The sequence below is a fragment of the Puccinia triticina genome, chromosome 10A (genome assembly GCF_026914185.1).
Source record: "Puccinia triticina chromosome 10A, complete sequence".
Classification (NCBI taxonomy): Eukaryota; Fungi; Basidiomycota; class Pucciniomycetes; order Pucciniales; family Pucciniaceae; genus Puccinia; species Puccinia triticina.
The window spans coordinates 5107473-5176784 of NC_070567.1; the positions used below are offsets into that span (position 1 = coordinate 5107473).

General features: G+C 48.6%; 13 protein-coding genes across 13 annotated transcripts; 7 read left to right on the plus strand and 6 right to left on the minus strand.

Moving 5' to 3' along the window:
• Window positions 1-563: 563 nt before the first annotated feature.
• PtA15_10A506 (uncharacterized protein) lies at window positions 564-1203 on the minus strand (the record flags this gene model as incomplete). Its single annotated transcript, XM_053160689.1, has 4 exons — window positions 564-629; window positions 704-748; window positions 819-965; window positions 997-1203. 4 exons carry the CDS (start codon window positions 1201-1203, stop codon window positions 564-566), a joined length of 465 nt encoding a protein of 154 aa, XP_053024638.1.
• Window positions 1204-3991: 2788 nt separating this feature from the next.
• PtA15_10A507 (uncharacterized protein) lies at window positions 3992-5183 on the minus strand (the record flags this gene model as incomplete). The annotated part of the gene is made up of 3 exons (XM_053160690.1): window positions 3992-4158; window positions 4224-4301; window positions 4364-5183. 3 exons carry the CDS (start codon window positions 5181-5183, stop codon window positions 3992-3994), a joined length of 1065 nt encoding a protein of 354 aa, XP_053024639.1.
• Window positions 5184-5662: 479 nt separating this feature from the next.
• PtA15_10A508 (uncharacterized protein) lies at window positions 5663-6193 on the minus strand (the record flags this gene model as incomplete). Its single annotated transcript, XM_053160691.1, has 3 exons — window positions 5663-5737; window positions 5834-5871; window positions 5959-6193. The coding sequence occupies 3 exons, from the start codon at window positions 6191-6193 to the stop codon at window positions 5663-5665; spliced, it is 348 nt and encodes a 115-aa protein (XP_053024640.1).
• A 919-nt stretch (window positions 6194-7112) lies between these two features.
• Window positions 7113-7775, plus strand: PtA15_10A509 (uncharacterized protein; the record flags this gene model as incomplete). The annotated part of the gene is made up of 2 exons (XM_053160692.1): window positions 7113-7268; window positions 7380-7775. 2 exons carry the CDS (start codon window positions 7113-7115, stop codon window positions 7773-7775), a joined length of 552 nt encoding a protein of 183 aa, XP_053024641.1.
• Window positions 7776-8402: 627 nt separating this feature from the next.
• PtA15_10A510 (uncharacterized protein) lies at window positions 8403-9785 on the minus strand (the record flags this gene model as incomplete). Its single annotated transcript, XM_053160694.1, has 2 exons — window positions 8403-8924; window positions 9057-9785. The coding sequence occupies 2 exons, from the start codon at window positions 9783-9785 to the stop codon at window positions 8403-8405; spliced, it is 1251 nt and encodes a 416-aa protein (XP_053024642.1).
• A 155-nt stretch (window positions 9786-9940) lies between these two features.
• On the plus strand, window positions 9941-11126 carry PtA15_10A511 (uncharacterized protein; the record flags this gene model as incomplete). Its single annotated transcript, XM_053160695.1, has 3 exons — window positions 9941-10235; window positions 10296-10538; window positions 10627-11126. 3 exons carry the CDS (start codon window positions 9941-9943, stop codon window positions 11124-11126), a joined length of 1038 nt encoding a protein of 345 aa, XP_053024643.1.
• Window positions 11127-11987: 861 nt separating this feature from the next.
• Window positions 11988-14967, minus strand: PtA15_10A512 (uncharacterized protein; the record flags this gene model as incomplete). The annotated part of the gene is made up of 6 exons (XM_053160696.1): window positions 11988-12143; window positions 12259-12612; window positions 12688-12858; window positions 12944-13019; window positions 13140-13224; window positions 13431-14967. The coding sequence occupies 6 exons, from the start codon at window positions 14965-14967 to the stop codon at window positions 11988-11990; spliced, it is 2379 nt and encodes a 792-aa protein (XP_053024644.1).
• Window positions 14968-15412: 445 nt separating this feature from the next.
• On the plus strand, window positions 15413-16892 carry PtA15_10A513 (uncharacterized protein; the record flags this gene model as incomplete). The annotated part of the gene is made up of 6 exons (XM_053160697.1): window positions 15413-15660; window positions 15743-15863; window positions 15944-16258; window positions 16372-16522; window positions 16607-16754; window positions 16862-16892. The coding sequence occupies 6 exons, from the start codon at window positions 15413-15415 to the stop codon at window positions 16890-16892; spliced, it is 1014 nt and encodes a 337-aa protein (XP_053024645.1).
• Window positions 16893-21112: 4220 nt separating this feature from the next.
• PtA15_10A514 (uncharacterized protein) lies at window positions 21113-21990 on the minus strand (the record flags this gene model as incomplete). The annotated part of the gene is made up of 3 exons (XM_053160698.1): window positions 21113-21543; window positions 21625-21795; window positions 21891-21990. The coding sequence occupies 3 exons, from the start codon at window positions 21988-21990 to the stop codon at window positions 21113-21115; spliced, it is 702 nt and encodes a 233-aa protein (XP_053024646.1).
• A 3729-nt stretch (window positions 21991-25719) lies between these two features.
• PtA15_10A515 (uncharacterized protein) lies at window positions 25720-27394 on the plus strand (the record flags this gene model as incomplete). The annotated part of the gene is made up of 13 exons (XM_053160699.1): window positions 25720-25836; window positions 25940-25970; window positions 26048-26143; window positions 26220-26264; window positions 26329-26364; window positions 26445-26460; window positions 26529-26628; window positions 26716-26727; window positions 26801-26887; window positions 26968-27022; window positions 27104-27119; window positions 27191-27268; window positions 27367-27394. 13 exons carry the CDS (start codon window positions 25720-25722, stop codon window positions 27392-27394), a joined length of 717 nt encoding a protein of 238 aa, XP_053024647.1.
• A 1516-nt stretch (window positions 27395-28910) lies between these two features.
• Window positions 28911-29977, plus strand: PtA15_10A516 (uncharacterized protein; the record flags this gene model as incomplete). Its single annotated transcript, XM_053160700.1, has 5 exons — window positions 28911-28974; window positions 29073-29344; window positions 29423-29549; window positions 29618-29682; window positions 29753-29977. The coding sequence occupies 5 exons, from the start codon at window positions 28911-28913 to the stop codon at window positions 29975-29977; spliced, it is 753 nt and encodes a 250-aa protein (XP_053024648.1).
• Window positions 29978-35542: 5565 nt separating this feature from the next.
• PtA15_10A517 (uncharacterized protein) lies at window positions 35543-36808 on the plus strand (the record flags this gene model as incomplete). Its single annotated transcript, XM_053160701.1, has 5 exons — window positions 35543-35567; window positions 35657-35948; window positions 36037-36205; window positions 36269-36521; window positions 36597-36808. The coding sequence occupies 5 exons, from the start codon at window positions 35543-35545 to the stop codon at window positions 36806-36808; spliced, it is 951 nt and encodes a 316-aa protein (XP_053024649.1).
• Window positions 36809-43425: 6617 nt separating this feature from the next.
• On the plus strand, window positions 43426-46598 carry PtA15_10A518 (uncharacterized protein; the record flags this gene model as incomplete). The annotated part of the gene is made up of 6 exons (XM_053160702.1): window positions 43426-43686; window positions 45649-45783; window positions 46011-46069; window positions 46169-46223; window positions 46312-46330; window positions 46555-46598. 6 exons carry the CDS (start codon window positions 43426-43428, stop codon window positions 46596-46598), a joined length of 573 nt encoding a protein of 190 aa, XP_053024650.1.
• Between the last annotated feature and the right edge of the window lie 22714 nt (window positions 46599-69312).

Consider the following 69312-nt stretch of genomic DNA (forward strand, 5'->3'; position numbering starts at 1 on the left):
TGACCAGAACAAACTGGTCATCAAGGGGAGTACTCCTCTCGATAATCAGAACGGGCCCATAATCGAGGGGTGTGCATCCTCTGTTCGATGACCGGTCTGTTCGATCACCACACCTATGCGAAGAAGTCTATTCATCACTGGTTGCATCAGTTGAAAGTAGGAATTGTGTGACATACAGACCTCAGCCAATATTTAAAAACAACTGCAAGAAAAAATGAATAGGAAAAATAAAATAGAAGGACCTGTCTGCAGAATACTACTTTTCCTGAGTGGGAATATCGTTCTACGCAGCTTGACCGATTGAACATTTGATGATCAAAACACCTTTTAACACAAACTGCCAGTAAATAATGAGATTCAGATTATTCAGGACAGCCAAATTCCCCCCAGGGCGAGACTGGTTTATGTACAAAAGGAGGTTCCAGCAGACCATGCTCAAAGTGAGCGCGACAGTTTCGAAGTGGACAAGGCATTAACGCCGTTATAAATAGCGCGAACCAAGGAGCCTTAACGCAAGGAAGTGGTTGGAAGTTCGGATGGGAGAAAAGGTCCGCTTTGACGAGTCAGGTCAAGTGTAGCGAGCGGATCGTGATGTCGATGATATTCTGTGTTTCTCCACACCGGCCAGACTGTAAAATGAGTGATAGTTTTAGCTGGGGGGTTTTTTATTTCGCAAGTCTGTAATTTTAAAACAAATACTAACCCACAAACGCCCAAAGGAGAAGAGTGATGATTGCGACGAGAGCGGCTAAGGAAGCACTTTTGATGAGATTCGCGGGTTCACAAACAACACACCCCAGGGCCAAAGTTTGACTTACCGCAATTTTGCCATCCGCGTTTCGAATGTACATCAAAACCGTGATCGTCTTCAAAGATATAGCGACAAGGCCCATGTCGCTGATAAGGCCTTTCTGGAGTGTGCAGCATGTCAGGTGAGCCTGGCCTGGAGTCCTCGTGTTCAAAATCTAGACCATCGTCATCAAGCTTATTCTTCACTGAGTAATAGCCCGTAGATATTGAAAGTGAGCGACAAGTAGTTGCGCATGCAAAATTTGGACCGATGGTTTGACTGGCAAGCTGCTTGATCTCGGGTAGGTCTACATCTGTCATGTATGATTCCTCTTCGTCGAACACCGTTCTATCTTTCCCGTACGAACTGATGCTTTCAGTGTCGGAGGAAGTCGAGGGAGGATTTGAGGGCATGATTGATTTCGAAGCTTGAGCCGAGAGAAAGTGATTGTTCGCAGATAGCTATGAATAAAAGACTGTGTGGCAAGGACTTTGCCACTTCACATGGTATCAAAACTGATAAGACTTGTAACTCCAACTGTTTGCGTTATAAGACTTTAGGTAAAATCATTCTCTCACAATTTCACGCGGTTGGCGCGAGCCAACGTTGGGCGAGCTGAGTCGCCAGCCTGGTAGCTATGGAAGTGGTGACCGCGGGCCGATCTCTTCAGGTCGTTACTACACTAAAGAATTCTGATCGCAGTTAGTAAACGAGGCATTCTGATTACATATCAGCCAGATCGACTAAGATTCAACGACGCAACCCACGATGAAGTCACCTAGACCGACAATCTTGAAGCTGAACCCGAAACGAGTGACAAAAAAAAATAAAAACTTCGGAGCTAAGAGGCACAAAATTGAGCGACCGTGGAGTGCTTGTGACGTGGCGGAGTGGTGTGGTAAGGATGATCAGGGTCATCAGACCTGCCCGCGACGAAATAGACTGTGTGCAAATTTGTTTATTTGCTTTGCCAAACGGAGCTTCCGATTCACGAGTATGTCAAGGCCATCTAATACAGATCACAGGCTTGCCTCAAATTCAGCTCCGAGACAGAAATGGTTTTCGATGGTTTTCCCTTTTGAATCCCCGAGCTTGACACCCGCCATACTTCATAAGCTCAGGCCCCACTGCGCTGTACAAATGTCGGAACTGGGGCGGCGATTCAAAGCAGCTTTGCGATCGATGGGACAGGATGGGACATTAACTCCAAGCTTTTTCCGCCGGCCAGTCCAACAAAACATTAGGATTTCGCAGTTGAAGGCCTGTACCATGGGTTGAAGCAGATGTATTTCCTTTTCTTTTCTTCAGCAATCAACAGAGGAGGTGTTTGTTATGTACATACCCGCCACCCCGTTGACTGGGACTAATCTTTCCTGCTCAACGAGGTCTCAGAGTCTCGTCGACCGGGAAGAATTCCGGAATTCCTCACAATTAAGGAGGATGTACAATCTCGTTGACCGGGAGGCATTGCTCCCAATTGGCGAAGTCGTACCCTCCCGGTCGACAAGGTTGTCCAGCCTCGTTGACCGGGATGAATCTCTCTCGTCGACAAGACTGCACAGATCCGTTGACCGTGACGAATCACTCCTGGGCGGCGAGTCCGATTAAGCCACTGGACGGGAGCGATTTCTCCCCGCCAGGCTCGTGGGCTATCGCGCGGGTGCGGAGCTGTTGGATGCCACGACTGCACAAGGCGAAGTCGCGGGGTCCAACTCGCGCCTTTGTCCGCAGGATGAGGTCAGTTCACCTGGCATCATGTCCCTTGGGTTGAACGTAGTTACAACGTCCGCCAGGAGGTGACTTCGTCTTTGGGTCCACCAAGCCAAGGCCATACAGCGCACCTGTCGGCGAGCGTTGGGATCACCAATTTTGCGAACTAACTAAGCCCCTGCTGGGCCCGAAGCGCCCAGGAGGGACTTCGCAGCGAACTTATCAAAGCCTCTCTGGAAGAAGGCCCCGCAGGGTCCCTCCTCCTCTCGCAGCTTCGCGCGAGTGGCGCCTGCCTGCCAACTCGGGAGGGAGGACTGACATTAGTTCGACTTCGCAGCGGGGCCCAAATTCGCTAACTTTGGCGTCTTGGGTGCACATTGGCACCCAGTCGCTGGACCTCGGAGCCGTCCAGGCTGACGGTCAACACTACAGCTGCGAGGCCCAGCTCCGATATCCTTTCTGCCCGGCCGCATGTCATAAGACATTGTCTCTAGACCCACTCGACAATTTTTGATGGGACTACGTGGATGTAAAAAGATAAAATTTTGCTATCTCTACATAATAGTGTTGATTGAGATCACTAGCCTAGTCCAGACACGCTGAGCTCGATGATCTTTACTGACATCATCTTATCATTTACAAGCAACCAGCTTTGAACTAAATTCAGACAGGGAACAACCTGCCCAGTGCCATAGAACTGGGGACTCCTCCGATGAGGGCTAAAGTCTCCATCTGATTAAAGCTGAGGTCGCCTCTGATGAAGGCTGAGCTCTCTATGGTGGGCAAGGCTTCTGTCCTTTGAAAGCAAGGCAGTGGTACTGCTTTTTTGAGAATGAGGTAAGGTAATCCTCTTTTGAGAGTAAAGCACTACCCTTTGCATTGAGGCCCAAGGGTAAGGCACTCCTCTTTTGATTGAAAGACTCGCCTGCTCTGAGGGCAAAGAAATCTCTCATCTTTCAAGGGCAAACAGTGGGAAGGACATTGCAACAAAGTTGGGTCGTTGGAATGAAGAGATTAATATCACTTATCATGAGTTGAAAATCAGTAGAGGTCAATTTGATTTTATTAAGGGAAAGGAATGTGGTTCTAGTAATTAGTAGGTTTTGAAAAGATGAACCTAGTGGAACAATGTGCCCTCACACAAGACTTGCTAGTAGTTTTTCAGTATAAGGGGATGTGTTTTTTTTTCCCCTTGAACAATCTTTCCTAGTATGTACTAGTCTTTATACCAAAGGCCCCTGAAAACCGTTTTGGTAATACCATGGTTCATTGAGTCTTGAAAGGAGGTTTTGATTTGACATGCTATCAATTGAGCTTAAGTAAGCAGAAGAACAAAAACCCCAGCCGTCAAAGTTTTTGAGAAAGAGGCCGTTTACAGAGGCAAAAAAGTACATTTAGGAATTTATCAGGTTGCAGATAAGCAGTCGATTTGTAAAATATCGACTAGCTTTAACATGACAATTTTAAAGGATTTTTCAAGCAGATTTTTTTTCAGCAGAACTGAGAAATTGTTTGTGAATCATGCGGTTGCCCAAGAGGGTCTGGATGAACATCAATACCTTTTGATTGATTTTTGCTACGCTCATCGTGGACAGCCGCTAGATGTCTAGACAAGTCGTGACGCCTGGAGAAGCTTTTTTGACATCTAGGACATTGATCTACATCGCGAGAAATCTATATGCTCAGTATGATCTAAATGATAGCCAGAAGCACTTCAACTCACGGGGGCGATAACCAATGTGAGTTTTCCGGTGCGTTTCCATGTTAAATGCGCGCGCAAACATACGCCCACAGTCAGGACCTGGACCTCGACCCGGATTTAGCTTGGAAATCATTCTTGCTTTAGAGGATAAGAATGCTTACAGGGAAAGCGCTTCTCGTTTGGACGCTTGGACTTCTTTCCGGCTGATGTTGGAGGTCTTTCATAGATCTCAGATCGCCGTTTGACACATTTCGAAAAATCGATTTGCCTCGCGGATCCCGAAGTTTCTGACTTAGGGAATCTTTGTTCTCGTCCCAAGAGGTGATGACTTCCCATTTCCTTCTCTTTCCCGATTGGGTACAGAGGCTTGAAGACTTGATTGATAAATGTATATTTTCCCGGATAATAGTCAGGCTGGGCCTCCACCGGGTTAAAATGAGTCTGTTTCTGTGCCGAAGTTGGCGAAGAGGAAGCAGAAAAAACTGGTTGGCACTCGTTGCTAACTGATGACCTAGATTGCAGCGTATTTGAAGGCCTTTTCCTCCACGAAGGGTCATACTGGTTTGAATCAGGAGTTGGAGGGCTGAAAACCACAGAAAAGTCGCCAGGATGGCTTAAGGTTTCAGACTTATTCTCCCCTTTCCACGGCGGTTGAAAAGAAATATATTCTTCACTATAGTTTGATACCGGTAGAAAGGGATCAGAGCAGCTGGAGTTTCCATGATTCGATGTCGCTGGCATCGGATGACTTTGGCCCGGAAGCATATTTGGCCGATTATTGGGGTAAGTGGGTGGTGTACCACAGGAACTATGGGAGCGGCTGCGCGAATGGGCCCGCGGTAAATCATAGCCCACACTTGTAGAGTATTGTGGTATTTCAGGGCCATTTGGTAAGAATTGTGCCTCTTCGGCAGCGGCCCGACGGGCCTCGACTTCCAACGCCGAAAGAGGGGAAGGGCCTGGGTACCAAGGATCCATCATCGAGAAAAGCCCGATGGAATTCTGGGTGGATCCGGAGAATTCATGTCAATAAATTGGGAAAGGGAGAAACCTAGCCGCTCCCAGTGCGGTGGTTGACTCACTTGATCACGAGAAGGACTGAACAATGACCAAAGAAATTGGTCAAAACTGGCGAAGAAGAATGGATCCCACGCACACCCCGACTTCACTTGATAGAAGGATGATCAAAGAAATCTAGATGATGCTGAGCGATGAAATATTGCAGGAAACTACTACGAGGGGAAAGTTCAGGAGATTATCGAGGTATATTGACTGCGAAAACAGAGCAGCCCTAATTATCTACGTCTGAAGCACGAGTGACTGAATAAATCGAAGCCAACTTGTCACTAGATGGATTCCTGTAAGTTGGTTCTGCGGGAAGAGGGGTTGTGTCAAGTGATGATCAGACAGGTCTGGCTTGATGTTAAGGGCCTCAGTGGCGATGAAAAAACTATTTACAATCAAAGCTGGCACTTCGCAAGGTTTATAAGTGGGGAGCCTCTAAATTGAGTGGAATAGTCCAAATCGGCGCTCTGCTGTGGTGCAAGAAGGGATGATCAAGATGGACCAGAGCAACTGGGTGTCAGTCACCCCTTACCAACCTGAAGATGGGCTGGTTACATATTATTTACCTCCATATCTTTGCCGGACATGCAACAGTGGGATACGACTTTTTTAAAAAACAGAATGTCAGACAGCCTCACTCTCCTGTCAACTCTAGATATCGAATGTAAAGAGTCAGTTGAGATCATCAAACCTTTCTCGTCCAGACAAATTGAAGATGGCACGCTCATGGACCGCTTGAAGGTGCAGTTGCCTCTTCGCCCGGGTGACTTACTGGACAGTTCCACAAACCTTTTATTATTACCACTTCGATAGTACAAAATATCAGTTTGATCAGAGCCAGTTATATCGTGATAATAGGACTCTTTTTTCTTTTTTCTCAAGTCACGGTATTCCGATGCGCGATGAAATCTGTACGCAAAACCCATTTCGGTCTGACTCTATGATCAGACGCTCATACACCGCGGACTAGATCGACTCTGAGCTTGAGCCTGCTGGGAACCTGCTTGAGCGATGTGGCCCCCGGCCGCCTTTTGTGCTCGGAACATGGCACCCAATCGTCTTTGCTTCCATACGTAATAAGCTTTTGCGAAATGTCACACCGGCTATCCAATATTGTCGCATCTCGTCGTTGCGACAGAGGGGGCCATAAGCTGCGAGGAGCCTCCGATTCCGTCCCGTGCGAATGGGCTATAGCCACAGGCCGATATATGGCTCGCCCTGATGTGGTGTTCTTGCACGGGTCGACCTGTCCTCAATGCTATAATCAGCGCGGACTTGCAGTTTCCTCTCCTGCTGGACTTCGCGCGCTTTTTTGACCGCTAGAATTGTCTAGCCGGAGGCGGGAGGCCTCCCGGCATACCAGGACCGACGGATCGAGGAGCTTGCGATAAGCTAAATATGTAACGTCGACCGGCACCGCCAACGGCACCAGACCGCTGACCAGTGTTGATGTTGCTCACTTTTCTTTTCAACATTCCCTCCAACTTTCTTGTAGCTACCTCGTCTTTTTCCTTCTGCATTTTTTGGATTTCCAATAGAAAATGCCACCAGAAACGATAAAGGCACCAACTGTGCAGAAAGAAACAAACGGCCATGAGGTGTTCCACCTCGCCGCGCCGACCTACAGTTTCGAACTTTCGGTGGGACGAGCACTAAGTACAGCTCGGGGTTCACCTAGGTCGGGGAAACCCCGGGGGTAAGCCTTTAAGAAAAGCACATAAATATTTTTTGTGCACATTCCCTCAAACCATCCTTTCTCCAGCGTCTCCCTCTCCGACGGCGGTTTTTCAGCGAGGCGAGAAGCGATTGAACGGGAAGTGCTCCGGATCCGAGAGAGTCGTTTGTATGGCGGTGTTATCAACAGTTCAACCACGAAGACGACACGAAAGCTTGAAGGGTAGACTGAAGGAGGCCGATCTTCGGATCAATGGATCGATCTCGGATCGTCTACAACTCGATCGGGATAGGCTGCTGGAGGAAGAGAATGCACATAAGGATCGAGTGCGTATTTAGTCTCCCCTCATCCCGCGATTCTAACAGGCCAAAGGCGTCGAAAAAAAAAGAAAGAGATGTTTAAACCGGATGTTTTTTTTTTTTCCATTCTTTCTTCAGATGGACGCGATTGGAGGGTTTCGAAAGACTGAAATCATCCCGATCGGGAAACTGCAGCGGGCGATAGACGAATCGGACACGGAGTCGGAGCCGTTATCGGAAAGCGAAGACACCGCCAGTGCACAGCAGGCTCTCCAGGCACAAGGAGCAGCAGCAGGCGTCGACGAGGCGTCGCAGCAATACGATGGTTCGCAGGACTGGCCCAACAATAACACCAGCAACGGCCAAGAAGACCAACACTCCGACGGGCTGATGCCCGCTGAAGATTTGGATGCTGACCTGGAAGACCTCGACAACGACGAGCTCGATTACAGCCATGCTACTACTAACCCGGATCTATCCAGTCGACTCGGCCAGCTCGACCAGAGTTATCAATCATTCGAAAGCGAGAATTAGTCGATGGCTTCAAAATCCCTCATCATCTGCTCCGAGCGTCAATTTCATTTGGTCATTGTTGTTGTATACTAGGACTTCAAGACTCGTGCATTTCCTGTTTACTCATCCCGAATTAGTTTCTCCCGCGATATCCTTTTGACTTGTTGCGCTCTGCATGAAATGAAGCATCTCCATTTGTGTGAAAGCACAATACCCAAAGACAAGCTATTAAATTTCCTGGCTCCATCTGGCTTTATTTGTAAGCTTTCTGTAGTAAAGCAGACAGCTTGCTAGGACACGAAACATGAAGTGAGATATTAGAAGCCCTGCGTGGCTGTTACTCCCTAGGATATCTCTTGCCTGAGCCCTTGCTGGGTGTGACGGCAAGGCTACAGGACTCAGGGACTGAAAAGACTACGGCTGTGGAAAGATTCTATGGGCTTTTGCAATGCAGAAAAGGAAAGCAAAACAATGCTAAGATGTGATCAACAGTGGAAGATCACACTGAGGAATGGCCATGGAGAAGGAAGATGGAGGGTTTATATACCCGAGAGAAACAGCGGAGAGCCACATACAACATACCAATGTGAACCCCACTTGAAAAAAACAAGAGGGGGGACACTAACCTCAGAACAGGGCGAATTCTTCTCAAGGAGAACTACAGATGATGAAGCTAGTTGCGCAACCGGCGTCCAGCGTGAGAAGTTTGGAGCCCGCAGGGAGACTGAAGAGATGGGTGAAAGTCCTGGATTGCTGGAGTTCTTGGCCGGGCGGTTTGCCGAGGTTACCGTGTTCGTTCCACCCCCAGCCCCAGATCTGGAGCGGGTGGAGGCGGTTGGCGAGGAGGAGATGCTCGGATCCGGCGACGAGGTTGGAGAAGAGCGCGGGGATCTGCCGGTCGAGGGTAGTTGAGTGGGCGGGGGGGTCAGGGAGGCCGGCGTCGAGTTGGCCGTGGGAGTTGCTGCCGAATCCGAGCAGTCGGTTGTGTGTGGGGTTTCCGGGCAGTTGGCTGAGGATGACGAAGGTGGCGTTCCAGGAGGCCTGGAGTTCGAGGATGTGGGCGGGGGGGAGCTGGCTGAGTGCGGCGGGGATCTGCGCGTTCCTGTTGCTCCCCCAACACCAGATCTCGGCGGGACAGACCACGACGCTGTGTTGGTTGCCCAGGGCGACCTTGATTGCGGCGGGCGGGATGCCCCGCGGGATGGTGATGGGAAGGACCGTCGGGGCCAGCGTCCGCGCCGGCCTGCCGTCCGGGGTGCCCAGCCCGGCCAGTTGGCCGTGCCGCGCCGCGCCCCAGCCGACCAACTTGATCGGCCCTCCGCTCCCGCCACACTCGACCACCGCAACCAGATGCTGACACCCTCCGTAAAGCTTGATCCTCCGCTTTATGGACCCCGAGCGGCCAAAGACGGGCGGCTGATCGACTAGGTTGGGCATGCTCGGATCAGCGGGGAGATCCTCTTCCTTCGTCGCCCCTCTCAGCCCGAAGTTGTTTGATCCAAAAGCCAGGATATGGTCGTCGTATCCTATCTCCTCCTCCTCCTCCTCCCCATCAGAAGGAGGGGACGCCCGATCGGGGCCGTCGAAAGATGGTGATAAGACTACGAAGCTGGTTTCCCAGCAAGCTTGAACTTGGGTGGGCCGATATTTGAGTATGAGCAAGTCTTTGAGCTTTTGATCGATATTCACCGTGCTCGACACCAGCAGTTTGTAGTCTAGTTTTTGCATCGTGCTGGTGCTGTTCGGTTTGTCGGCCGACGGCGATGATGGTGTCGAAGCAGTGCTGGGTGCGGCAGGCCCTAGCTGACCCTGGCCGTTGTCTCCGCAGAGATAGATCTCAGGATGGGTGGGGTGGTGGAGCAGGAAGAGGGCGTGTCGGCCTCCGATGGACGACGAGACTGGCTGGTCGGGCTGGAGATGCTCGGCTGTCCATCGATGGGTGTTTCCGAATCCGTGGAGGTCTTCCTCGCCCTCTCTGCTCGTCCCGAGCTGTCCGTGGGAGTTCGACCCGGCGCCGAAGAGCTGGGCCATCGCAGGACTTGGCAGGGCTGGATGGCTGGCCCCGGGGAGCTGGTGGAGTGGCTCCGGGGGGGCTGCGGGGAGACCCCCGGGGGAGGCAGATTACAAAGCACAGCAGACAAGGCACAAGAGGGACAACCCATCCACACATTAAAATTCTGGAAACGATGGAGCCAGAACAGGAAGACCTGCTCTCATCCCCCTCCCCTCGGAAGCGCAAGCTGCTCCGAGACAGCCCCCACGAACAGCCCGGCGACCCGACGCCGGCCACCAAGCGCACCGGGCCACGCCAAGCAACGACCACCACACAGAGACTCTCGATCGACAAGCGCCGCAAGGTCGACAAGATCGCACCCATCAGAGCTGACCTGGGCAAGAGGAACCTCGAACCTGGATGGACCCGGCTCCGGAAATGGTGCATCAGGTGGGAAGTGCCCAGGAAAGTGCTCCACACGAGCATCGGTAAGTGTCCGTTTTACATGCCGCAATCGACTCTCTTGCTGAACATCGCCACATTCATAGGATTTATCACGCTGCACCAATGGATCAAAGGCACGACCAGCGCTCCCAAGATCTCACTGGGACTCAGCAAAGCTCTCGTAGTCATCGTCTCCGCCGATCTCTTGCGCTTTCGTTCGGCCAGGTTTGCTAGGTTCTATGAGTCCGTCCTCGGCTTCCTCATGAGACCGTCGGAAAAAAACAACTGGAATGGCGTCATCTTCTATCTCATTGGCGTGATCACTACCTTGAGCACTTTACCTCTAGGTGGGCCCGAAAATCAAAAAACACTCCCTATCTCTCGCATTAACCTTTCTGTGAATGTTTTGGATGATGGAATCTGTTAAAATCACAGACATCAGTGTCTTGTCGATCTTGATCCTATCATGGGTAGACACGGCGGCCTCGCTGATAGGACGGAGGTACGGGACGGAGCAGCGCCGCCTGCCGAGTCCGCCGTTTGCGCGACGGAAGTCACTAGCAGGATTCCTAGGCGCCTTGACGGTGGGTACGACGACGGCCTACAGCTTCTGGTCGATGTGGGCTGGGCTGGGCGGGATGGGGGCGGATATAGGATCCAGCTGGAGCCCCGCAGCCCTCCTACCACCACCGCCATCATCCACCCTCCGTCGACAACGCGACTCGTTCGCATCCATCTACCCCTTCCTCAACACCCTCCTCCAGCGCATCCAGCTCCCTAACCCCCACTCGACCCTGCCCATCGCCCCGCTAAGTCTCGCTTGTGGTCTCGTCGCTGCTCTCGCTGAATCCTTCGACTTCTTCGGCTGGGACGACAATCTCGTCTTGCCCGTTCTATCCGGTTGGGGCATCTGGGGCTTGATGAAAATCACTTGAGCTGCTCAGTCCCCCATCATCCTCAACTCTTTGTGGAAGAATGTACACATACGCCTCTGTTCACTGTTCCATTCGGACCTTGGTATTATGTTCTTTTTTTTTGTGGAAGAAGTTTAATAATCCATTCCCTTCTATCCCTTTCATATATGAACACCTCCCTTTCATGTATTTTCAGTCCATAGAGGAAACATCTTTTCGACCTTTTTTCATCAGCTCATCAGGAATAATAGTTGATCTTTGTATATTTTAATTTAGATGGCGTGTTCTTACGAGATATAACTGAACAAGACACGCGCAGAAAAAAAAATCATTCAGGTTCAAATGAGCTCAGCGGAAAGACTCAAGAGGAGGGAGAAGAAAGTTTATTTTGTTGAGAGCATCCGCATTAGTGGCAGTCGTGGCCTATAGTTTGCTAATAATCTGGAGTAAAAATAAAGGAAAGCCCATATTTTGCAAATAGAATAAACAAGTCGTAATCTACCATCCCGAAAACCATTTGCAACTCACCCAAAATGTCATAAGTATCAGAAGTAGAAACAGGGGGTTTCAAAAACAGACGGAGTAGAGATTTTACATCGAACAAATCAAACAAGGTTTGAGCACTTTTGGGAACATATTTCTATATCCGATTGAGGAGAGGAACAGACATCCGGGGGAAGAGGAATGATCAAGGATTCGTTGTGTTTGTTTGTTTCAGATGCATGTGTTAGTTAAGAGAAGATGATACAAAAAGAGACAGAAGAAAGTGTACTTCATTTTGTTTTTGGTCGAGAAGTGAGAATGGATGAAGTATTCAAGTACACACAAACAAACAAAAAATTCCCCTGCTCCACCATAAGTCAGATATTCAAAGAGGGGTGGCTAGTGAGTAGAATCGCTGTTGTTGTTGAGTGATGAAGGGGCATGGGGAGGCGTGGGTCTGCCAAAGACATTGACCTGGCCGGTTCGTGAGGCAACAACGATCAGGTCTCGATGGTAATGGATCGAACTTAAGGGATCTATACCGATCTCTTTAACCTTTTTGAAGAAACAAAAAAATGCGGCCGAGCAGGAAAAAAAAGGCAAGTAAACTAAGCTAGGGCTTTGACAGAGGATCAAGGAGAAGTTGGGAGGGTTCAAAGGAGATGCATACCATCACGGGTTGTAAGATAGCCACTTCATTCCTACCAGGAGCGGGGTGAAAATCCCGGCTATATAACTCGACGCCGAAGGTGTTAGTTTGTTGATTGAGATGATGATGAGGGGAGCCGGAGGTCTGATGGGCAGCAAGGGTGGTCGAACTATCGACCAAGCCGAGCTTGCCACGCTTCTGATTCTTGCCAGTACTACAACTGCTGCTCGTGTTGTTGTTGTGCTGGTTCAGATGGTGGTGGGCCGGCGAGGAGCCGATCGAGGCAATTGATTGGCGCCGACTGGCTCCGTAATTGCTCTGGCTGTTGATTTGCTGCAGGCGTGGTTTGGCCAACGAAGCCCCCGATAAATCCCACTAAGCCAAACAAATATTTAGCATGAAAACGGTAGGCAGTCGATAGGTTTTTTGAGTTGATTTGGTCAGGCTTACAAAAATTAATTTGCAATCTTCAGAGACTGAGGCGAATCGACAAGAGCGATCGTCACTGAACCAAGGATCGAAGGATATTCCGGTCACAAAGGAACCGTGCCCTTGACAGCGTGCGATCACTCTCTGTTCGATGGGCGAATAAGCGGTCACTAGATCATCTTGTCCACCCGTCTTTTTAATGAAGGTCCAAAACGTGGTTAGCCAGAGAGACCGTTTAATGTGGTGATAGAGACACATCGGAAGGCAACAGACTCACAAAGACAAATCTCCCATCCGAAGACCAACAAACACACAGCAGAGCACCAAAATAGCTCAGATAAGTGTCCAATAGCCTACAGATGTCAACAAATCATCGGCGTGGGATCAACATTCATCATCAAGGCAAAAAAAAAATGAAAACGGAGAAAGAAGGGAGCAGTGGAGGATGGGTTGAAGAGAAGAGATCGACCAACTTTTCAGAATAAGTGTCGATGATCCTCAAGCACCCATCTTCACTAACGATGGCACAGAATTTAGAATCAGGCGAGAACGCAAAATCTAGACGGATTGGGAATTCGAACACAGGACAGCGCAGGGAAAAGAGAGAAGGAGGGAGAGAGATCTGATTGGTATGAATAAATATCAAGCACGTTCTTGCTGCAGATAGCGAGAGGGAGAGGAAAAGGCGGGGGAGAGGGAATGAGGAAGGAGGGGGCGGGAAACAGACGAGGGGGAGTGATTTGGGGATAGAAAGCAGCACACACCTGTGACGGCTTTCCGACTAACTTTCCAATGGTAGACCGGGTTTAATCGGTTGCGTTTCTCGACGGGCAAGTTGTGGTTGAGGCCGCTGATGAGGATATCGTGGTCTCTGGGATCGACATGGGCCCGAGGGGCATGGTTAAGTTTCTTATGGCTGAGAGAGGATGGGTGGGGGGTGGAGTGGAGCTGGGCTTTGGGCCAACGTTCGACGAGAAATCCGGTCCAGTCCTCGCGCTCTTTATCCCAGCAGATCAAGGTTCCGTCGACGTGCGAGGAGACGAAGTGGCCGTCGCGGCGGGTGACGGTGGGTGGGAGCCATTCGATCTTGCTGACGGCCGAGCCTGAGATGCATCCGCCCTTGTTGAGCCTGGTGTATCGAGCACAGAACGGGTCGAAGTAGATGAGGTCGCCGGTGGAGAAGCCGATGACGACGTCGAGGGAGGTGGCGGAGGCTGAGTGGTGATTGATGCTGACGTGGGTGGGGAAGGCTGCAAAGCTGAGCCGGAAGAGGGTCTCGCCTGCCGGCCGGGGCGGTGCGAGCTGGGCGAAGATGACGGACTTGTTCCAGGTGTAGAAGCCAAAGGTGCGCTCTTCGCCTTCGTCCCGCCCTGTTGAGGAGGAGGACTCGGAAGATGAGCCGTAGAAGGTCTTGATGACCGATTGGGGCAAGGGGAGACCTTCGGAGGATTTGATGAACGTCGAGGTCGAGCCTTTGAATGCGGCCCGGGGACGCGATGAGAGTGGGTTGAGGTTGGATTGAGAGCTGGTCGAGTAGGAGGCTAGAGAATGCGTGCCATTCCTCGACGCGTTCGAGAGGGATGACAGGGATGAGAAGGTCAGCCCCCGGTTCTTGATGGGCGAGGCAACAGAGCGGGTACTGGGGGGTAAAGAGGTTTTTTCGAGTGATCCGGCGGCTTGATTGTTTGATGAAGGGTATGTGCTAGTCGAGGAGCTCGAGGGATCGTCGGCAGAGGAGGCGTTCGAGTCGGTCTGCTCGCTGGGGTGGGGCTCATAAGCCAACGGATCGGTGCTGGTGTCTTTCGATCGAGCGTACTTGGTAGCGGCGGTGAGGAAGCCGGGGTGGGGGAAGGGGTTGGGTGGGGGGACGGGAGGGAAGTTGATGATGACTGTTGCCAGCGAGCACGGGTAGAGGGGTGGGGCTACGAGGTTCTGGGAGACATCGGCATTGGCCGGGATGCCGGGGACGGCAGGGACCTGGACGATGGGGATCTGGGATGCGGAGGTGGCCGTGCCGGCGATGGCTGCAGGGGCGTTGGCGGTGCTGGCGCTGGATGTGGTCTGGTTTCCGTTGAGGGTAGGCTGGTTGAGTGAGCTGGTGGCCAGGGGGGTGATGTTGGAGCTGGAGGAGGAGACGGAGATGTTGGAGACAGAGCTGTTGAACGATTTCGAGTGGTGCGCTTCACCGCTGCCCCCGCCCCCACTGTGCCCGGCGCCGTTCCCAGGGCGCTGGACATTGAGATCCATGACGAGGAAGTAGCTTCCCTCCGGAGCCGAGAAGGCGATAGAACCGACGGCCATGCTGGCAGGTGTTGAGCTTCTACTGGGACAAATCAATCTTGAGTATGGAGGTTTCGATCCATCAACTTATTCGATCGCCCTCGTTCGTTCGTGCAATCGAGTGTTTGCGTTTTTCCTTGGCACACGATGTGACGACAGAAATATGTATGTGATCCAGGGAGGGCGTGGCCGGTGCGAGCCTTGCAAAGCAAGCAAATTTTCAGCTTGGGAGTGTCGGGGCTTGATGGGCGATATGTGCCAATAAATATGTAGACACTCACCAGGTGGTTGGTTCGGAAGAAGTGGTTCTTGGCGGAAGTGGTGGTGGTGGTGAGCCGTGGCGGATAGGATATACCGAACTCGGTATCTATTCACATCAGCCACCGAATCAGTACCCACCGAGCACCACCACACCCACCACGGGTCAGCCACACCACGCCAGCTGGACTCAGGACCAACCACCAACATGCCTTTCCTCAAGACCTGCTCGGCCGCCCTCGTCTCGCTCCTTGCCCTCACCTCCGGCCTCCCCCACGTACGCGCGGCCGCGAACAGCGATCCGCTATCGAAACTGGTCGCACTGACCAAGGCCGGCAAGGGCGTCGCACCGCTCAACGACAAGCTGTACGACGAGATCTTCTCCGGGCCTAGGAACTTCTCCGTCACCCTCGTCCTCACCGCCCTGGGCTCCCAATTCCAGTGCCAACCCTGTCAGTAAGTCTGAGCAACACCCGTTTCTTTCCTTAGCTCAACACAGCTCATTCCTTTGCTTTGTTTGTTTGCGTGCTTGCTTCAGGATTTTCGATCTGGAATACCAGCTGCTTGCTCGTCAATGGGCCAAGCAACCAGCCAAGATCCGGAACACGCATTTCTTTGCGATGCTCGATTTCAAAGAGGGCAAGAACACGTTCGCCAAGGTGAGCCGATCCGATCCCCACCATCCGATCACTCACCATCGATTCTAACAACAGGCTGTCGATTTCGGGAATATGGATAGCTCGGTCTGAATACGGCCCCTCAAGCACGCATCTTCCTGGCTAACGAGGGCCCAGAGGCGGTGACCGATCTGAAGAAACAAGTCCTCAGTTACGACTTCAACAAGGGCGGGCCCCGCGGTCTGACGGCTGAGATGTTCACGGAGTGGGCTATCAGCTCGGCTAACTTGCCCCCCTTCTTCCGTCGCCCCCCAAACTACGGAAGGATCTTTGCCGCCTCTTGCGTCCTCTTGGCTACCCTGATTCTCATGAAGGTTGCATGGCCGATCGTCAGGTTGATTCTTACCAGTAGATTCATCTGGGCTGCTGCACTCTTGGTGGGCTGCCTTCCTTTTCTCATTGCACCAATTGATCTCAATTGGGGAGAAAATAGGAAGTACTCACGCCCTTTCCTCCTGTTTTTGATGCCTATTCGTTCATTCGATCGCAGCCGGTGATCTTACTCATGATCTCAGGTCAGATGTGGTGTCAGATCCGATCACCACCTTACATGGTCAAACAACCAAATGGAGCACCTTCCTACATTGCTGGAGGATATTCCAATCAATACGGCGTTGAAACTCAAGTGATTGCAAGTCTTTGTGAGTCTTATCTTTTTTTTCTTCTCTAACTTTACCTACTTGAGCTCACCGTGCTGACTTACTCGTCGTGTTCCTTCATTTCAGATGGGGTCTTGGCATTCGCTGCTTATACACTGGCATTTACGGTTGCTAAGCTCGATGATCCTATTCGTCAACGGGTGGCCGTTTACGTCTGGCTTGGCGTCTTCCTCACTATCTCGAGCATGCTCCTCAACATCTTCCGAATGAAAAAGTGGGTCATCACTCTCCTGTCTTTTACAGCAAGTCATGGGGCTGACCATCTGCTCATATGTCGGTTCGGCTCGTCCTTTTTTTTTTTTTCTTTTCCTCAAAAAAAAGTGGAGGTTATCCATTCAAATTGTTTCTCTGATCCCAGTAAGAAATCCCAAAAACAAAATGATGGTGATGGGTTCGAACACCCCCAGAACTTGTATATTGCAAAGACGTTTCACTCTCACCTGTGTACCCGCGCGAAAAGGACGCTGAGAGCGGATATTTCTCTCCTAGTCGTTTTTCAAATCAAAGCAACCTGTAGTGTAGACAACATGGTGTTCGCAATGAATGTCTCTTAATCACCACTTGTCTTCCTTCCAACCTGATTGGATCCTTGCAAGCATTCTAAATGAACAATGAGGACATTGGGAGGGCAAGAGAATGTCGGAATGGGTGGTTTTTATAGGGAGTTGAAAAATTGACTCCCAGAAATTAATAAATCGACTCCCAAAAGTTGTTTACGTCGCGCGGACCGTCTCGGGACGTCCCCCGTGGGTCCTCAGGACCTCGCGCGGCCCAAAAAGCATTTTGGGAGTCGATTAATTAATTCCCCTCTCGAGGATGGGAGTCGATATATTAATTTAACAAAAAATGACGGAATATACAAATTTTTTTATATCTTGTCACTGTTGGACCCAAACACCCTAAAAGTTTTGCAGCAATATAAATACACTCTTGAGAGAATATTGTGAGCTTCACGGCATTAGTACTCTCCAGGGAGACCCTGTGTAGCCGGGGGCGGATTTGGCGGATTTCCTACTAAGGCAAACCCCCAAAACCTTATCTACGGTGCTCCAAACGGCCCCAAGTTTTTTAGCTATAATATTACACTCTTTAAAACATATGTTAAGCTTCACGGCATTAGTACTGCTCAGGGAGACCCTGTGTAGCCAGGGGTGGATTTGGCGGATTGTCTACTAAGGCAAACCCCCAAAACCCTATCTACAGTGCTCCAAACGGCCCCAAATTTTTTCTGTTATGAGAATGCAATCTCTAGAAAACATTATAAGCTCCAAGGAGGTATTAAAGATCAGCCACACCTTCTATTGACTGTGGTGTAGTGTAGCGCAGCGCAAATGCGCTATTTTTTAGCGTAGTGTTAGCGCAATCGCGCGCATCTGCGCTAAAGCTACGCGCACAGGGTTCAAATCTATGTTAGCTTTTAGTTTAGTTTTAGCGCAGACACACGCCATTGCGCTAATGCTACGTTAAAAAATAGTGCATTTGCGCTGCGCTACGCTACACCACGGTCAATAGAAGGTGTGCCTGATGTGTGATAACACCTTGGAGCTTATGATGTTTTCTAGAGATTTTATTCTTATAGTAGAAAAAATTTGGGGCCATTTGGAGCACCGTTGGTAAGGTTTTGGGGGTTTGCCTTAGTAAGAAATCCGCCAAATCCACCCCTGGCTACACAGGGTCTCCCTGAGGAGTACTAATGCCGTGAAGCTTAGCATATGTTTTAAAGAGTGTAATATTATAGCTAAAAAAATTTGGGGCCGTTTGGAGCACCGTAGATAAGGTTTTGGGGGTTTGCCTTAGTAGGAAATCCGCCAAATCCGCCCCCGGCTACACAGGGTCTCCCTGGAGAGGACTAATGCCGTGAAGCTCACAATATTCTCTCAAGAGTGTATTTATATTGCTGTAAAACTTTTAGGGTGTTTGGGTACAACAGTGACAAGATATAAAAAAATTTGTATATTCTGTCATTTTTTGTTAAATTAATATATATTATCGACTCCCATCCTCAAGAGGGGAATTAATTAATCAACTCCCAAAATGCTTTTGGGGCCGCGCGAGGTCCCGAGGACCCACGGGGGACGTCCCAAGACGGTCCGCGCGACGTAAATGACTTTTGGGAGTCGATTTATTAATTCCTGGGAGTCAATTTTTCAACTCCCTTTTTATATGAGCCAATTGAGTTTGATGTTAAATATGAAGCAAAAGAGTCTGTGATTGGTGCATGATTACAATTTCCGGAGGATTGGATATGGCCTTACAGCCAACAATTAGGCAACTGGGCAGCTGAATTATGGTGAATGTGAAAAAATCAGGGCCCTGATTGGACACATAATAAATCTAGGTGTTATATTGCACAAATCATTAAATACATAAAATACCATTACAAATGTGGTACCTAATTAATTTCTCTGTCAGGACACCTGACCTCTCAATATTTTTATCAGATTGAGATAATTTCATCATCTCCAACACCATAAAAGCAATATTCCACCTTATATTGGTCAAGAGGGTAATATGCTATTATGGCACTGAAGATAACCAAAAAAAAATTAATCTGGTGGAACTATTGAGGAGATCACTTGTTCACCTTGCCTGAAAAAACATTTAGGTACCACTTTTTGGATAGTTTGTTTTTGATTTAATGATTTGTGTGATATAGCACCTAAATTTATGATGTGTCCAAACAGGGCCCAAAGCATTATTGGGTCTTAGAGAATCTGCCGTTGGACCCGGGTGCCAGCGGCACCCGGGTGCCGCACCCGTTTTACCTGAAAAACAGGCACCCGCACCCGTACCCGGCACCTGCCGGCGGGTGTTGCGGGTGTACCGGCGGTGTACCGGCGGGTGCCGCGGGTGTACCGGCGGTGTACCGGCGGGTGCCGCGGGTGTACCGGCGGGTGCCGCGGGTGTACCGGCGGGTGCCGCGGGTGTACCGGCGGTGTACCGGCGGGTGCCGCCGGAAAGGATCCCTTCCGGGAGACGAGGCTGTTGTAGTCTTGTCGTCCGCAAGGGATCCGCGGACGACGAGGCTACAACAGCCTCGTCGCTCGCAAGTGATCCCTTGCGGACGACGAGGCTGTATCTTGTCGTCCGCAAGGGTTCACTTGCGGACGACGAGGCTGTATCTTGTCGTCCGCAAGGGTTCACTTGCGGACGACGAGATACAGCCTCCTCGTCCGCAAGGGATCCCTTCCGGGAGACGAGGCTGTTGTAGCCTCGTCCTCCGCGGGGGATCCGGACGACGAGGCTACAACAGCCTCGTCTCACTGAAGGGATCCTCCCGGACGACGACGCTACAACAGCCTCGTCTCCCGGAAGGGATTCCTCCCAGACGACGAGGCTACAACAGCCTGGTCTCCCGGACGACGGCTACAACAGCCTCGTCTCCCGGAAGGGATTCCTCCCGGACGACGAGGCTATGCTGTAGCCTCTTCGTCTGGACGACCCAAACTCCGCCGCATCCGGGGGAGCTGGGGCGGTACCTGGGCAGGTACCCGGGTGCCGCACCCGTTTTACCCAAAAAACAGGCACCCGTACCCGCACCCGGCACCCGCGCGCGGGTGCGGGGCGGGTGCCGGAGGTACCTGCCAACGGGTGCCGGGTACCTGCCGCGGGTGCCGGGTACCTGCCGCGGGTCCAACGGCAGATTCTCTATTGGGTCTGATGAATCCTGTCTATTCAGTGATGTCTTACTGTATGTGTGACTTACTCTCTCGGTACCCTGGCCATTCAGTGATATATCTGCATCTGCAAGATCTGCACATTGATCAGTGTTTGGGACCTCTGCAGTCTAAACTCTTTGTTTGTTGAGGGTACCTCAAGTGACACAAGAGCTAAGAGAGATGAAATAAATGAATACAAAGGACATAGCATCTGAAGAGATTTGAAACACTACCTCAAGCTAACCCAAGATTATATCTGCTCAAAATTTTATAAATTCAAAAAATGATATGGACATTTGATAGAATAATTATGAAAATAGCTAAAATGATTTTCAACAAGCCACTAACATCATACTTCAATGTTGCAGCAACTCTCTGACAGTTTTCATTGGGGAAATCAAAGGAAACTTGTGGTGAGGATTAGTTGAATTTGTTTCAACCAAGCTTTGATGCACAATCACTGTGCACATTGCACAGTTACTGCCAAAAAAACTAATAGCTAATTGGGTGGAGTAAGAGTTACAACAGCAATCAAGCCAGAGTATCTCATTGGAAAACTTCTTCTTCTATTATTCATGGTTGATTTATTGTTACTGATTAAAGATGGCATGAATCCGTGGGGTTCATATAAACTCCACCATAGGTGAGATTTGAAAAATCAGAAACTGATTCAATTGAAAAAGAAACCAATAAATATACCTCAAACCCAGGTTCAAAAGGAAGAAAAAAACTCAAAGAAAATCAACTAAATAATTCAATAAGCTACCAAGGAAATGTATTGGATGCAATCAACAAGCATAGATTGGCTTTAGTTCATTCTTGATTCATAATATTGATAGCCTGTTTGATCATTCTGCTGATTTGATTTTTGTGCCTTGATGCTCTGGATATTATGAACTCATAATTTCCCATTTTACATATCCTTATCCGCCTGGTGTACCCAATTGACCCCAAGCCGTTGCTTAAAATCTGTAATCAACACCGTGGCTACTTCATCAATGTCACTTAAGAATTTGAGGCGATCTTGATCCATTATACCGACGGATGCTTCTTCAGACTTAACCCAGTCTCTATATTTTTGGATTGCCGCTAGGTTTTCCCTCAAGTAGTGACGTGTGGAAGAAATATCTGATCCCACCACATTTTTAAGCAATTGGGTCATGGAGGACAGCATCTCAGACAGAATTTCAGAAACGGGCTCCTTATCAAAATCCGGGTACTTTCTCCAGAGTTCCTGGAGCAACTCGCCGCCGTTCTTATCGCTTTCCGAACCCATGGGGTTTTCCGCGAATTTTTGGAGATTCTCTTCACTTTCCAACTCTGAAACCCCGCGACTCTTGTTAGCTGCTTCATTAAACAATAGATGATCGAATATAAGTAGGAGGTTCGAGTTAGAGTGGCAGGACAGAATATCATGACGCGCACCTTCATCTCCACCCATTCCATGATGTTCACCTTCATACATCGACAGTTTCTGGATAGTTTCCTGTTGCTGGTCTTTGTTAGACTCAACGGCTGCGCTGTGGTCTAATGCCGCCTTCTCCATGTCTGCATCATAACGGATCGAGGATTGAAGGCCCACATCCCCCGCTTCTTCTGTAAGAACAATTGGAAATTTGTACATAGCGATGAGCGAATGGTCAAACAGACTGAGAGAGGTATGATAGGAAGAGAAAAAACTGCTCTCGTACTGATTGAATGGCCCGCTTGCATGGGAGCAGATAGCGCCAGTCGGCTGTACCCTAAGGTGTGCAGCGCGATGCACAACAAGGACTTCTTCGCAGCGATCATTATATCGTTGCCGTTAAGATAAACGTAATTTTAGTCAAGTATCTAGATGCTGAGGAAGTGAGGAGCAATTACTTTGATTCAAGGTATCTACTTAGATAAATATTGCACGCAAGGACCAAGTGTAGTCAGAGTGGCTGTCTATTTGTACCCACTCGATTTCCCGAAGTACTTCAGCTGGGACTAGGGAGCACATACATGCATCTCAACCAAACGAGCTGTTGACGTGACAGTGCAGCTTATTTAGAATACCCTTGGACACTACTGGCAGCCATCCAGAGTTCCAGCAACTCTGTGAAGCATATCCTCAGATCACGTATCCGAACTCGAGGGAATACCAATGTAGCATACACTGAAGATTGCGACCTGAATGGAAATTCGAGAAATTGTTGGAGCGAGGGAGCCTGGGGCCGCCGGGCTGCCTCACAAATGGCAAAGCCTATAATCATGATATCACGAGCAGCGTTTGGCTGAGCTGATTACTGAAATAGGAATACTTCCTACTGTGCCATTGGAGCCCTAGGCTTCGGGACGCATCTTCAGTGAAGTCGGTAAAAAGCAGATTTGATGTGTTGTAACTTGTAGCCTGATCACTCGATTCCGACCTCACGTCTTTCAGAATCAGATCACACTTGGTGCGCCAGGGAAGGACAAAATATCAGTCTGTGACTTTTCTTAATACACCGGCGTTGACGTTTTCACTGAATATGTGATTTCAATGGGGGTGCTCGCAAAAAAATTGGATGGATATTTGTGCAGTGCACAGAAGCTATATTTTGAAAAAAGCAAAATATGATGACAAAAAAAAAGTACAATCACTTCAGGAAGGCCAAGTCTCTCCTTTGGGGTATCCCTGCGGGACAACTTGCCCCTTCAAATTTGGTTGCAAGGGATTTGCGACACATTGTTGGACATGGTGATATATCCATAGCGGTCACTGGTACCTTATCTTGAGTTTCGCCTGGCTTTGGCCTTTACAGCTGATGGGGCCGTCGTTTGCCAATTGATGAACCTTGGTGGTCAACTGTGTATGGTAGGAATCCAGTCAGCAGAGTGGCCGGTTTCTGGCCAGTGGCCAGGACGGCTCGCCAACCCGATGCCAGTTCGAAACTTGAGCCCGCCGTATACACTCAATTTCATACCTGGGTGTGGCCGGGTGTGGCCGGCATGGCATGCGTTAAAATGAATTCCATCTGCGGTGATATTTTGCATCACAGGTGTTCTCGGCAGATGATGATTGCAGAATTCCGTTGGCCAACATATGCCAGGGTGAATTGTACAAAATTGGTAATGGCCCTTGTGATCTTGTCGCCGCTGACATTCATTCTGATGCAATTCCATGATCCCTATCTCATGTCCAAGCATGGATCGTTTTTTGTATACCCAAAAATATAACCGCAGAGAGAGAAAAAAAAACCGTAGAGATGACATGCCCCAGCTGGTTAATGTAACTATACGCTAGCGATGGACAAAGGGCAGCCCATTGAAGCCCATTCAATTGTCTTTAAATAAAGAATGTCCGCTCAAGATGCATGTGTATCTCCACTTTTTGTCCAACCAAGAGACAGTGTATTACGACCCACGCAAACTGATCCTTGCCGGTTGAGCTCGTCCTTCTGAAGCGGTGCGAACATCTCAGAAGGTGATCGTGCTTTTGCTGTTGAACATTTGTCGAGATTGATACATAAATATCTATTGAGGATTATCGTCTCCGAGAATGAAGCCTCCTCTACAATACAAATTGGGTGTCACCATTCGCCAAGCACCGAGCCCGACTGTGTACGTATATCAGAAGCAACTGTTGTCCGATGGTTCATGTCCTGCATGAGTTGTGGTGTGTTGATTTGCACCTTGAAAGAGGCTTTCAATGGCGACTCATTTCTGTACGCGCCAAGGGTGCGAAGGAGACTCTGACTGGAGAGTTATCGTGTACTTATCGCTGCTCCCAAGACTTCTGTGTGGCTTTCAAGTCGGCCTAGGGACGACATCCAAAACCTCTGACAAAAAACCCTACAATTCCGGAAATTCCATTTTGCATTTGAAATCCGATGGTCCAATACCCAGAAGGCCCCATCCAGACTTGCCATGCAACTGCACACAAACATTCAGCTTGAAGAAATTGAATGGAAATCTGGCCATGTCTGGCCGGCCTCTCATCCAACTGTATCACACGCCGGTTGCGAAGTCACCAATACAAAAATGATCAACAATTCACATACATACATACGTAACGCATCTACACATGATTGTATTCATCAAGCCGCAAATCGGCCGCCTGTGCCAGCCTGTGCCTCAGCGGACTGCTACCGGACAGCGGTCCTTAAATCAGAGGAGGCTTCGAGTCCGGGGGTGGCAAGCATCAGCCAACATCCCTCTTCCCGCAATCACTTCTGCAACCTTCCACCCCTAACAAGTCTTCCCCATTCTGTCCATTGTTCGCTGTCTTCTTGTGGAGAACGAATATCGCCGTCGCGGCTGAGTGTGGTCAGTCAATCAAATCTCAAGTTGGGCTTCTTTCTCAAAGCCTTTGCTCCGACAACTATCATCTGCTTGTTAGACCTTCTTCCCCCCTACAAGGCTGGAGCCTGATCGAATCTTGAAGCTTCTAATTAACACACGTTAATTATCTGATCTACATGTGGTCTATCTAAACACGTACAAATCTCTGCCATCTCGCGGTAAATTTGATGATGTTCGAAACATCCAACAATCATCCCCCAACTACGCTTACTTTAGGATGATTAGTGCGGAACATTACGTGGATCATCAACCTTCACCAAGCCCTTTCATTTCTGCCCTCTGCCGATAGTTTACATCTGATTCCGACTTGAGACCATACATGCAATTTCCCCAACCAGCTCAGCCTCTCACTATTCATGCCACTTATTTATAGTGTGCTAAACATCGCGTTTTCCACTGCAACCAAAACATCCCCGACCTGCCGGCTACAAAGCTTCTTGAAAACCACGCTGATATCTATTGATGTCCACTTTCTCTTGAAATTAGAATTGGGCACTTTGGTATACACAAATACTTGGCCAACGCTCGTTAGTAAACAGGTGAGTCACTCGCTAAATCGGATTGGTCTCGATTGTTATCACACGGCTCAACAATCGCCTCTGCGATCCGATTACCGAATCTGTAGCTTCCGCTTGCACATACCGGACAACCAATACCGAATCTGCTTTGTTTTGCCGAACAACCTTGATAACCCACACCACCAGGATACAAACCACTCGCGCCCAGACCACAGGGATAAACTTTTGGACTCAAAAGGGCATACATTTCACCAACAAGGTTCGCGTCAGTGACTCAGCATAATATGGCAATTCTTTCCTCCTTCTCAAGCATGCTCCGACCCCTTCTGCATCTCACCAATTTATTTGGTTCTGATTGTTGTTTCTCTCGTTGGTGCCTTGCATCACACACCGCATATATTCAAATGAAACGATAGCAGGATTTCCAGCGTGCAAGACACGATCGCTGTACTCGTCCTTTCATTTTGAAAGGGTTTGACAGTTGAGCTTCATCGGCCCAACCATTTTCATCAAAGTTTGTCCCTCAATCTTGCTTGCCTCAATCCCTCCCCTATTATATTGAATCCCTCCGTCCCCAAGGAGCACGATATCTCATTGACTATATTCTGAATTCTCGATCCAAATTATCTCAGGGATATCAGGTCTAATCCAGAACGCGATATAAACCCCCTCTTCTTCAAATCGATCTCCAGTCATGAAGCAAGACAGCTGTGACGCAATCACCTTGCCTAATCAACGCCCTATGACACTCGCTAGTGCTCATTCTGAAATTGTCCACAATCATAGCTATGTCACAAATACCCCCAGAAAGGTCAGTCGATAGGCGCATTCAAAGTGGGTTCGATGATTGCACGGCCCGACTTACTGTTGTGTCCCTTGTATTGCTTGATCATTTGTTCTCACGAATGGAATAGTTCGCCAATCCCGGCCCCCTTGGCCTTTCAAGTTAGTCAATTTGAGCTTCCTGGCGTCTCCGCAATTCGATGGGCAGGAAATTGAACTCCATTGATTTCCTTTCTCAGGTTTTGCGGCAACCACCTTTCTGCTGTCATTATTTAACCTCCAGACCAGGGGGATCAAGACTGAAAGTTTGATCGTTTCTATGGCATTCGGTTATGGTGAGTTTGGTTCTCAAGTCGGCATTGTGAGCGTATTTCTCACGCACTTCCGTCCAATTGTTACTGCTACGAATAGGCGGTATAATTCAGGTGCTCGCAGGGATGTGGGAATTTGCTTGTGGTACGCAAATTCAGAACTGTCGGTATAACAAGAGGGGGTCTGAAAGTATTCCTCCACATTATAGGGAACACGTTTGGGGCAACTGCCTTCTCGTCTTACGGTATGTTTTTCTTTTCTGTTTTCTGTCTGATGTTTTGAAGTCAGGTCAGCGATTGAGCTATTTGTGATTCTTCTAATTAGGTGGCTTCTGGATCAGGTAAGCTTCATGCATTGAAGGCATTGATCAAGTCGAGTGGCATGCTAACCAAACAAAATTTCACCAAGCTTTGGCCTCATTCTATCTCCCAATTCTGGTATCTTGGCCGCTTACGCCACTAAGAAAGATGAACTGGAAAGCGCCCTCGGACTATACCTGTTGGCATGGGTAAGCGATGATTTCAATTACAAATATCAGTTGTTGTTTAACTGACATTGTGTTTTTCATCTTGTTCTTTGCTTTCGCCATCGAAAGTTTATTTTTACAGTTGAGTTGGCTGCCTGCTTATGCATGATTGGTCGAAGGTAGCGCGAACTAACTTTCACGTGATCCGCTTCAGTCGGTGATGCTTCTTGGCTCCTTGAGGACATCGGTCGCACTTATTGCCTTATTTTTCTTCCTCGACGTGACATTTTTGCTGCTAGCGGTTAGTCAACTGGTTACTGTGTCCCCCCAATACTTCCGGCTTCTTTTTCTTCCAAGCTGAACTCGCCATGCTCCGCTCAGATTGGTAAGCTTTGTACCGAAGGCCACGCACTTGCCAAAGCTGGTGGAGTCTTTGGTAAGTCTTTTCCGTCATACCAATTTCTCACGGTTTTCACGCCGCTGACCCCTGGGACAAATTTCTCGCGGATTTTTGCAGGTCTTATCACTGCATTGTAAGTGTTGCAGGTTTCAGCATCAGTTAAAAAATTCATGGACTAATCCCGCCGAGAGGTCGTCTTATCAGTATCGCGTGGTATGTCGCGGCTGCGGGCCTTTTGGAGGCAGAAAAAAGTTTCATCAGACTACCAACTATTCCTCTTGGGTAAGCTTATACTCCCTTCGAAACCAACAGACCTGGTTTAAAGAAGTGCTATTTTTTTGAAAACTTAACTCAATCTCCGCTTTTTTCTCTGTTGGTAGAGAGTCAAGCGACCGCAAAGACGATTGATGTAGCGGAGCCCTCTCAATGTACCTCCGAAATCATTAGCATTTGCTAGGCGAACGGTCAAGTGTGACCAAGTGTTAAATCCCGGCCCTTCTGTACTGAATAACTCTACTCATTAGCGAACATCGTTATACTTCTTCTCAAGTGTCCCAAAGACTTACTGATCTAAGTTCCTCCGACAAGCCATTGGCCAAAATCCGTGAGGTGCTTCGATAAGGGTCATTCAATATTTAGTGCACAGACATATACGGTTTCACCCTGGCAGTTACTTTATTTCTCAGTTTTATTTCTTCTTCTTTCTTTTCCCATACCAGTGCATCTTTTATTGTATTCTAGTCTCTCTCTGGGGCTTGCCGCTATTACTCTTGTCCAATAAATTTATTTGTTAATCGTATTCCGCAGCTCCTTGATTCAAATTGATTACCATCCTCCTGCATATTATATTTTTCAAACTCAAATTTTCCCAAATTCTGATCGTTTTTGCTTGAAATCGAGAGACAAGGTACTCAGTGGCCCCTCAGAAAAACACGTCTATACCTTAGCCGCCGGTGAGGATTCCCTTCCCAGTCGGTAAGACTGTGCAATCTAGTCGACCGGCTGGGATTCCTCCCGGACGGCAAGGGTTGACCGAGAGGAAACCCTCCTGACCAACGAGGTCATGCCGCGTCATCGACCACCAGGAAATCTGCCAGTCGGTGAGGATTGTCAGCCTCGTCGGCCGGATGAGAATCCTCCCGATGGACCAGGCCGCACCTGGCGGCCTGGTCGCCCAGTCTAGCCTACCGGGAGGAATCCCTCCGCTCAGTCTCATCGACTGGGGGAATGTCTTCCGCCCAACGAGTCTCGTCGATCCTCCGCGAGCCTAACGCAACCCTCTAAGTGGAAAAGGTAGCCCCACAATCCGACCGGGGCGAGGCCACTCTTAGGAACCCGGATCAACCCGGACCAGCCATTTTTCAGCTCCCCACCCCGAGCTTTGCGCCACCGTGTGGTATCGGGACGTGTGTTCAGTTCGGGATCCGATCCTCCGGGGCCCTAGTCACACGAGAGAGGGGTGAGCAGACTCGGAGCTGACGATCATTGATCAGAGCAGCAGCGGATCTAAAAACTATCTCAAATCCATATCCATCTGCCAATAACTGCCAGTCATACATAAATATGTAAAACTTCCTCACACACACCGGAATCGGTCGGACATGAATGTATTCACAAATCTACAAATTTCAATTTCTGATCATTTAGCTCACAGTCCAAACAATCATTGACGCACCTCAAGCTGTTCAAAACAAGACTGGTTGCTCTGCTCCAAGATGCGCGAGGGCCTCGGCTACCGGATTCGATGACAACAATCGCAATTGAATCATTGTAGCAAGGGAACTGGCCGGACCCCCACTCCGCTAAAGTACATATATCTGTTAAAGGCACTGGTTGGTTGCCCACTCATCCACCAAACTACTCACTTGTATCTTTACCAAGCGCTTCCAGTCAGCTTATCCTTAAACAAACCCAATAATTAACAATGGCGCCAGTCTTCGACAAACAAGAAATCCTTGTTGTTTTTGTGTTGGGGGGACCCGGTGCAGGTCAGTTGTTCCGCTTCCTTCGAACTAAAGCTGGCTCAGCGCCAATCGGGACCTTTGAACTGAGTTAAGTTGTGCGATTTTGTACCTGCCTTTTTTAGGGAAAGGCACTCAATGCACGAGGCTTGTGGCCGAATACGGATTCGCTCACCTTTCCGCTGGCGATTTGCTACGAGTCGAGCAGCAGCGAGAAGGCTCTGAATACGCACCAGTCATTCAAGAGCACATCAAGGAGGGCAAAATTGTACCTATGGAGATCATCCTGAAGCTGATGCAAGAATCTATGGGACGCTCCATCGCGGACGGGCACACGAAATTCCTGATTGATGGCTTCCCCAGGGAGATGGAGCAGGCAATCAAGTTCGACGATGAGGTACGTTCTTCGAGCACGGCATCCTAGCTATATGCCATTGTCCGTGTCTAAGAAATTTAATATTGAACCGATCATTAGATTTGCGAGTCCGCCTTTGTCCTGTTTTTGACGTGCCCAGAGGAAAAACTTCTTCCAAGACTAATCGAAAGAGGCAAAACAAGTGGCCGGGAAGACGATAACGAGGAAAGCATCAAGAAGCGTTTCCGTGAGCCCATTGACATCCAAGCTTTCGCGCTGGGGAATGTTTACACTGACTTTTTTTTTCTCATCTAGGCACGTTTGTGCAGACATCAATGCCGGTAATTGATTATTATTCATCGAAAGGAAAAGTCGCTCAGGTGTGTAGTGCTGATCACAAATTATGTCTCTCCTCGAGTTAACATCGATTTTCTCCACCAAACAAACTAGGTTGACTCGTCGGGAACGGTGGACCAAATCTACAAGGATATTCAGGCTGCCTTGGACGTAAGACTTGCGAGCCGTGCTTCCTTGACTGAACCTTCTGAACCTCCTAAGGCTACATCAACAACTACTTCACTGGCTCCTTCTACCGTTGAGGAAGAAATGACCGTCCCTGTGTCCAAAAATATTAAACCTGCTGTTGCGGGTGAAACACCCAAGCCAAGAAACTAGTTTGAATCAATCATGTATGTAAATATACGGACCTACTTTGCACAGCAGCAAAAAACTCTTCGCGCACAGAATCAACTGTGCCCCGACGTCAAGCCCACTGTGCGCACAAGCCAAAAAATACTTCCCGCACAGCAACTTCCCCCAAAAGAAGGAGGGAGTTTTTCTGGATATTTTTTGATGGATCAAAAGAGGGGGTCTTACGTGCCCCCTCCAAAAAATTTTGGATTTTTTGGAGGTGTCCTCCATCATGTATTGTGTTTACCAATAATCTTGGACCCGGCGCTCTTTTTTTATGGATTTATGCAAGAGGATTTAAAAATTTGAAATTGTGTTTCTGCCTTGGATGTCTCACGGCCTCCATGTTCCCTGTCAGGTTGGAAAGCGGCCGGGTTCTTGGTTGGCCCCTCCATTGGAGCAGAGGGTGTAGAGTTTTGAACTTGAGAGACCAAAATGGGGTCTGAGAGGTGAAGCAAGAATATGGACAGTGAGATGGGGATTTCTCACTGGACCGGCTCAAAGGGCGTAAAAAGAAGGAGATGAACCGATGATTTTGATTCACATGTATCTAGCACCATATCAGTAGTCTATGTACATGTGGTCAAAATGTGGGTGAGAATAATAATGAATAAAAAGGAATATTGAATAAGAAACTTCTCAAACTCATTGTGACATGTCAAAAGGTACATTATTATCCCCATCAGAGAAGCGCGCAATCTAGAGGATAAGCAGTAACCTGGAAAGCTAATACATACTCTATTCTAATCAGGGATCAATGTCTACAAGATAGTAAGAGAGAAGCATGACCAAGGATAAAAGACAGACCACATAGAGAGGGGGCAACATAAGTGTTGGATAACTTTGATCTGAAAACAAGCCCATAGAGGAGGATAAAAGAGGATGGAATGGTGTGAGGAAAAAGTGTAGGGATTTTGGCGATGAGGAGAAACAAGACTGAAATTCAACAGAGGGCAATAAGTTGGAAAGTAGAGGGACGGGTCCCAGGGTCCACAAACTGCCCTGGCTCTGAATATGAGCTCGCATTTTCACTGGCTCTACTCCAACATCATCTACTGGAGAATGGTGGCTCCAAGGGTAATTTCCGGCGTCAGCCTTGTCTGACAGATGTCAGGATAAAACCCCGGAGAAAAAAAAACTGTATGTCTTATGTCAATACCAAGTCGAGGCAAAAGAGGTGCAAGCTTTTTGGTAAAGACAATAAATTGTTTTATAATATTAATCCAAGAAATAAGCTCCCCCTGCCCCAATAACCCACCCTGGGGAATTCTGACCTGCCAAAACTTAAGCGGTCGGGTATGCAGCCCCTCAAAAAGAAAGTTTGAGGGGCAGCAGCTCTGGCTAACTCCCAGCCGCCGTGTTGTGCCAATGGCCGGCACAGGCCATTGAGCGGATTTACACACTCCCTGATGACCGGCCAGCACAGATTACCGGTCATTGAGGGGATGATGTACTCCTCTCAATGGCCACTCGGTCATTGAGGGGATGATGTACTCCTCTCAATGGCCACTCTGTTGTGGTCATCAAGAGGAGTACAAACTTCCCTCAATGACCGGGTCCATTCCGGTCACAAGGGGATTGTTCACTACTCTCAACAACCAGAGAAACTGGGTCATCAAGGGGAGTACGTATTTACATACTCCTCTTGAGAATAACTGGAACATTCCAGTCATTGAGAGGAATACATCCTTCCCTCAATGACAGAGTCCGTTCTGGTCATTGAGGGGAGTGTTCACTCCTCTTAACAACTGGAGCAATTGGGTCACCAAGGGGGGTACGTACTCCTCTCAAGAATGACTGGAACGCTCCGTTCATTGAGGGGTGCATTTTACTCCTCTTGATGATTGGAGTAATTGGGTTACTGAGGGGAGGATGTACTCCTCTTGAGAATTTTCTGCTCATCAAGAGGAGTGAACACTCCCCTCAATTCAATGACCGGAAGGGACTCGGTCATCAAGGGAAGGATGTACTCCTCTCAATGACCGGAATGTTCCGGTCATTCTCTAGAGGAGTATGTAAATACGTACTCCCCTTGATGGCCCAGCTGCTCCGGTTGTCGAGAGGAGTGAACACTCCCCTTGTGACCGGAATGGACCCAATCATTGAGGGAAGTTTGTACTCCTCTTGATGACCGGAACTAGAGAATCTGCCGTTGGACCCGCGGCAGGTACCCGGCACCCGTCGGCAGGTACCTCCGGCACCCGCCCCGCACCCGCGCGCGGGTGCCGGGTGCGGGTACGGGTGCCTGTTTTTTGGGTAAAACGGGTGCGGCACCCGGGTACCTGCCCAGGTACCGCCCCAGCTCCCCCGGATGAGGCGGAGTTTGGGTCGTCCAGACGAAGAGGCTACAGCATAGCCTCGTCGTCCGGGAGGAATCCCTTCCGGGAGACGAGGCTGTTGTAGCGTCGTCGTCCGGGAGGGATCCCTTCAGTGAGACGAGGCTGTTGTAGCCTCGTCGTCCGGATCCCTCGCGGAGGACGAGGCTACAACAGCCTCGTCTCCCGGAAGGGATCCCTTGCGGACGAGGAGGCTGTATCTCGTCGTCCGCAAGTGAACCCTTGCGGACGACAAGATACAGCCTCGTCGTCCGCAAGAAATCACTTGCGAGCGACGAGGCTGTTGTAGCCTCGTCGTCCGCGGATCCCTTGCGAGCGACGAGGCTGTTGTAGCCTCGTCGTCCGCGGATCCCTTGCGAGCGACGAGGCTGTTGTAGCCTCGTCGTCCGCGGATCCCTTGCGGACGACAAGACTACAACAGCCTCGTCTCCCGGAAGGGATCCTTTCCGGCGGCACCCGCCGGTACACCGCCGGTACACCCGCGGCACCCGCCGGCAGGTGCCGGGTACGGGTGCGGGTGCCTGTTTTTCAGGTAAAACGGGTGCGGCACCCGGGTGCCGCTGGCACCCGGGTCCAACGGCAGATTCTCTAACCGGAACAGAGTGGCCATCAAGAGGAGTACATCATCCCCTCAATGACCGGTAATCTGTGCTGGCTGGTCATCAGGGAGTGTGTAAATCCGCTCAATGGCCTGTGCCGGCCATTGGCAGGGCACGGCGGCTGGGAGTTAGCCGGAGCTGCTGGCCTTCAATATTTCTTTTTGAGGGGCTGCATACCCGACCGCTTAAGTTTTGGCAGGTCAAAATTCCCCGGGGTGGGTTATTGGGGCAGGGGGAGCTTATTTCTTGGATTAATATTATAAAAAAAATTACATGATGGAGGACACCTCCACAGAATCCAAAATTTTTTGGAGGGGGCATGTCAGACCCCCTCTTTTAATCCAGAAAAACTCCCTCCTTCTTTTGGGGGAAGTTGCTGCGCGCAAAGTATTTTTTGGCTTGCACTTACAGCGGGCTCAACGTTGGGGGACAGTCAATTCTGTGCACAAAGAGTTTTTTGCTGCTGCGCAAAGTAGGTCCGGTAAAAATACACTTCTGCACTTTGCATCTCACTTTGACAACCTCTGGAGGGAACCAATTTTCTCAGCTTGTCATCAGAAATAAATGTGGTCATTGTGGATCTACTCACATTGCATGAACAGTTCACTAGTGTAAAATAATATATATCTACTAAGACTATGCATATATTGCTTGTTAACTTAACTAAGTCCCTCTATTGAAGGAGGGACGCCGCCCCGCAGCACTAAGTGGACCCTGTGGCCTGAGAGAATTAGCAACTTGGCATTTTTCAAGCCTGTGTAGCTTCATCAAATCACATTATGTGATTGAGTTGTAGGTGAACAAAAGATGCACAACATCAAGGAGAATCTTTCCACCTATTGGCCTATTTTTAGGGACATGTAATGACAGTCAAATGTCTTTTTTTGCAACTTCATTAGTTGGCTATATCCCGTATCACACATGTTGCACTGTACAGAATCTGAAATCCATGATGTTACAACTCTGATTGCAGCTCAACAAGAGGTGTTGAGGATGGAAAAAAATAGTAGAAAGATAACAATAGCTTGGGCCATCCCAGAAATGTAAACAATATCAAAAATGGTGCAGAGGCTCATGAGGGAGATTGATTCTAAAAAAGTCCCCACCAAAAGTCATAATTCTCTCAGGCCGTGGGGTCCACATAACACATAAGTGCCTCCTGCGGAGGTCGCTTTGCTCCCCCAAGGAGGAGGGAATTAGTTAAGTTAGATTGCTTGCTGCTTCTGGAGTATTGATGATTTATATGTAGTTACACCACCAGAGTAACAACAAGCTGGTTAAACAAAATGATGATATGGGATAAACTGGAAGTAGAAATCACAGCCACTCAGCCAAGAGCTGGGTCTAGATTCAAGCCAATGGCGGCTTCCGATGCACCATTATTTGCTGCTACAGACAAGATCTTATGCCCTAGGCTGGGATGCCGGTGAATAGAAGGCAAAAAGAGTCAAGTTATTTCGAACAACAGAGAGCTAAAAAGGAAAAAGAAGAGAAAAAAAAGAGGAAACAAGACTAGAAAGGAGAAAAAGAAAACATTACAGTGCTTACCTGGGATGCCGGTGAATAGAAGGCAAAAAGAGTGAAGAAAAGAAAGTTCACCGGCACCACAGGGAGGAGTCTTTTAGAGAAACAGAGAAATAGGATACAAGCATGAACTAAATAAATATGCTAATAGAGAAATAGAAACATAATCCATAACACAAGAGACACCAAAAGTTTTCAGCAAACATCAAGCTTTGGTTGGTAAGTTCGGGGTGCGTCAGGCGCAGATGAATATTCAAAACCTAACTTAACACAAGTCCCCCCTGGTGGGAGGCTCGCTGTGGCTGGCCGCAAAGCGGCCCCTCCCGCAGGGAGGGACTTGCACGTAATGTTGAAATTTTGGCTGGGAAAGAAATCACAATTGGCTGGAGGGAAAATATTAAGCCTCAGCCAGCCTCCCCCTCAGGTCCTATGGACCTGCCCCAGAGCCAAAAGATACTTCTGGACCTCAGCTTTCATTTGGCACCGGTCTCATCTCCTCAATACAAACCATTTGCACTGTACTAATGGTTTAAAAATAAAAAAACATGAAGAAATGTAAACTAAGGATGCGCAACCATCATGCCTGGTGGATCCTGGATCCGCAAACCCGCAGATCCTACACATGTAGTGTTGCATTTTGTTGCAGAAAGGAAATTCAATTGTGCATATTATCAGAAAATCCGAAAATGGATCTTCAGAGCAATGTAATATCCTTCAGGGTTCCTTTGACCTTCAAAACGGATTCCTTCAATCAGTTTTGGGTCTTTTTGCTCAAATTGCTGGGTGAGGGTGCGCATCAGCACTGTCAATGAAACTGTCTATTCAGTTTTTTTTGTACATGTTTTGCTGATTTTTAAATAATTATTTAGTGATTTGGGGGCTTCAGACATTAGGCGTAAGCCTCTCCTGCGGAGAGCCCTCCGGGCGGGGTCCCCCGGACCCTCCGTTCGAGAGGCTTAGTTAAGCTAGATTCAAAACGAGGAACGGAGTGGAACCGAGCCGGAGCATCACTCGATGCAAGTACAGACAGGCCGAATACTACAGCTCCACGCTACATACAGACTCGTCAGTTAAAGCCTCCTTCTTCCGAAATGCCTTATTCGCTATGTGTTCTGGGTAAGTTCCTTTCAATGGAGAGATCATGTCGTCCGATATGGAGGTCCTGTTTATGGATAGGGAAAATGCTTAAAAAAATACCGATCTAGGTTGTGGAACCATGGGCGTTGCCATCTTATCGGGAGTAATTGAATCGCTCAAAAAACCGCAGGACGTACAACCATCGTCGTCAGGCCCGCAAACCCCATCGGCTGAACCTGACGCTGATGTAGATGTGCTCCCGGAGGACTCCATCCCGAACCGTTTTATTACGTGCGTTTCGCGACCTGAATCAGCCCGGAAGTTGATAAAACGTTGGCTAGAGCTAGGTAGAGAAGATATTGAAGTCCGAGTCTCCGAAAATGTTCGCGGAGTGGCCGAATCCGATGTGATAATTCTCGGGTAGGTGCTTCGCTCATAAAACGCTTTTAAATATCTTATTTTGCTTTCGGAACGCATCACTAAACCACCACATTTGCTGGCAAGGAAGCTGCAAACCCCAGATGGCCGGGGACGTTTTGGGTGCACCCGGCATGCAGGAAGCATTGTCTAACAAACTGCTGATTTCCATCCTGGCCGGTACGACCACAAGTCAGCTTCGATCACTTGTACCGTCCAGTACTCGCGTCGTCAGAGCAATGCCAAACACTCCGTGTCAAGTAAGTCCTGGCCTTCCACAGTTTCGCAAGTTGGATTCAATCAGTCCTGATTTGGGACTTCAGATCCGAGAAGGAATGACGATCTTGTCAGCTCTATCCCCGGATTGTCCATTTACTTCTCAAACTCGGGCAATCCTTCTCGCATTGTTTACGCCCATCAGTCGCTGTCGATTTTTGGACGAGAAACACTTTGATGCCTGCACAGCTGTTTCTGCCTCCGGACCGGCTTTCTCATTGGTAATACTTGAAGCAATCGCCGATGGAGGAGTCATGATGGGTCTCCCCAGGGCTGAGGCATTGGAATTAGCTGCCCAAGGTACCGTTCCGTTTAACTCAGCTTTGAGGGTATCAGATTTAGTTGACTTGATCCATCGGGCGCCATCGTCGAAAGCCATGCAAGGCGCGGCACGAATGTCGCTACAAACAGGCTTACATCCGGCTGCCCTGAAGGACAGCGTGACAACCCCTGCTGGTTGTACCATTGCGGGCCTGTTGGCAATGGAGGATGGACGCATTCGTAGCACAATAGCTAGGGCAATCCAAACTGCCACATTACACGCCGCTGGCTTAGGAGGTGCCCCTAAACCACCTCTCAAGGACTGAATTTATTTGATCCTCGCCGCACTGCAACTGTTGATATTTCTTGATAGGTCTCCCTGCCGAATGTCCTTTGTTCACAGATTGCCTCATCCACTCATTTAGCACTATTCGCACTAACATCAATCTCACCGCAAGACGTGAGACGTGCAAGGTACCTCCAAGAAGGGTGTTAATTCAGTTCGAAAATTGCATGTTTCCTCGGCTTGCTAGGATTCCACTTTGCACGCCAAAAAAATGTTCGACTGAATCTCTGGGTCTGAGATCAAGCAATGAAGCTCTAGGCTTTGAAGCCAATGATGATTGAATTGCTATAAATATCCAAGACCAGTGGAATAGTGTCGAGGGCTCAGCATTAAATTTACAATATGGAAAGAAAGAGTGATAATAGCTTGCAAGTAGAAAGACGACCGGCAGGAGTTTTCCAAATTCCACAAGCCTTGGGACTTTATCCTGGATTTTCCAACCAACAAACTTTTGTTGGGATATGGCATTGGGTCCCGCCCGGGAACAGTGGAAGATCAATGTTCTGGTCCATTTGTAGACTCCGGTTGTTCCTCATGCCCTTGCCCTTGAGCCTGACGTGGCTTAGAGCGGGGTCTACCCAAACCTTGTAGATGAGATTACATTTTTAAATTCCCTGCTTTTACCAAACGCTCTCGTAAATTCCCTGCCGCATGGGAAACCTGTTGAAGCTGTGGCCTCCGAATCGGAGGGAGGAGGAAAGAGCACCCAAGGAGAAAAGCTCGGGGGCAAGAAGAGGGAACAAGAGACCCAGAAAGAGGGTCTAAACTGCTAGCTGTGAGAAGGAAAAAAGGCTTCTCACTACAGGAGACTCACTGGGTCTCAGGGAACAGCGCGCAGAGAACTGATGGTGTTTTGATTATCCAGATGAGCAGACTTTGTAGCTATTACAACTGAGGGACAAGTTGTGGGTAGAAGGTGAACAAGCATATTCATCTGGAGGGAGGAAGAAAGAGTGACAGATGTGTGAAAGGGAGAGAAATGGACCCTGGGCAGTTTCGGTTTCAACAAAACTTTCTCAGCCAAGCAGCCGGGGCAGACTAGCTTACGGGTGAGAATCCTGCTCGGCAAGCAAGTACACTTTGCACCAGCCGGCGCCTCCGGCTTCCCGCTGAGGTTTGTGAGGACAAATTGCGGTTGGGCAGTGGGTGAGCATTTATCAGCGCGCCAGAGAACAATGAGTTGAGATGTCTCCGCTTGCCAGGGAGGACCCTCAGTTGAGTGGGCCTAGGTTGATTTGCAAGGATGATTTCTGCCCACCAAGCAAGTGTAGGTTTTGTAGCTGCTCCGGCTAGCAAAGACAAGGTCATTGCGGATTCCTCCGCCTGTACCCGTGGCAAATAATCAGCCACGTTTGGCTGCCGTGTTATACATCATAAATGGTTGAATTTATGACACCGCAACCCAAAGTTTGCCCTCTGTTGCCACCAAAAATTTGAAACCCCCGGGGGTCGCGCGTCATAAATTCAACCATTTATGAAATATAACGCGGCAGCCAAACGGGGCCTCAATTGTTGCAATGACAAAGGAGCCCATCAACCAAATGTCAACAAGGTCACTCCTGGTCGCTTGCGCTGGGTAACAAGCAGCCATCTGTTTGCAGAATAATATGCAAGCTTGATACATATTAACCAGCTCATTAAACATTTGTCAGCTTGCACCCGCCCCAGATGATTGACTTCTGGTGATCTGAACTTTGAAGTTCTATAAAGCCCTTTCTTGTATGTACAGAAATTACATAGAAAATATGAATGTACAACTTTGAACCATTTGGGTGCTTTCCTTTCTACAACAGGTGTCTTTATGAATGGCGCCTGTGGCCTGTTGGTTTGTTGGTGTCCTTCTGATTGGCCAATGGCACAATTTATTGCACAAGTTGGTACAGCCAAAAAGGGCATGGTCATGCAGATGCTGTGTGTATGAATCCAAGTGATCAGTGTACTGGAGCAGAAGTTGCCTCTTGCCACATTAGGATTGAAACCTTTGAAGTCATTCACTACTTATATTTAAATAAGCTCCAGCCTCCCGGCCCTACACCCAACAGCATCCTATCAATATTTTACTGCATTTCTTTCCCATCAGTACCAGAGGCTTCCTCTGCTTCATCATGATATCCTCCAATCTTCACCTAGTCATTCTTTTTGTCTTCTTTGTGTCTATCCCTTTGTCATACTCATATCCTCAGACCCCCCAAACCCACCCTTCATCATCCATTCCAGTGGTTCTGTTGACACAACCAAAAGCTTTGGTTGGCGGCACTGCACCGGCCCGCACAATAGAAACTTCTAACAGAACCATTAGAGGTACCGGACTGATTGGTCCGCAAGGCAATCATCCAGATTGGTTCATGATTTCCCCTTGTCTTAATCTGCAAGCTGAATCACCAAGTTGGTTTGCATCTTTCCTAACCTTAGGTCCTACCGCAATGGAGAATACATTCCCGGCCAACAGGATCATTCTTGGTGAATCAGTATTTCTCTCTCTTCAAAATTCATGATGGAGTAGCACGTGTTGATACTGAAGAGATGCCGATGCTTTGTTTGCTACATTCATTGGTAGATTTCATTGTTATCTAGCTATATCCCTACGGGGACTATGTAGAGAATCTGCCGTTGGACCCGCGGCAGGTACCCGGCACCCGCTGGCAGGTACCTCCGGCACCCGCCCCGCACCCGCGCGCGGGTGCCGGGTGCGGGTACGGGTGCCTGTTTTTTGGGTAAAACGGGTGCGGCACCCGGGTACCTGCCCAGGTACCGCCCCAGCTCCCCCGGATGCGGCGGAGTTTGGGTCGTCCAGACGAAGAGGCTACAGCATAGCCTCGTCGTCCGGGAGGAATCCCTTCCGGGAGACGAGGCTGATGTAGCCTCGTCGTCCGGGAGGAATCCCTTCCGGGAGACGAGGCTGATGTAGCCTCGTCGTCCGGGAGGAATCTCTTCCGGGAGACGAGGCTGATGTAGCCTCGTCGTCCGGGAGGAATCCCTTCCGGGAGACGAGGCTGATGTAGCCTCGTCGTCCGGGAGGAATCCCTTCCGGGAGACGAGGCTGTTGTAGCCGTCGTCCGGGAGGAATCCCTTCCGGGAGACAAGGCTGTTGTAGCCGTCGTGCGGGAGGAATCCCTTCCGGGAGACGAGGCTGTTATAGCCTCGTCGTCTGGGAGGAATCCCTTCCGGGAGACGAGGCTGTTGTAGCGTGTCGTCCGGGAGGGATCCCTTCAGTGAGACGAGGCTGTTGTAGCCTCGTCGTCCGGATCCCCGCGGAGGACGAGGCTACAACAGCCTCGTCTCCCGGAAGGGATCCCTTGCGGACGAGCAGGCTGTATCTCGTCGTCCGCAAGGGATCACTTGCGAACGACGAGTTGTAGCCTCGTCGTCTCGTCGTCCGCAAGGGATCACTTGCGAGCGACGAGGCTGTTGTAGCCTCGTCGTCCGCGGATCCCTTGCGAGCGACGAGGCTGTTGTAGCCTCGTCGTCCGCGGATCCCTTGCGGACGACAAGACTACAACAGCCTCGTCTCCCGGAAGGGATCCTTTCCGGCGGCACCCGCCGGTACACCGCCGGTACACCCGCGGCACCCGCCGGCAGGTGCCGGGTACGGGTGCGGGTGCCTGTTTTTCAGGTAAAACGGGTGCCGCTGGCACCCGGGTCCAACGGCAGATTCTCTAGGACTATGCTAGTAAATGCCCAATAGCATTTCCTGAAGGCTTCACAATCTTGCAAAACTTTAGCGCCTGTGACATTGCCCGAGTGGAAAAAATGGTCCTTATGGAATATTCTATTGTTCTCAACATTGAAGCGAAACTGATTAGCAGACTTTCATTGGCACCTCTGTACTTTTCTGATCAGAAAAAAGTTGCCATTGTCTTCAAGGGCTTCTTGTGAGTAACCAGCCTCATCATTGGGCTCTTGTTTTTCTTACTGATCCTGATCTCTGTTCCTCCCCCCTACATGATTAAAATCCTTCCAAAGGGAATCTACTCCCACATTGGGCAAAACGTGCAAATCCATGGTAAAAAATCACAGTGGTATGTTAACTGCTTTGGAAACAATGTAAGTGAGGCACCTATGATACACTTAAAAATGATAGCGTATCAAGTATGCATTTACCCCGCAACCAGGAAAACTCTACATGCCTTGGAGATGGGTCAAGCACTGCCGATCACCTTTTCTACTTCACTCCGCTTGGCAATTGTGGTTACGTTATCCAGATAAAGTAAGCCAGTCAACCACCTGCCACCCTTCCACATAAAAACATGCTTATACAAGTCTTCTTGCTTTACAGGGATTCTAAGACTTCATCAATCTCACCTTGTTTTGTCTTTTGCAAGCCACCCCAGTTGTCTCAGGGGCTCAACGTCTTCTAATTTTTGTGAGTGTTGTGCTCTTTGATGCAAAATGTCCTTCTTTGTTGTTTGCACTCTATCCCAAGGACTCCAAGAAATTCCGGATTTTGAAAAAGTCTGGACTATGAGAGCCATCTGAGGAGATTTAGCCCGAAGCACAGACAGCAAATGTGACACATGTTGACATTTCTAACATTAAATTTACTTGTTGAGTGTTGGAGGTCTTTTCCATAGAAAACAGCATTGTCTCTCTGTATGCATTGAAAGGCTTCATTGTTTCTAACTATGTAGTACATATTCCACCTTGTGTAAAACTTCAATATGTATTTGTTTTCCAACAGGAAGAAAATAATAGAAGACAAGAATAGAAATAATGGAAATATGTCTATACTAAAGAATCAACATGACAGATGGCACTGCTAATAGGGGGGTTCACGATTGAATTTTACTAAACTTTGGAGGCAAATTTAAGGCCTTCATGAACAAAATTTTAAAATTTTTGGAAAATGCAAGTAGCAGGTGATACAGATTGATTGGTGCAACTTATCAATTTTTTTAAAAAAATTTCATAAACACTGCCGGCATAATTAGCTGGGCTGAGGTTATCCCAGTTAAACTAGGATGCACTCAACCAATTTAAATTTGGTTGATCTCAACTGATGAAATAAAAATCCAAGGGGCCCCCCTTGGTTTTATATTTCATTGGTTGAGATCAACCCATTTAAGATTGGTTGAGTGCATCCCAGTTAAACTGGGATGACTTCATCCTAGCCAAATATGCTGGCAGTGAAACACCTTAAAATGTGTCCCAAAGTTTTGTAAATTTCAATTGTGAGCCCCCCTAATATGGCGGCGTCATAAGAGTGAACAGAAACTTGAAACGTTACACTAACACCGACCGAAGCCGGTAACGTGAGTGAGAAGTAAGTGAACCTAGCTGGGTAAGCTAGGTATCAAGACCTTCTCCAGTTGTAACTCGTCCGGACCTTGACATAAGACCTATTGGGTCCTGTCTACTGTAGCCCGGCTACAACTGTCTGAAAATGGATCCGACACTGGCTCAGTCCCAGTGACGTACGGACTAAGGACGATGCTGTGTTTGCAAGCGCAAAATCTAAGCCCAAGGTGCTCGCAAACCATATTGGTTGCGTGCGAGCACCAGCAGATTTTTGTGCTACACATGGGCAGCCCCAAGCCGAGCTGTAATAATCAGCCTTGCTTTCCACACATTGACCCAATGAACTCTTCTTATTTCCCTCCGTCCCGGACGAGCTGGTAAATTCTTGTCGCATTGCGCCAAGGGGCCCGCGTCATTCGCATGGCCCCTGCCTGTCCCTACATCAATTACCAAGGGAGTTGACTTGGTACACGGCAGTTGTACGGATTAAGTTTTTGCCCGTCAAAACTGCCGTCAAAGACAAAACACCCGCCTGATTGACCGCCCACCTGTCGGCCTCCAGTCAGCCAGCAAAATGACCACCAAACTACCAACCAACCCGCCGGATTTTGCAGTCAGGTAAGTAACCCGTAACTTTACCCCAGCCAAATGGCCGGCAAAATTACCTGACCAACGATCCGCCGCCGGCCACAGCGTCAACATGCAGTCAACATTCACTAACAGCCTTCAGATTGGCAACGATGGGCAACCAACACCTCGACAACTCCTCCCGTTCGCTATGTAACCCAAAAAAAAGGGCAGAGGGGGCCAAGACAAAGTCCGCCCATCAGAGGGACACATCACTCTTGGCCCTCACCCATCCACCTGCCTCATTTTTTCTAAGTCCGCTCATTGGATCACCACCACCCTCCATCTCCCCCACCCTCACCAACCCACATACGTGTCCCTCTGCGCCTGCCTCCTCCTTGCCCGGCCCACACCCCATCCACAGCACGCCCACCTCCACATTGTATCCTCCATTGAGCTCTGCACCTCGCTTGGCTCCATCGGCTCCTTCCAAGCCTTGTTCCCCTGACTATTGCTCCTCCTTGCCTGCTTGAATTGCTTTGTCCTCTCCTGTCCCATCCCACCTCCCTTGTCCCGCTTCTCCTCTTTGCATGGCTCTCCCCTCCCCTTTTCTGGCTCAGAAAATCTGGTAGGTGGGCGATGGACGGACGGGATTCTCTGTGATGTGGAAATGCGGTCACTGATTGCACAGTATGGGCCCAATCCAGCGGCGGCAGATACAACGGCGCTTCTTGACAGAGAATCTGCGGCCACCGAGCAGGCTCGCCTGGGGCTGGGAGCCAATGCAGTGCCAGAATGGACGACTCGCTCCATCACCGGGCCAACTTCCCCTCCAACCTTGCAATCTCCTGCGAGCGCCGGCCAGGCCGGGAGGACTTGTGCGCCAAGCAGAACCACTTTGGCGACAACCTGGCCGCATTCGGGATTGCTGCCAAAACTTGGGACGCCTCCTTTGCGCCTCTTGACTACTTGCTCCCGCCCAGGAACACCGACTGTCTGCGCAGGAGACCAAGAATGGAGAAACTGAAATTGGTACTTGGCACCATCACCGTCCAGGTTGGTACTTCAAACTGGAACCCATCCTATTGAGATCTGGCCCTGTAGGACCCTGGGAACTGTTTTGACAGCAGCATCAATGTTCCAACAGGCAGAGAAAGGATCTTGATGACGATGATTGAAGCAAGACCTATCTGCTCCGGACCACCCGCCATCCCTCAACGATTCACCTATAAGACAAAAGTCTTTGAGAGGGTTTGAGGGTGCTGTTAGACACAAGCGGACAAGCGGACAGCGGTGGACAACGGCACAAGACAAACCTTTGAGAGGGTTTGAGGGTGCTGTTAGACACAAGCGGACAAGCGGACAGCGGTAGATAACGGCACAAGACAAACCTAGACGGTAGTCAAACGTGATCAGCTTAGCAAAGTGAGAGTTGAGCAAATGTTGATTTGGTTCATTACTAGCACACCTTTGAGAGGGTTTGAGGGTGCTGTTAGACACAAGCAGACAAGCGGACAGCGGTGGATAACGGCACAAGACAAACCTAGAGAATGAGCAGTAAAGATGAGACCAAGGAAACAATGATGAGAAAAGATGGAAACGGAAACAGACCTAGACGTCAGTCGAACGTGATCAGCTTAGCGAAGTGAGAGTTGAGCAAATGTTGATTTGGTTAGAGAACCGTTACAAAGGATGTGGTAGCGGTATAAGAACTAATCAACTAGGTTTAAAACTCAAACGGAAAGCGGAACAAAGTGCGACTATCACGGAATATGCAAAATGAAACATGAACTAGACTATGCATATGGAATACCGTCTAATATCACCTGGATCTCCAATCAACCATCTTGAAATTGCACAGTATGGGCCCGATCCAGCGGCGGCCGATACGACGGCGCTTCTCAACAGAGAAGCTGCTCTCTCAATCTAGCAACATGGCCCCCTGCTCTCTCACTCTAGTATGGCCCCCGATACTTCACCATTCTCTCATCTCATCTTTTGCCCTTCTCTAGCCAGCCTTGAAAGCAGAACAAACAAACAAAAAAAGAGATAAAAAAACTTTAAAATTCAATAAAAACAAAAAAAAGTGCCCAGGTGGCCGTAAAGCCAAAGTGAGCGTGTCTTGTGAGTTGACCCGAGTATGTCTGCCAAAAGGGATCGGAGAGCTGTGAGCAGCAGTGGATCTGGAAGTGAGCGTGGTTTTGGGCTCGGGGTGATGTGATCAGCCGGCAATTGTGGTCAAACAGTGAGCAAACGGCCCTGATCAATTTTGTAGGGGGGCTCGGGTTCGATGGCAAATTGCCGCTGGGGTCGAGCCACCCTTACTTTTGCCAGCCGCTTGCCCAATTGCGCATTGGCGGGGGTGCCGCCAAGTTCGGCGGTCCGCTTGACGGTTGACCGGAGGCCGGCATCTGAACGGTCAAGAATGGCTGGGGCGCGTCCGTCAAATTGACGACCGGACTTTGGGCGCTTTGATGGCGATGTGCAACTGCCATGTACATATACACTTTACTCGACCGCGCTTCATCCTGATTCACCTCAGGGGTGCGATGGTGGGTGTGTGATGGTTATAAAAGGTTGGGTTCTCCTCTTCTGCATAGAGCTCTGAAACCAGTTCCTTCTCCTGATTTCTTTTTGTGAGAGGCCGGGCTCTGGATGATTCCTTCATTGCAGGGGAGCGAGTGAGGAACGAACAGTTCCCCCCTGTCCATGGAGGCGACATGAGCGGACAAGGCCTGGGCGTACCTGAGGGGGGACGAGCGCCGAGGGAGTGCCGAGTCATGCACATTGACGAACTCCAACCACGAGGGGCATATAAGTATGATCCCTCGGTGCGAGGAGCGCCTATCCCCCAGCGCTCTTTCTCCCCACCATCGCCCAGAGCCAGTCACTCGAGACGCTCTCCTTTTTTCTCACAAATCCGATCTCTTCTTAGCTCTTCGTGTCCTTTCTTCCTTAGATCTGAGTGTGGTTTCCCTTCCAAGCTTCCGAGCTCTTTGTGTGATTGTATTCTTCCAGCGATCAACTCGTCCTTTCGTAGTATCTTCGCACTTTCGCCTTTATTTTTATCTCGCGCTAATCTTCACGTCCTCTCTCGATAACCGTTTGAAGCCCCAAGTCGGCACCAAGGTCTTCTCGCAGAACTTCAAATTGGTAAGATTTACTCATAGTTACTATACATTTTGAATACGACGTGAACCAAGCTATTTCGATGCTACAATCCGCGTACACCTTCATCTACTTCTATATATACATATACAGCTAAAACGCTGTCGATATCTTTCCTTAAAACGCGTGACCACAAGCACATCAGCTTCCTATCCGCTTAAACTTATACCCATGGCTTTTCGTACGGCCTTTTATTTTTGGCTCGCCGACAGATAATCTCTGATTCGAAGACACTTGACTCTGCCATTCCGATTGCGAGAACCAAGCTCTTGTAAGCTCCAAACCGCATGATAATTTGTCTAAGCTCATCAGCTCTCATCCATTTAAGCTGACACAAGCATTTGGCACACGTTTCTGCTCAATCATTTAGACTGCTAACTCAAAACACTTGGCGCTGTCACTCCGATTGCGCGAATCAAGCTCTAGTAAGCTCCTATCCGCAATGGAATATATCTGATGTTCGGAAACTGAATAGTTATTATATCTGTTAACTATCTTAACGCCTTTTCATAGAAAGTCAGAGTTTTCAGAAGTGAAGGATTTCGTCACGCGTACAGAGAAAGCACATACTGGTGGCAATTTTTAGACGCACTAAACGAATTTTCGTTTCGGTGGTTTTCCCTTGTTGCGTACAAATATTTTTATAAAAGTATGCATCTCCCTCGTTTCGCGCCAATTTTGATGAGACACAGTTGCATGTGTCTAACTCTCATTGACATTCATGTTGTTGTCTTAACATTCAAATTGTTTATTTAGAACATGGGAGTGCAATCAGCTACGGCACGGGCGGCTCCTCGTAGCGCGAGCATGAACCCTGGTTCAGACAAAGCTGTAGTAGCAGACGCTTTGACTCCAGGCGCATTTTTAACGCCTGGCGAGGCCTCTCGAGGTAACGAGGTCGGTCAACCTTTGCAGGAGAGATCCGGTGAGGAGACAGCCCAGGAAATCCTGGTTGCTGAAAATGAAGCCGGCACTGGTTTAGAGTCCGTGATTACCATGCCAAATCTATCGAAAGATGTTGTTAACCAGATTTTGAAATCCACGAACGTCCCACCACCTGCGATATCAGTGTCAGACGATTTAGAGGAGGAGAGGACCCATATTTGGGCTAAAATCTTAGAAGCGCAATCGGCAGGCGATATAATCTTGACCAAACATTTGATGATTGTGTGGTCTTCGCTCGATGAGGCGAAGAAGAAACCTCCAATCGCGCGAGCAGTTTCAGCTACGCCGGTCCTACTCACGGTTGAGTCTCGTATGGTATCGAAGTCGGTGAAAGCAGAGAAGGAGCATGGCTTGGTCTACGCCATTGGGGCGGTCTCCTCTCACCAAGATGCGGGGTTTACCCCTTATTTTGAGGAGAACATTAAATGTTTGAAAGCTCCCCTTCCTTTGACTATTTTCAATAACGGTGAGTCACTTGCTGGTCGATCACAGTCCAACGTTTAGACTAGGTCCTGAATAGTTGCGATACCTCATTTAGATTGGAAGAAGCGAGCCATAAGGGCACACATCAACCTTAGACAGGCTCGCCCCGGCGATAACGACAAAGCGTATAGAGGCCTGGCCTATCCCTCCGAGTGGTCTCAGACCCATTCCGATTGGACCAAAAATCACAGGAATTTTTATCTGACTTTAAGAGATATCTTTGATAAGGGGTTGTTCGCGGCGAAGCTGCTCTTACACAAGGAAAACTGTGATGCAATTGCAAGCAGTGGACACGGGTTTATGACTGCTTTTCGCTATGACATGGCGGTCAGAGAAACCGCTTTCGCGCATCGAATCGCATCTGAAGATGGCTCCGCAGTTCAAGAAATCTCAGTCCACCAAACCCTGTTGATGCAGTCTTGTTACACGACGGCGATGTCCTTCGGAGAAGTAACGTGGACCGAGAACAAGTACGCACCTGGGCAAGAGTTCTCACACATCGACCCCGAGATCGGGGTGACGGCTAGTTTATCGGCGCATGCTCAATCCTTCCCGTTCGACCCTGTCGACACCTACGGCCGTCGTCATACTGCCATGTATGGAGCGGTGCAACACTACCAGCACAACCCTGGTTCGTTCTACTCCTCCCCGCAATACCCCAGTAACTCTGTTGGTTATCCGGGCCCAAGGCGACAGCCATCCTACCCTCCTCCTGGAAACAGTATGGGCGAGGGGTCCAGATTTTTCAAGGACCAAAGCGGTCATCAAAGACCTTTCGAATCGAAAAAGCGCTCACGCGGCTACCATGGAGCCAACTTCGTCGAAGGTTTCGTCGATAGACGCCAGGGGAGAAACGTGCCTCATGCTCATCCAGGCGGCCCTCCGGCGCAAGGGAAGAAGTAAGACCACGTTTCTTACCTCCCAATCGAGTTTTCCATGTTTTTGTTTAGAGCCCCTGTATTTTACGTGCGCGTGATAGATGGTTTTTTCCTTTTTCGTACCTTCGATTCTTTTCCTTTTACGCCTATGGTTCTCACTTGTCCCTGACTTATGCTTAGTGCTCAAAGACACTTATCATCAATTTTTTCTATCTTATGTGTTCTCGGTTTTTGACTGTTTTGTTGCCACTCTTGGGCTATCTTATAGAACGTCTAGGCGCAGAGAGTCTTTATAAAGACCAGCGAGTTAGTTGGAACACGACACGAGACTGAGTTGAGACGACTAGCAAGCACACCTTTATAAAGACCAGCGAGTTAGTTGGAACACGACACGAGACTGAGTTGAGACGACTAGCAAGCACACCTGATGTGTGATATGAGTTGAGACAGAAATGAGTAACTGAATGAAGAAAAGAGAAATAGAAAGCGGTACACAATTACTATTTAGACTAACATTCAATTAGGTTTCATTTAGGTTTACAACTATGAGTATCACTACATGACCGGTTGACGAGTATGCTACTACTGAGAATTCAATACCCTCCCTTGCTCAAAACCGGTTGATGTTGAGCTTGATGAGTGAGTCGGTGTGTTTCTTCTTTGCCAGTGCCTTGGTGAGGAAGTCCGCAAGTTGGTCGTTGGTGCTTACATAATGAGTTGCAGCCCGTCCTTCATTGATGAACTCGCGTATCCAGTGGTACTTGATGGGGATGTGTTTGGTTCGTTGTTGGAACATAGGATTGTTAGCAAGAGCAATTGCCGATTGATTGTCAACAAGAAGGGAAAGTTTGCCAGGCAATTTAACGTTGATGGAGTCGAGGAGTGTGAGAAGCCATTTCGCCTCTTGAGCGGCTTCGAACAGAGATATGTATTCTGCCTCCGTGGTTGAAGCCGCAACCACCGGTTGCTTGTGCGAGCGCCAGGAGATGATGGAGTCATTAAAGGTGGCAATGTAGCCGGAGTACGAATGCCAATCGCAGATATCGTTAGCCCAGTCTGCATCCGAGAAAACTTTGAGAGTATTGATTTTTGATCTTCCATCGAGAAGAATGCCATGATTTCGAGTGCCTGAGAGGTACCTTAGTAGTTGAATTATTGCTCTCCAGTGAGTGATTCCTGGGGATTCAAGGTGTTGAGACAATTGCGAGATCGAGAACGCAATGTCCGGACGAGTGCAAACTGCAAGATACATGAGCATGCCGACTGAACGACGATAGTTGGCTCCTATCCGCTCGAATTGCTGACGTTCAAACAATGTTGATCGAGTTAACTGAGTGTTAGGAATCATTGGGACTGAGGTTTGCCTCACATCCAACATGTTGTGATTGGAGAGGACTTTGGTGAGGTATGCTTCTTGTGATAGATAAAGCTGCTTGTCACTGATACGAGCTACTTTGACGCCAAGAAGATGTTTCAATTCTCCAATATCTTCCATTTTGAAACGAGCTGAAATAAGATCCTTGAAGTGCTGAACATCCGGACTGACAATAACCATATCGTCCACATAGACGTGTACATAACATATCCATGATGGCGAGTTGCTGATGAACAAGCAAGGATCAGCTGGAGATGGTCGAAAGTTGACAGATTTAAAGAAGCCGGCTAGAGCCGAATACCAAACGCGTGGAGCCTGACGAAGACCGTAAATGGCTTTCTTGAGTCGAAGACAGTGGCCCGCAGGAACGGCCAAACCAGGAGGTGCACGCAGATAGACTTCTTCTTCCAAGTCACCGTTTAAGAACGCATTCTTAGCATCCATCTGATGAATCTGGTAACCACAAGAAAATCCAACGGTAACGACAGTGCGAAGAGCAGCAAATCTCCCAGTTGGGGCATATGTGTGAAGGATGTCTTCGATAGCCTGAAGCGATCCTTGAGCACACAGATGAGCTTTGAATTTTGAGACAGCTCCGTCCTCGTCGAGTTTCTTCCTGAATACCCAGATAGTACCGAGAAGTTGATGATCACGAGGTATCCGGACGACTTCCGAAACCCCCAGATCAGCCATGGCCGAGAGTTCCAGGTTAATTGCAGCACACCACTCTTCAGCCTCCCCGGAGGCCATTGCCTGGTTGTATGTCTGAGGAACCCCCACCAAAACATAAGCGATTGTGTGAATGTCGAGATCAGGATGAAGATGATCGAGCATGAAACCGTCCAGTCGATTGAGAATACACATGTTTGCCCGACGACGGTGGTGGATGATATTAGACTCGTCGATTGAAGACGAGATGTCCTTTGGGGCTTTGTCCGGAGCTAGGACGATGTCCCAGCCAGGCTTTGGTTTGGGTTGAGCTTCACTGACCGTTGGGAGTGGAATTGCTGGGGCGGCTGGACTGATGATGGGAGATTCGACTAGATCCTGTGGGTTGAAATCATCAGAGTTGGAGTCCAATCTACTTTCATCGTGGGTCTCATCGCGTTGAGGTACAATAGGAGAAGCTTCAAGTTCTTCAAAGTCGGCGATGTCCAGAGGCTCGAATTGATCAGAGGTATTAGCTGAGGAGAAAAGGGAGACTCCTGGGAAGTCTGCTTCGTCAAAAGAGACATCATGGCAGCGCTCAACCTTTCCTCCCGGAAGAAGAATGCGCCAGTTATGCATTCCCAGCTGATACCCGACCATTAGACCACGTTTTGCAGTGTCTCCAAATTTTCCATCTCTCAGCTTCTTGGGTATGTTGACATACGCTTTGCATCCAAATGGACGCAGCCTTGAGACGTTGAACGGCGAATCGAACCACAACTCATGAGGTGTCTTCCATCTTAGTTTACGAATGGGAGTGATGTTCTCAAGGAACACCGCCGTGGATACCGCTTCGCCCCAGTATTTGGCAGGGAGTTTAGCCTGCTTGAGGAGTGCTCGAGCCTTCTCGCTAGTGGTCCGATTACCCCGTTCAGCAACGGCGTTCTGCTGAGGGGTGTAAGGAGCCGTGACATGAATTGAGACACCTTTTGATTTGAGGAACTCAGTGAATTCATTGGAATTAAATTCCCCCCCGCCATCAAATATCACGTTTTTGATTGGACGACCATGAAGAGTTGTGACATTGTTATAGTATTCAACAAATTTTGAGAATGTGTCGGATTTGGAAGAGATGAGAAAAACATGACGATAACGTGTAAACCAGTCGGTGATTTTGAAGTAATAAAGATTTCCTCCAAATGAGGAAGGAGTAATTTTTCCACTCAGGTCCATGTAGACCGATTCAAGTGGGTGAGACGCTTCAGGAAGGTGAGATGGGAAGACAAGCCGATGAGATTTAGACATTGAGCAAGAGTCGCATTTAATGGAGGGACTTGAGATTCCAAACATCCGCTTCAGTGCCTCGTTGCTACAGTGACCGGCGCGTCTTTGCTAGTTGTGGTCAGATGAACCATACAGGTTCCTCCGGTAATCGATGTCTTGAGGATGACTTACCCGTCCCGAACAAGGACAAATGAGTTGTCACTAGTTCGCTTGATTTCACAACCGCGCTCGTATAAACGACCAAGACTTATCAACGTTGCGCTTAGCCCGGGCACATGAAGAGCTTTGAGGGGAATTATCTTCTTATTTTCAGCAATAATGTTGACAAAACCACTGCCCTTGACTTGGAGTGTGTGACCGTCAGCTAGCTCGACTTGACTGTTTCTTGACCGATAATCTTTGAAGAGAGATCTTTCTGTGAACATGTGGTGAGAAGCACCACTGTCGAGGTAGCACATGTTTGGTGTGCTGATTGCTGCAAAGGCTTTGATGGTGCAAAGCAGGCCGTTACCCGTCAATCTAGAATCGCCACTGTCTGAATCTTCCGCTTGTGCAGTGTTTGCGTTCTTGGAAGTCTTGGTAATTTGCCAGCATTCTTTCTCAGAGTGACCGATGACTTTGGGGTTATGCTTCCCTCCAGAACAGTATTCTTGCCGGGGTGCTTTCGACTTGGATTTTGATTTGGAAGTCGATGCAGCCATGGCGGTGTCTTTGGTCTTGACGGTGACCGAGTTCAGAGCGTTCTGTCGCTTTTTGTTGAGAGTGTCTTTGACCAGTTGGAGGGTCAAGGGTCGCTGAGCCTGAAGCCAGTCTTGAGTGGCCGAGTACTTTTCCGGAAGCTTCATGACAATAGTTTCAGCCACGTACTTCTCTTTTATGTCGCATCTGTCTCCTGAGAACTTCATCCCGATAGAGGACATGATCTTGAGGTGCTGGTCAACGGTTTCAAGAAAGGTAGTGAGATCACCTTTGAACTGAAACTGGCAGAACTCGTTGTACGCTTTTGCTTGATTGCCGTTGGTCTTGGCCTCATAGTGGTCGGTGAGGAGTCTCCATAGTTCAACAGGATTATCTTTGTTGGCGTTGGTAACAAAGCGATTGAAGTTGATTGATCCCATGTTTGAAACAAGAATGCCTGCTGTCTTTGACCGATTGGTTGCAAATAGCTTGATACCGGCTGCATCAGTTCCAGCGGGTGCTACTGAAGTCGTGAGGTACTTCTTGAATCCGAGTTGTTGACAATAACCGGTAACCTTCCGTTTCCAGGTTGGAAAATTGGTGTTGGACAGATCTGGAACTTGGTTTTTTGACTCAGTCATTTTGGGAGACAATCGATGTGTGTGTGTTTTGATAAAAGTGCGTCCACAGAGTTAGGACTCTGGGCTCATAACCTATAGAACGTCTAGGCGCAGAGAGTCTTTATAAAGACCAGCGAGTTAGTTGGAACACGACACGAGACTGAGTTGAGACGACTAGCAAGCACACCTTTATAAAGACTAGCGAGTTAGTTGGAACACGACACGAGACTGAGTTGAGACGACTAGCAAGCACACCTGATGTGTGATATGAGTTGAGACAGAAATGAGTAACTGAATGAAGAAAAGAGAAATAGAAAGCGGTACACGATTACTATTTAGACTAACATTCAATTAGGTTTCATTTAGGTTTACAACTATGAGTATCACTACATGACCGGTTGACGAGTATGCTACTACTGAGAATTCAATATATCTTGTGCATTGCAATTTAGTTTTTGGCCGTCGACCGTAGTATGCGAGATGAATATTCCTTTGTGGGAGGAGGCGCTGAACAGCGCAGGTCTGCTTCCAGAACTCAACGACATCATCACCGGTTTTATGTCGGGTTTTGATCAAGGAGTCCCCCACCATCGGATTGGATCCTTGAGGTGGTTCACTCCTGATAACCACACCTCCGCGGTTTCCGCGGAAGACAAGATCCAGACTTCAATCGCAGAGGAAGTTAAAGCTGGACGCATGTTTGGTCCATTCTCACACGAGTATTTGGCGACATTCCTTCCTTTCTTTCGGACCAGCCCGCTGGGCTCCGTGGTGAATGCCGACGGCAAGATGAGGCCAATAAATGACCTGTCTTTCCCACGGAACGATCCTGAAACTCCGTCAGTAAACTCCTTCGTCGATAAATCCGAGTTCACAACTACGTGGGACGACTTTCGAACCGTTGCTCAGTTCTTCAGAGACAACCCCGGCCCCTTCAAGCTGGCGCTTTTCGACTGGGAGAAGGCCTACAGGCAAATCCCGACAACGCCTGCCCAGTGGCCTTATCTGATGGTCAAAGATCTGAAAGGAGATTTATTTTTGGACACGCGCATCACGTTTGGCGGCGTCGCGGGATGCGGCTCTTTTGGTCGACCGGCGGACGCTTGGAAGCGGCTGATGCAACACGAGTTCGATGTCCAAACCATTTTTCGCTGGGTGGACGACAACCTGTTCGTCAAGCGCCCTGAGTCGACTTGCACTATTTCTCAAGTCGTGACGCGCTCACTGGCCTTGGGCGTCCAGACGAATCAGGACAAATGCTCCGAGTTCACCGACGAGCAGAAGTACATAGGCTTCGTCTGGGACGGCAGGTGCGCCACTGTACGGCTACCCGAGAAGAAACGGCTCGAACGCATCACCCAGATCGAGGCCTTCCTGGTCAACGGGGCTACTTTCCGTTTCGGCGCCGTGGAGATCTTGGCCGGCCGTTTGAACCACGCGTCCTACGTTCTACCCCAGCTGCGCTGTTACTTGCGGGGGCTGTACGCCTGGATGGGGCGTTGGAAATATCTCTGGTCGGTACAACAGCTCCCTAAAGACGTCAAGGCCGACCTCGACTTCTGGCTAGAGACGCTTCGAAACTACGAGTGCACCCGCCTAGTTCCCACCCCTGAGGAACGGGAGATTTCATGGGTGGGGGACGCCTCCACCGGTTTTGGCATCGGCGTCCTCATCGGGGCCAGATGGTCTCAACTGCGGCTCAAAGAGGGGTGGGAAGGCTCCGAAAAACCTTTCCGCAACATCGCCTGGCTCGAAACAGTGGCGATCCGAGTGGGCATCCTCATGCTGCAAGAATTTGAGTGGGTCCGGAAAGGCTCCAACTTCGTAGTCTGGACGGACAATACTACGCGAACCTGAATGTAGCCTAAACAAAGATCACCAATATAATTTGGTTGTGGATTTGCAACAACAGCAAAAAAAAGTGCAACAAAAAAAAGCGACCGACATGCCGAGTAGCCTCCCCGGGAAGCGAGTGCTTTAACTGCTGGAACGGACCAGTCATTGAGGCTCAATGACCGGAACGACCTGGCCATCGAGGGAGTTGTGTGTTCCCCCTCCCCGTGGCCGGTTGTACCGCTTGGCGCTCATCTACATGTGTCAGCATATATCGGCGATCACGCTTGATGGCCGGGTAGCTGGTCCGTACCGGTCATCAAGGCTGAACTCTTGATGCCGGGTGTGTATATTCTACTTTCTCATACATCTGGCCATTGAAAGGAGTGTGAAATGTCCTCTCAATGGCTGGGGTCATCGAGAGCAACACACTACTCGATAGCCGGCCATCAAGAGGGTGTACACACTCCCGTCGATGGCCCGTCTATTCCAGTCATTGAGGGGAGTGTGAATCTCCTCTCGATCATTGTCAGGTACACACTCCCTTTGCGACCTGCCATCCGGCCTTCAAGAACAACTCACCAAGCCTTCAATGACCGACCCCGACCGGTCATCGAGAGGGGATCAAACTACTCCCCTCAATGAACATTTCATTCCGGCCATTCTGGTCCGTTCCAGTATGACCAATACCCGCGCCGGCGATTGGTATTGGTCATACTGGATGAGATCCGCCCGCGGCTGGGTGGGAGGGTGGGCACCTGAGATGGTCAGCATACGTACTTGATATTTTTTTTGTGTGTACATAACCATGGTGATTCTACCAAAGCAGAATTGCTTAGGCTAGATTCATCTCCCCCAATACTACCACGGGGAGCGTGCTGGTAGCGCGCAAGTCCCGAGACGTGCACGTCAACGATGAATGGAAGCACATCCAAAGGTTACTGATCGCCGCCCAGCTGGACGTTACTCCCAAGAGGGTCATCTCAAAGGAAAATGTCGCGGACAACCTATCAAGGGGCATCCGCGGGCCTCATCTACCCGCGAATAGAGTCTGGTTCTGTATCCCAGATGACCTCTCGCCATTCCTTTTTCACGCGTGAGGTCTTGTCGGCTTTTTGTTTGGGCCTCACTATTGTAGCGATAGCCCAACGGGGGCAAGGAAATGCGGCCCCCTCGGCGCCAGGTTCTGGCCTGCCTTGGCCGTTTTGTTTCTCGCATCAACGGGTCGTTGTTTTGAGACGCTCAGGGATCGTTTTGTTTTGTTTTCTTGCAGGTCTGCTTTCCTTGTCACTCCGTTCCTAGTTCTGCCTCCTTCACGATTGTGTAGCCAAGGGGGGATAAGCCAGGTCTTTTTGTTAGGGGTCACTTGTTTCTCGATGGTCTCGTCTTGCCTGTTTTTCATTGAGGTTTGGGTTTTCGCGCGTGGCTCAGGCTCCCTAAAAAACCTGAGTTATGGGCTTACGCCCGAATCCCCGAAACCTCTATGTTCTTTTGGCATCGAGTCGGGACACAGGTGCATCCCTTTCTCCTGGTCAAGGTCGTTAAGGGCCTATTAGCCCTTTCCGCCTTTCCTCCCGCACTTGCTGCGGGTCTACGGCACCGCCGGCGAGCCGCAGCAAGTACCAGGCAGAGAGCGGTAGCCGCAGTGGATGCGTGGGCCAAGCTGATTGTGAGACCTATGCTTTAGACTTCTTGATGCCGCTCTGTATTTGAGTGGCCAACAAACCCCCTGCACCTGGAGCGTGCCCACTTGCTCAACCCCACGAACAATTTATTTATATCCAAGCACCGGGCCAGAGCACCTTGAATTCTTTCCCATCCCCGTCCCAAAGCCAAAAAGCAGACGAGAAGAATGTTTCTTCATCCCGGTGCACTTCTAGCGTTTTTGCTCCTAATCTCTTGTTCACATGACCGATCTTTGCCGCGCCCAAGTCTGTGGAAGCGCACGGATGAAATCTTGGCTCCGCTGTAATTACAGAGTCAGCATCAATATGTGAAGACAAGCTCGTCAGGTCTAATACCATGTACCTTTTCCTCCGGCAGACTTTCCCAGTACGAGTCCCGCCAAGGTGCAGAGTAAGCGAGCATCAGTGAAAACACCACAACTTCTTGAGCATCATCAGCTGATTTTTCCACACTTGATCCATGTCTCCTTACGTGACTCGATACAAACAGAGCAGCCGATACCGCCGTAACTTTTGCAAGAACAGGCGATAGTACCAGTCATCAGGATTCCATGATGTGAGAATCTCTGTGTCAAATCCTCCGATCAGCCGAATAGGCTGTCATGTACCCAACTACCCTCTCCTGCTAATACATATTTGATAAATCATAACCAACAACCTAGAGAAAATCCAGATGGGATCAAACCCCTCAAATCAGTACAGAAGGATCAAGTGGCGTGAGTGGCACGGTCGAAGGTCAAAAGAAGCATATTGTTGACATTTATATTCACTCAAACAGAGGACTACGCCCGGGCGGAGACGTCGGAAACAGGCCCGATGGCCCGAATGGACCCAAGAATGCCAACATGTGAGCATTGTTTGAACTTGAAAAAATCTGCGATCACCCCCATAGGCTTGGTTGCATCCGACTAAATCCCACCGGCCAATCTTTTCTGGATAATAACCTTACATCTACAGCGAAACACCTCGTGGCCCAAACATAAGGATTCACTTCAAGACATACGATGTACCTGATGGCAACACACTGATGATGTCAGTAGCCTGATTGATGATCAAAGAATGCATATTCTTATTTTTTATGTGTGTCAAGCAAACTGAAAACAAACTCATGCGTAGGGAATCAAATCTCCTCCAGATTATTGGTCCCCGCATCACAGGGTTAACCCATGAATATGTGATGAAGGCAATCAATCTCTCTACCCCTGCGTGAGTAGGTGCTTTTCTGCCTCAAAAGAAGGGGAACGGGTCCAATTCCTCAAAAAACATGACCAGTTATGGTGGTTTGGTTCAGCTTCATTGGACATGGCTAACTTACAATCACTCAGACGCTCTGTTAAACAGCAATACATCAAAAATCAAAAGTTTACTGAACTTGAACCATTCCTAGAAAGTGCTCACACCCTTTACCTTTTTTATCACATAAGTCATTTTTTTGGTCTTATCAACATTGAACAATTCTTCTCTTCTGTCAAAAATCTTGGGGCTTATTTGATGATTTTTTTTTTCTTTGATAGTCAATCAAGGGCCCAGGCCGCCAAATCACTCAATTTTGACCCGTGGGTAGAGGCCATGATACCACATCTCCACTACATGTAAGCCTATATTACTTCAATTATCAAGGCATCAATTGGTTCCCCAAAATCTGAATGGTTTTATGGAATTGAAACAGCACCTTGGATGAATGGCTAAAATACAAACATCCAGAAATGAATGAAAACAAGATCAGACATATTCAAAAATTTGCACCAAGATCTGAAGAGAAAGTTCAGTACTGGGATAAAGAAATAGCTGAAAAATTCTATGAAACCTACAAAAACATTCAAGTCCCAAAGCAAAGCAACACACCATCTCGGTTTATCTTCAAAAAATCTGTTGTGGCTATTTGTCAATTTCTTGCCAAATGGACTCAACACTAAACAAGTTCCTGGCTACTTTTTTTGAAGCTCATGTGTTACCCTTCTAAATGCAAAAATCACATTCTAGCCAACTGATTGATCAATCTGTTTCATTCCATGCTTTTTGGGTTTTGTGTTTAATTTCATCACATTTATCAGCTGTCTGGAGTGAGCAGAACTATATTTTTCCAGAGACAAAGAGATAACTTCCAATCCTTTTTCTTCCTCATTCTTTTCTCAAGTGGATTTTACCATCCTCATTATAGGATTTCTTTCAAATCCCAATGAAAAATGTGTGCACAAGGGGTCAAAAACGTCTTTGGCATGTTTCTTATTGAAAAAAAACCTTCCATAGCAATAAAAATTGAGAAAAAACAAATCCCTAAACACAATAAAAGGCACTATGGATTGACCCTATGCTACACAAAGCAGCAAGGGTAGAGGTTTTGGTCCCACCAAGCTAAACTTTGAGTAGGGAAAAATTAAAGAAGATTGGACTTAATTTGTGCACTGCAAAAAACTCTTTGCACACTGCAGGTGTAAAAAACTGGGTTTATCCAAGCTTTCTTTCTGCCAATCAATAGAAAGGCTTTTCATTAGACTCTTGTAAGGGTCAGAAGACCCTTCACTGGTCGGAGGCTTGGGCGCGGAGGGGACAAGGCCAAAAGCCTGAGGAACTTCTAGTTCCAACGTCCTCGGGGGGTCTGTATTGCAGCTAGCACGGCAGAGAGAGTCAAAGGGTCCGGGGTCTCTCTGTTAGTCTATGTACAACTGGTCTTGAGGAAGATCGGAAGAGAGCAAGAAGGGAAATGAAGGACCTCACCTAGCACGGCAGAGAGAGTCAAAGGGTCCAGGGTTTCTGCCGAGCTAGGAAGGAGGGGGAGCAGTCAAGACTATTGTGAGCCTGTGTCTCTTATGTGACAGCAGGACACAAGAAAAGAGAGGGGGAATAGTTTGGATTTCTTGGGATAAAGAAATACAAACTGAGAGAGAGGAAGAGAAAGAGAAAGAAAGAGAAGATCAGGCCTAGACTTTAAGTCTTTATTAATTGATCTGGGCTATTATCAACCTGGAAAAGTTGGATGCCAGCTGTGCAAGGCCAAGAAAGAGTGCAACAGCCTCCACTCACAACAAGGAAACGTTGGTGGGATTCAGAAGTAGGGTTACTACTCTGCTCTGGTTTTGTAGGTCTTAACCAGAGATAACCTTTTGATCTTTTAAGATTGGAAGAGTTGAAGAAAAGAAGAAACAATCAAGAGCAACAGAGTTTCACTCTGGATAAGCAAGGTTCAGAGCAAGAGTTTACTTACTGTCAATATCCTAGGCGCCTGTGACGGTAGGTATACTGGGAGTGTGGTAATCTCTTTGGTGGTGATCCTGGGTTATCTGGGGTGTGGTTCTGGTGTGCTGAAGTCTGTAGATCCTCCTCAGGCAAGGGGGATCCTGACTTCAAAAATTTTCACAGTTTGCTTATGTAATTACATATGTACATGTGGTTTGGTGCGCCTGGTAGCGCTGACACGTCACAACTGCGCATGCGCGCCACAACTCAAGAACTCAGGGAAGGAGTATAGTTACAAAGAATTGATAAGTTGGAACTAGGGTTAAAATTGCATGAGGAAACAGAAAATGAAGTCAAAATAATGATATCTCTTAAGATGAAAAAGATATGAAGTAATTTCATATGTAATAAGTAGAAAAGAGGCAGACTTTAGGTCAGCTGTGTTGACTCTAAGGCTGACAACTATAACTTGGCTGATGATCTTATGTGATAGGTGGTGTGACACCTGGTGAACCCCGCAAGGCGTGCGGGGATTCACAACTCTGTGATTTTGTTTAAAGCTTTCTTTTATACTAAATAGCATTTTGAAGAAACAAAAGAAATACAGACTTGCTTTGTGCAATGCAGAAAACTCTTGATGCACTGCGCAGTGTGTGAATTCCCAAAAAATTTGCACACTGCAGATGTCAAGTCTTTTTGCAAAATGAATGTACAGGCTCTTTATGAGGCTCTGTGAATTTTCCCTGTATTTTTTGAAGCTTCCTTGTATGCTAAAAGAAATTTTAAAGAACCAAAAGAACTATATCCCTTGGGGACCTGGTATTCATGTGATGTTCCCAGAATCAACAAGGGGTAGTTACGCTACACGTAACACAAAGATAAGAAAAACGTAATGGAAATATCATTGTTATCAATGTGTTACTTGTAGCGCGTGATAGTTATGGCAACCGGTGTTTGTTCTTGTTTGATATCCCTTTCATGTGTAAATACCCCTGTGATGCTACTCTGGCTGGATTCATTGGCAGATGGAGTGTTTGCTACAAGCAAATAAAAGGTTGCTCAGGGGTATGCTCATTTGCAAGGTTGAAAATTTGCCTCAGCCTACTACATGAGCACTACAGCATGTTCTGTTGCGATAGACTGGAGCAGCAGAATCAACCAAAGGGAGTGTGTTGGAAGGATGATATCATTTCAACACAGGCAAAGAGAAAGATGAGAAAGAGAAAGAGAAAAAGAAACCTACCTGGAGCAGCAGAATTGACCAAAGGGAGTGTGTTGGAAGGATGAGGAAAAAAGTCCAACCAACACTGCTGCTCCAGACTAAAGTAGAGATATGTGAAATGAAAGCAAGATGTCACTGTATGTGACATGTACACGAAGAGAAGATTGAAGCACACAACAGATGAGCCACCTCAACATGTTCAGCATTGAGATGCTGAACAAGGTACACACTCAAGGTGCATGTAACCCCCCCCTTCGGAGGTGTCACAAGCAGGATCACGAATCCCAAATAACGATCCCGCTTATAGTCTCGCCCTTCCCCCGCCCCTCCTGACTCGGCAGAGATTGTCTTGACATCTCTCCCGAGTCAGGTAAGCCCAGTCTTTTCCTTTACTTCCTTCCCCCTCGATATCGTGTATTTAGACTAACAGAGATCGTCTTGACATCTCTCCCGAGTCAGTCTGCAATCCACTCCACCGCGGTTCTAGAAACCGCTCGAGGCTCTGCCTCTGCGCCCTGAGTCCCTTTCCCAGTGAAGAGCTCCGCCCCCAGTAGCGGGCTCTTACACTTTTTTTTTCTAGAACCTTGAATCAATACGACGATCTGCCCTTGATATCGACCTCACTCCCAATCTGACCCATCTGAATCTGAACCTCTGAATCTGAATCTGAACCTCTGAATCTGAATTTTAACCCGTCTGAATCTGATCTGCTCTGCCTACACCTGAACCTGCCTCGCCTGAACCTGATTTGTTTCCCACCCACGCCCCACACCCATTTTTTTTTCCTTTAACTCGCCACTCGCCGCCCCCTCATGTCCACAAGACGAACCGTCTCGTCCGACCAACTACTCCAAATCACCGACACCGAGGCCCTCATCCGGGCAGCGAACAAGGCGAAACGCCTCGCAGCAAAGTCCTCGTCATCCAACACCGCTCCCGGCCCCAGTGACTTGCAATCTTCGACCCCGGGCCCGCTCACTGCACCGACCGAACCTACAGAGACCAGCTCCTGTCTGGCGTCGCTCGCCTCGTCCTTCGTCCTCCCCCCAGCTGTTGGCTTCCAAGCCCCATCGGAACCGTCCCTATTCTCCGCGGCACCCGCGGACCCACTGAACGTGCGGGCCTGGGAAATCATCCCTCCGACCGAGATCCGCCCCCCGCCCCCACCAAGCGGCCCAATTTAACCCCTGATCTCCGCTCCCCTAGCACTCCCCCCGCCAAACAAATCCCGACCCTCGCACGCAGCCATGGACTTACCGGACCCCGCGAACAAGCCCCAGACCGCGACACCCAATCTGAGCGGCCCGCCCCCACCGACTGGACCCTCGACCAGTGGATCCTTGCAGGACAAGGCCGACCCAGGACAGGAAGACACCCCTGCACAAGCAGCTGCGAACCCTACGGGACCGACCGTTAACACCGCCCCCCCTGCGCCATCCGGTCCGTCGGACCGCTCCATCATGGGGATATTCGCTGAAATGCAGCGAATGACGTTGCAGATGCAGCAAGCGAACTTCGACGCCAGACTAGCCGCGGATCAGCAAGCCCAAGAGGACCGCAACCGGTTGAGGCGACTGGAGGAGGCAGTCACGAAAGTCCCGGTGACCCCAACTGAGGCTCCAATCACAACGCTGCCGCGGGCGAAGGCCGAATCGACTTACAACGGTTCCGCACATTGGATGGCCCGGTTTTCACGGGCCCATTTCAGGACGTCGAGGTCTTCTTGACCTGGATCTATGGTCTAGAGATTTTTTTTGGCACGAAGGCCGTGACCTTGGACAGTGACAAGATCCGGATCGCGGGGACCTTGATCAAGGAATCGAACCTTCTGTCCTTCTATTCCAACGAGGCCGCCAAATACCTCACACAAACTTGGGTGGACTTTAAGGAAGCCCTCTTCACGACCGCGCTCCCCCTCCTTTGGCGAAGGGAAATCAAAGGTCAAATCCGTAACCTCCGCATGATGGAAACGGAGACCTTCACGCAGTTCGAGACGCGAGCGCGAACACTCCAACGCATGGTGAATTTCGCAGCTGACCCGCTTGTGGTTCCGGACGAGGAGCTTGCCAACTGGATTGTCCTGGGCCTCTCGGCAGAGTTGCGGGGACAGGTTGACATGTTTGAACTGCTTGAGGCGGATCCATTCAAGTACAATCACTTCGCCCGATGTGGTGCGCTATCTGGTACACGCGGTGTCAGGATCAAATTCGTCAATGGTGCGCGGACGGGCGCGCAGGTTCTTTTCTCCTATGTAGTGTGGTGGCCTCTCTTTATTTTATTTCCTTCTTTTATGTTTCTTCCCTTTCTACATTTGTTCTGTTGTTTTGTTTCTTATCGGCGCGTGTTGGATGGTTTGGGCTAGGTGGTGGGTTGGTTTTGTCTGAGTTTAGTTGTTTTGGTTTTGGTTTTGTTCTTTGTCTGTTTCCTCTTTTGTGTTTGTTGCGCGCGCGGGTGTATGATGAAGGTCCCGCTGCGTGCTGCGCCCGGAGTCTAAGTTCTGTCCGAACTTAGACAATGGAACGGCATGGGAGAGCCTCTGAACCATATTTTCCATCAAAATTTTATCGATCTTCATTTATCCATCACAATCCTGAGCATTTTTCTGGGAGCTTTATCCATCCCGCCAACTTGCGGGACTCTTATCACGCACGTGGCGTAGCTTGTTGATCTTCCTCCTGTCTGACTCCGCCTTCCGGCGCCCTTTGACGATCTCCTTATTTCCCACTTTCCTCATCCTTCCCGGCTTTTTCTTCCCTTTCTCTTCTCAACTCACAACCCCGCCGACGCGCGCTCAACGCCGTCGTAAATCAAACACCCCCCTACCTCATCGCTCTCAGATCCCCCCTTCTTTCCGCAACCATCCCCGGAGGGCATTTTCCCTAAAATCTTTCCCCTCCAACAACTGCCGCCGCCTGGCACGGACGGAGTTCCACATTTGGTCCCCCAAGCTGGGATCGAACCAGCGACCTCAAGATTTAAAGTCTCGCCGATTTTCACGGTTTTGAGACGCTTGGCGGTCCTCTTTCCTTTTCTTTCTTATTTTAGTTTTTTTTAGGGTTCAGCGGCGGAGGCACAGGAGACTACAAGTAAGTCCTCCCAATTGTGCACCTCCTAGGGTTTGCTACATAAGTCAAGGCATTACTTTAGCCAACACTGTGAGCCACTCGAATTTGTCGCCGTTTTCTTTCAGTCAGGTTTCCCCGCTTCTCCGCAATGGCCGAATCAGCAGCAGGCGCAAGGCGCGTGAAGATCAAGCCGCAGGATAAAGGCTTGGGTTTTGACGGTACTCATGTGGAGCGTTTTCTGGCCGACTATCAGCTGGCCGCCGGTCTGGACGGTGCATCAGAGTTTGACATGGCGCAGCAGGTCCGGTTTTTTGTACGCAAGATTGAGGTCAAGGACGTGCTGGAGACTCTCGACGGCTACGACCCCCCCAATTGGTCTTCTCTCAAAGCTTCAATGCTTGCGTATTGGGGTCAGGTTGACACGGCGCGTTTCACACTTCCGGATCTGGAGGCCCTCACTCAATCATGGACTGCAAAGAGTGGTGTCTCATTGGTTGTGGAGTACCAGGACTTCAGGCGTGTATGGGAGCCCATCCAATCCTACCTCCTACGCAAATCTCACATTGACTCGGTGGAGGAAGTGCGGACGCTCTACTATCGGTCCTTCTCAGCTGGCGTTCAGGAGCGCGTCCGTGATCACCTCATCAAGGCGAAGACCATGATCACCACCCTCGAAAATAGGTTTAAGCTCACCTCTTTCGAAATCCTCAAGGAAGCGGTCGCGGACGTGATGAAGGGTCAGACGGCCCTCACTTTTGAAGATCCCAAAACCTCAGCCCTGGTTCCTGTCGCGCCTTTCAAGCAGTGCAACAATGTCATGCAGAAGATGGAGCAAGATCGACGCCCCACGGGATCAGTTGTGCCTGGGAAAGCGCCTGCCACCGTTGACGAGATTTCACAGATGCTTCAATCTTTTGAGCAGCGTTTGGAGAAGAAGTTCAGCACGGGCCCCCCCCAGCCCTCTGGAAAAGTACCGCCTTCGGAGCGCGGCCCTCTGGTGTGTTATTATTGCCACCGCGAAGCACTACAAACATGGATGAATTTGGGAAGGCATATATTGATCAATATGGCATATATTGATCAAATTATATTGATCATTTTTTTTTTTGAAATTTCTATTTCATTTGTTTCCTTCCTGCAACATAATAAACCTTCTATCATCTCTCTTTCTCTTGATTTCCTCCTTCCTTAATTTTCAACCATAGTGAAAGCTTCATTTTGTTGTCAGATCAAATAGGTCATTTTTACATACTCATATGAATTATTCCTGAGAAACAATAGTCTGTTAAGTCAGGCAGGGAGGAGAAGGGGGGAGGAGGAATGGGGAGGCATGAATTATTGTCACTTGAACCTTGCAGAAGTGTTGAAATCTACTTTCCAAAAAAAAAAACAAAAAAAAAAAACAATCAGCTTCAATATATCATGCTACATCAACTTTGTTCAAATTTAATGGCTTATATATATGACTCATCATATCCAATATCCTAAATTTCTACTAGGCCTGAGATTGATTTAACGTTTTTACCAGATTTGAGTAAGGTGTCTTATATCATGGAAGAACTCCCACGCTGCGCTGAGATATAGTGGGAGGAACACCAGGAAACTACCAAATTAGTCATATTTGGCAACTGATCACATTGTGGCTGCTACATTTGGAGGTTTTGAGGTCATTCAAGGTAAACCATGATCCCTTGGGGCCATTTGATCATTTTTTTACCAATATCATGGAAGAACTGCCATGCTGCGCTGAGATATAGTGGCAGAAACACCAAGAAACTACCAAATTAGTGATATTTGCCAACTGATCACATTGTGGCTGCTACATTTGGGGGTTTTGTGGTCATTCAAGGTACACAATGAATCTTTGAGGGCATGTGAACAATTTGGTACCAATATCATGGAAGAACTCCCATGCTGCGGTGAGATATAGTGGCAGAAACACCAAGAAACTACCAAATTAGTGATATTTGGCAACGGTTCACATTGTGGCTGCTACATTTGGGGGTTTTGTGGTCATTCAAGGTACGAAATGAATCTTTGTGGGCATGTGAACATTTTGGTACCAATATCATGGAAGAACTCCCATGCTGCGCTGAGATATAGTGGCAGAAACACCAAGAAACTACCAAATTAGTGATATTTGGCAACTGATCACATTGTGGCTGCTACATTTGGGGGTTTTGTGGTCATTCACTGTACCAATGAATCTCTGAGGGCATGTGAACAATTTGGTTTCAATATCATGGAAGAAATCCCACGCTGCCTTGAGATATAGTGGCGGAAACACCAAGAAACTACCAAATTAGTCATATTTGGCAACTGATCATATTTTGGCTGCTACATTTGGACGTTTTGAGGTCATTCAAGGGAAACCATGATCCCTTGAGGCCATTTGATCATTTTTTTACCAATATCATGGAAGAACTCCCATGCTGCGCTGAGATATAGTGGCAGAAACACCAAGAAACTACCTAATTAGTCATATTTGGCAACTGATCACATTGTGGGTGCTACATTTGGACGTTTTGAGGTCATTTAAGGTACACAATGATCCCTTGAGGCCATTTGATAATTTTTGTACCAATATCATGGAAGAACTCCCATGCTGCGCTGAGATATAGAGGCAGAAACACCAAGAAACTACCAAATTAGTGATATTTGGCAACTGATCACATGGTGGCTGCTACATTTGGGGGTTTTGTGGTCATTCAAGGTACCCAATGAATCTTTGAGGGCATGTGAACATTTTGGTACCAATATCATGGAAGAACTCCCATGCTGTGCTGAGATATAGTGGCAGAAACACCAAGAAACTACCAAATTAGTGATATTTGGCAACTGATCACATTGTGGCTGCTACATTTGGACATTTTGAGGTCATTCAAGGTACACAATGAATCTTTAAGGGCATGTGAACATTTTGGTACCAGTATCATGGAAGAAATTCAATGCTGCGCTGAGATATAGTGGCAGAAACACCAAGAAACTACCAAATTAGTGATATTTGGCAACTGATCACATTGTGGCTGCTACATTTGGGGGTTTTGTGGTCATTGAAGGTACACCATGAATCTTTGAGGGCATGTGAACATTTTGGTGTCAATATCGTGGAAGAACTCCCACGCTGCGCTCAGATATAGTGGGAGAAACATCAAGAAACTACCAAATTAGTGATATTTGGCAACTGATCACATTGTGGCTGCTACATTTGGGGTTTTTGTGGTCATTCAAGGTGCACAATGAATCTTTGACCCCATTTGATCATTTTGGTACCAATATCATGGAAGAACTACCATGCTGCGCTGAGATATAGTGGCGGAAACACCAAGAAACTACCAAATTAGCCATATTTGGCAACTGATCACATTGTGGGGTTTTGTGGTCATTAAAGGTAAAAAGTGAATCTTTAAGGGCATGTGAACATTTTGGTACCAATATCATGGAAGAACACCCAGGCTGCACTGAGATATAGTGGGAGCAACGGTGCAAGAGCTACGCTACACAAAGCGGCAGCGTAGCGAATTTGGCCCTGTTTGCTACACTTTTAGTAGCGGGCTCAGCGCTCCACTTTTCGCTGATTTTTTTTACGCGAAAAAACACAGGAAAATAGCGCGCTAATATTAGCGGCCAGTAGCGGCTTGGCGCTTTGCTTGCCGCTGACGGAGCGGCTTTTCGCTTCGCTAGCCGCTAAAGTAGCGGTAATAACGCTACTTTAGCGATTTATTTGGCGCTTATTTAGCAAGAGGGCGGCGGGCAGAGAAAAAGGAAAATATTTCATTGAAATCTAAGGTTTCCGTGTATATGTGTTGTGTGTCTACTACAAGATTCTCGTGTATGGTATGTTTGGTGAAATGAGGGCAAATGAAGCAGAGCAGTCTTCATTTTGAAGGGATTTATGGAACTTCTTGTTGTTCTTGGCCGCGTCGAGAACGGCAATACAGTCATCGAATTCTCCCACAGCCCTGACCCCTTGACGAAGCCACAAGTGGCTGCTTATGCCCCTTTCAATTGTTCGGGGTGAAAGCGAGCCACATCCAGTTGTAGCGATGTCAGAAGCCGCTGAAAACGTTTGCTCAACACAGGCTGAGCTGCTCGCACATGTGAGGTAGTCCCTGGCAAGGGAGGCGAGGACAGGGAAGGATGGGGCCTGAGCCTGTAAACACAACAGGATTGGCAAAGATGAGTGTTAGTTCTAGAGGGTATAATCAGACAAAAAGTAGAGACAAGCAGACATGTACCTTCCACCAGAGCAAGACCTTCCCTTTGATACTGAGGGAGAGGCTTGTTTCGTGGTATCATCTCAGTTCTTGTTCATCATTGTCGGGTCCAAGGTTGCTTGGGTAAAAATTGTATTCATCATTGTCGGGGGCCACGATTTGCGATGCTTCCTTGGTTGATGGAGATGTGGTTGGCTTGAGCAACAGCTGGCATTCTTTAAATTTTTGATTGAGGAGGTCTTGAACGGTCGCGAGATGTGAAGGGAATTTGTTAGTGAACAAAAGTAGCCTCCATGCAGGATGTAATACCGTGGCCATCAGTATAGGCTCGCACTGAAGAGCAAGATCTTGATATTTGGTGGCCACCTTGATCATCGGATCAAACATAGCTTCCAAGATGTTGCCTTGACATGCTGTCTTGAGCTGATCTAAGGTATTGAGAAGGCGGCTGTACTCGTAAAGGACCATCAAGGAAGAGGGTCCATCACCCTCCATTCGTTTGGTCAGTTCCAGGAATATCTGTCGTGGGTAAGTTAAAGAAAACAATCAACGTGAGTATCATAAATGCATCAATAAAAAAGCTGCGGAGTACCTTGAGAACGCTGTTCAAAACCTTGATGTTGTCCCATTCTCCGGATGAGAACTCATACCGTTTGAAAAAGTTCCCCCTACCGTTCTCACTTTCGTTGGCCAAGAGTTGATTCACAACCTACAACATCAAGTCTAAGACTCTTGATGGTTGGTCAATCTGACTGAAAGAAAGCATTCAACTTACTTTTTGCGCTCGGTATGCTCGATTCCTACTCTCGTATGCAATATTCCATCGTATACCATAGCCTCCGATGATCCCTGGGCCATCATAGCCCAACTTATGCGCCCAGACTTGGAACTCTGCCTGTTTCGCAGGGGAACTAGCTATTCGGCGACATACATAGTCGATCTAGAAGGGATCAAGCAAAAGGTGCGAGTTGACTTAGCTTGATGAGACTGAAATGACATATGGAGACTGATTGGACCGACCTTTTTTAAAGTGGAACCAATACCACTTGTTGCGTACTTTGCTTTGGACTTCTTGCTACTACTAGTCACCCCGCCCCCGGAACTGTCTCGATCATCAACTTCAGATTCGGATTCGGCTTGCAACTCTTCATCAGATACATCTTTGGGATCAATTTTGTCCTCAGCTTCTGAAGCCTTGATGCCATCATTGATCATCTCTCCCTCTTTGCTGATCGTTTCAAGGGTTGGGAAGTTTTTGGGTTTTTTTGAGTGGGGGGGACCATTGGCGGTGGAAAGCTTGATTGCAGCGAGGCCTGCACCACAAACTAAAGCAACAACGTGGCAAAAGCAGCGCTGGTGGCTCACCGAAGGGTCCCAGGTAGTTCCATCGTGCTGTTTGATCAG